At 38.9% G+C, this 60,948-nt stretch overlaps 1 protein-coding gene across 2 annotated transcripts; it reads left to right on the plus strand.

Moving 5' to 3' along the window:
• Positions 1-41,077: 41,077 nt before the first annotated feature.
• On the plus strand, positions 41,078-60,620 carry LOC115627027. Of its 2 annotated transcripts, none has more exons than XM_030522568.1 (10): positions 41,078-41,187; positions 42,595-42,763; positions 44,592-44,794; positions 48,404-48,640; positions 49,865-50,968; positions 52,643-54,400; positions 59,429-59,747; positions 59,814-59,944; positions 60,013-60,168; positions 60,227-60,620. In XM_030522568.1, exons 2-10 carry the CDS (start codon positions 42,649-42,651, stop codon positions 60,500-60,502), a joined length of 4,299 nt encoding a protein of 1,432 aa, XP_030378428.1. In that variant the 5' UTR covers positions 41,078-41,187; positions 42,595-42,648; the 3' UTR covers positions 60,503-60,620. The 2 variants fall into 2 exon arrangements, with proteins under 2 accessions (XP_030378428.1, XP_030378420.1); XM_030522560.1 differs by having other exon boundaries at positions 41,144-41,187; positions 42,526-42,763.
• Positions 60,621-60,948: the final 328 nt, after the last annotated feature.

Here is a 60,948-nt window from a genome sequence, read left to right on the forward strand (position 1 = left end):
TCTCACATCAAAGTTTACCTTTTCAGGCTGGTACGACGAAATAGCGCTCAATATTCCGAACTCATAATCGAATGTAAATGTGCCAATGCGTGAAGCTATTGACGCTTGCACAACATGTCCTACAGCAATTTTTCGTTTACCTATACCAAGCATGCTTTTATATTTTCATTCCCATTTTAAATTCAACGATTTGGCTAACTCTTCTGTCATAAAATGGACATGGGAACCAGAATCGAGTAAGGCCCTGGAAAGTTGGAAAGATTATGATTGATCTGTTGCAGGACAACACAATAATATAAGTGCAATTTGATATGTAAAGTAACATCACTCACTTTAGTTAAATAGTCTATCTGGCAACTTTATTTATGTTTGTTTTGGCTTATGTTTTCACTCAAACTCTTCTGCGAAAGAGAACAAACGCACTCATCGCTGCATAACGCATTATTAGCTATGCCTTTTTTGTAACAAGTCACTCGCATTGGGGACTTGCAGTGTATCAGTCATTCGGCACGCACGCCACAGAAAATACAAATATACACACAAACAACCTTGGCGAACCTTAAATTAATTGGGAAAAGTACAACAGTGCCAAATCGGCTCAACAAAACACATATAATGTGGATCGAAGACCCCTCCGGAGCACGTCTGGAACATGATCCATAACTCAAATAACTGCCGTAGCTAATATGACCTGGTCAGTCGCAGTAGTTGCTTGATTAACAACCGCAGTTTGCACTGGCGTTGCCGGCTGGGCAACTTCTGACTGATTAACAGGTGCAGGATATGGCAAGTTTGTGGCACATTTGTGCAGGATTTTGTCGTGTGGTTTCGAGCAAACTCTACACCTGTAGTCAAGGCTTTCCTTATGAGCATTAAGTTCGAAATTTGTTTGTCGTTACCTAACGACAACAACGACTCGTAGCTGGCGCGAACATTATAAATCAATGAACGCAACACAGCTGACAGGTTTTGCAATTTGAGCAAATCAAAAAGTTTGGCAATGCTGTCGAATACTATAAGGCAACTATTATCGTACACGCGCTTAAACGCTGCAAGCGCTTTAGGATAATTATCCTCGGTTACCTGGTAGGCGTTCACGGTACCGAGCGCTTCTTTTTCTGGGCATGAAAGCAGGTCCAAGTTCTCGAATAGTCCAATAAAATTCTTATAGTCGGAAAAGTTTCCGCCAAATCTTGGCAACTTCATTGATTGAAGTTGTCGGCAATGAGATGGTCCATTCATTGTGGAATTGGCTAAACTATCCGTATGGATTTTTGCTCGTCCACCTCTGCGCATGAGCAATGCCTTTGCTGTGACGCGCAGACTTTCTAAGTCTGCTCTAGAAGCTAGAGAAGGATTTATGTTGTCAAGCCCTTCCTGCACTTTTTAGCCTGCACTCAACCTCGAATGGTTCCATGAATGGGGTACTCTCAACGGAGAGTTTAATGCGTTCAATGTCGCGAACCACATTATCATGCGACTATAGCCAGCAGTCGACTTTACTAGAATTACACTCCTCTAATTCTCTGCTATGCACTTGCTTGCATCTTTTACTAGGCATTTTAATTCTTTTTTATTTAAAGCGGTGTATTGGTAAACAGCTGGCGATTGTCAAATCTAACGCTAATATACTAATGGACAGGTACAATGGCTAATATATTAGACCGGCACGTTTTGAGTTAGCTGCCTATAATATGAACAAACTCAAAGTGTGCCTAATATATTTGGCCGGCACTGTTCTATTAGAGCAGCTGATCGACGCAAAGCAAACACAAGTTCAATAACTCGAATTAATATTTGAGTTATCAAACGTTGGCAGAGCAGCTACTATAGAACCAATGTACCTATGTACAGCTGTAACGACGGACAGTGGACACATGTACCAAAGGAAAAAGCAATGGAAAATTGGTAAAGCGCAACGACCGAACAGAGAATGTGGCGCGACTAAAATTTGCTATTATATATTTCTGTATGTATGTGTGTATATATACATGCGTGTGTAGATATGTATATACCAACAGGTCTTGCCCGTCCTTGCTGGGCTAAGTAAAATGTGCTTATAATTGTAAGTTTATTTACTATATGATAGTCTTCTTTTGACGCTCTCTAAAGTTTTTCAAAGAGTTCATTTTCCAAATAGCAAATATAGTACAATAAGTACTATGTATGGTTATAGGTACATACATACATATGTACATACATATCCTCGTTACGCACCGGGCGGACTGCCAGTCCTGACTTAACTGTGCGCTTCCTCAGCACGTTGTAAGCACGGTCGAGTTATCTCCGAAAAGTCCGACGCGGGACATTTAATTTTGATTTATAAATCGGGACGTCCCGCCAAAATTGGAGCGTTCGGCAACGCTGATATGTAGATGCATTTAAATTTTTCATGCAGGCGTTATCCGCCTATATACACACATATACATATAAGTATGTATTACATTTTTTAATTCAACACTAATTTATGTCTTCAATTCCAAATATGATTGTTGTGGATGTAAAAAGTGTGTTTCTGCTTTTGTAAATCGCATGAATACAGCTGAGATGCTAGAGATGGGCATGTGTCGGATGCTCTATCGATAGTTGAATCCGCAATTAACAGAAAATTTAAATAATAACATCTTATAACAACGCGAAGCAGAATATGTGTAGGTCCGCTTTCGGTTTCTGCTTTACTATCGCTTACGCAGTCGTTGCCTAGCGACGGTAACTGTAAACTTTTGGCATTTTGCCTTTGAAATTAAATGATCAAAACGAAAGAAGAAGCGCGAGCCAATGACTTGCAGTTGTTGTTGTTTTGCGTTAAAAATTTGAATTAAAACCATAGAACATTATATATTACAATCAAAGAACAGTGATCGATTGTCCAATGTATACATACATACATACATACATACATACATACATACGAATGTACATACATATGTATGTACATACGAATGCATGTTTCTCTTTACTTTTTCAACCGTACGTAGAGAACCGCACTCATAGACACGAACTGTTGCTTGTTCTGTGTGTGAGTGTGTGTATATGATGTCCCCAACTATTTTTTTTTTTTTTTTTTTTTTTTTGTGTTTTAGCTACCACGATGCCCTTGGGTATTGTGGAATTATTTGGGCGCCCACTTATTGGTGAAGTGGAAATTGCCACACTCCCCTTCTATTTGATATTTGCGTTCTTTGTAATTTGTTGTTGCTGCATAAAGTTACTAATGAAATCCGTAATGCCAAATGTACTAAACAACGAAAAAATTACTTTTCAAAATGTTAAATAATTTTTAATTAATTAACATTTCTTGATCTGTCAGTGCAAGACCAATGAACATACATAGATGTGTACACGTACATAGATGTGTACACGTACATAGATGTGTACATATGTATGTGTGTACATTCACACATTAGTGCCTCATATTTTGTTTTGACTATTTCAATCATTTGCATTTAAAGTTGATCGGTGCGAAAATTCAGAATTTTCAAACAAACTTTGGAGATCGTTTTCCCCCCTTTGGAGCTCGAATTTTCCAAAATCCCTTCTTAGTGGGCACCTACACTATGAAAGGATACTTAAGTCCAAATTTCAGCTTCCTAGCTTTTACCGTTTGGTCTGTACGTTGATCACCAATCAGTCAGTCAGGACAAACTGTTTTATATATTGTAATGCAAATTGGTAGTGCATAGTTCAAACTGCGAGCTTGGCGCTCAAGTATCGATTTGCACTTATCGATACGCCCCCATGCGCCACATATCAACAGCTGTTTGTTACAAGATCCATGCTGCCGCAGCCAACTTCAAGGCTTCAACCGCAACTAACTTTAAGGAGTTGTTCTCTTCCTGGTGTGCGCTGGACCGACACGGTTGTGTTCTCCGCTGATGCGGATCTTTTAAGCATCTCCATATGTGTAAATTAAATCCTTAAGTATTTGGGCCATCTGCCTGTTTTGATCGCCATTGAAGGCTAATAAAGTGAAGTAAAGGAAAGCTGAGTTGAACGGCGCAATTATTTCTTTGGCGCTGCTGTTAATTCTTTGAAAGTGGGCCCTTCTCTGACAAGCGTCGACGAGCGCCACGAGCGCCTCCGCTATACAGATTTGTTGCTGCAGCCACTTCGCCAGCCGCCACGCTGCCGGTCCCTGCTGCTTTACACACCTGCCCGCTATTGTTTTGCGTAGCGAATCGCCGGTCACCGCTCGGCCAAAGGGCGATTTACGCTACATTGGTGTCAGATGTGGGGTTATGTTCGATCACCGCGAGGGATCCTAGCCACGCAAAATGCCGAAAACTAAAAATAAAGCAAACGATAAGTGTTGGCAAGCCATCGATAGCTTGAGCCAAACAGTGAAGGCCATGCACGAGACATGGCGAGAAGTTACCCAAAACATGCTACGTGTTTTAATAGGAGTCCTCGCTGCGCTTATGCCGAACACAGGAGGGAATGATCAGGAGTCTGCCGCACCGCATCTGGCTGCTGCTTTAAACACTGACGTGCCAACCAGAGAGGTGCTCCAGCGGTTGGAAATACAGCCGCCGTCGTCCTATTCAACTCGGACACGTGGGAACCAACCTGTTACGCAAGGAAGGCAGCTGCCAGCGCCCACCACGTCCACGCCGGATCGAGACGCGCACCAGAACCAAAGTGCTGGCTCCATGGCGCACGCGGCTATTTCTGCCGCGTTTAATGCTGCGGCCCACGCTACGACCACCGAACAGACGATGGGACAACGGATGGTAATAAACGGATACACTCTGGCTGAAAATGTGTCTCCGGAACCGCAGCGCGCCATGCAGTTGCCCAGTCAACTTTTGTCGACGCTCGGATGCCCACCGCTGTCAAACAACGCTCCGGCCGCAGGAGAGAAGACTGTGCGTAATGACTGTTACCAATCGAAGACGCCGCAAGCTGCTTGGTCTGCTGCCGTTGGCCCTGAATGGCAATCCGCTGCACATCTGTCGGCACCGCAGCCCCCACTAGGGAGTGACCGCTTTCTACAGGGCCGCCACCCATCGCGCACAGCCTCACAATTCCCCCACAGCGCTGCCAGATCAGACAGACCCTTTGAGTTATGTTTTGACACTGTTGGAGGTCAGCGCCCTCCGTTCAGCCCCAGTATGCTGCCCGCCTACGATGGCAACTCGCCGTGGCCGGACTATGAGCGCATAGTGGACACGTTGGCCGAATTTTATGGCTGGACTGATGAGGAGAGGCGGATCGGCGTCGCGTTGAACCTCAAAGGACGCGCACTAAAGCTATACAACACATTGCCCGGCTGGCCAGGCCCACCCTATGACACACTTTGCACAGCCATGCGAAGATGGTTCACGCCCAGTCAGGAGTCATAATTCAACAATTTTATGGTCGGCGGCAGAACCTGCGCGAGACTCTGGAGGATTTTGCGCTGGATCTGGAGCACTTGGCGCAAAGAGCGTTCGGCAGCGTACCTGAAGCGCTGCTTAATTTGACACTCGTGCGACAGTTCGTAGAAGGAGTTCGTGAGTCGGCTTTGCAAAGCACCTTGGCCGCGCAAGGGCCCCGCGACCTGGCGGAAGCCCTCGGAATAGCTAATCGGGTGTACACTCAATGCATCCATAAGACAAGTAAGCCCATATTCCAGGTCGAGCAAAGTAGGCCACCAGTGTTGATACCAGCACGAAAGAGACGTCCCCGGAAAGGTAAACGTGAGGCTGCCCAACCGCCTCGAGGAAACTCGGCGGGAAATGTGCGGATGCCAGTTCTCTGAGGCGGGAATTGACATCTTTCATCAGCGCCTCGCCCGTATCGCAGCCGCCGCCAGTTGATGTAAAACCTGTCATCGTCGATGCTTCCGTTCCTGTAGTAGGCACTTCCCTAGCACCTGTGTCAGACAGCATCCAGGAGAAGGAAAGCGTATTGGCTGCGCTTTTCCGAGAGGCCCACGAGGTCAACAATAAGGCAGCTGGCGAGACGGAAACTTCCAGTCAGACCGTCGAGTATCAGGCACCAGCTTCCGTGGCTACGACAAGCGACACACCAAAAGTAGCTTCAACTCTATTTCCAGTCCATACGCAAGGCAGCCAAAGCCTGCACTGCGTCGTGATCTTATAGGATCGCCCCGTGCCTATGGTTGTAGATACAGGAGCCGCCGTTTCCCTGCTAAACTACAGGCATGTGAACCAACCAATGCAGACTACGCCTTGCGATGTGGTGCTGAAAGGACCGTCTGCCGAAACATTTCGAGGTACCAAGCGAGCAACAGTAAGATTTCGGCTTGGCAAGCGAACACTCGGCCATGACTTCCTTCTTGTTTGTGGCGACACACCCAGCTTGCTCGGCATTGATTTCTTGCTACAACAGAAGGCCGTGGTGAGTTTAAAAAGGCTGTGTCTAACATTTGGCGGCAGCGCCATTCCTCTTTTCCCCCCAGGGCGAGCCGTGGACAACATGCTGTACCTTACATCGCCAGTTTGTCTGCCACCAAGCTGTGACGCATCTGTGCGAATCACCTGTGCCGCAGTCGAACCTCAAGGGAGCGTGATTATAGAGCCGGCTGCCCAGTCTGAGCTGCCGCCTGGCGTTATGGTTGGCCGCACGCTTGTGGATACGACTAAGGGAGATATGACATTGCAATTGCTGAATTTGACTGCACAGGAGCAAGTACTTCCGGCTTTTGCTGCGCTGGGCCGCCTGGAGCCAGCAAGTGTGCTGCACGACGATCCGCGGCCCGCGGTTCCTCCTGACATCGAAAACTGGGATTCTCTAATTGACGATGGGCTGCCGCCATCTCTGCGACAATCGTTACTGGAACTACTGCACAGATATTACCACGTTTTCGCGTGGAAAACCAGCGATTTGGGACGCACCGGCTCCACCAAGCACAATATTGACACCGGCCAAGCGCGCCCAATAAAACAGCCATCTCGTAGAATTTCACTGGCCCGTAAAGACGTGGTCTACAAACTGGTTGAGGATATGAGCGCTCGGGGTGTTATTCGACCGTCTACAAGTCCATGGTCATCTCCCGTAGTGCTCGTCAAAAAGAAAGATGGGTCCATCCGTTTCTGTGTAGACTATCGCCGACTTAATGACGTAACCATGAAGGATTCCTATCCTTTGCCAAAAATGGACGACATATTGGCCACGCTACATGGTTCCCGCTGGTTCTCTACTATGGACTTGCAAAGCGGATATTGGCAAGTCGAAATGGATGAACAGTCGCGTCCAAAAACGGCTTTTGCGTGCGACGCTGGACTTTTTGAATTCAACGGCATGCCGTTTGGGCTATGCAATGCCCCCGCCACGTTTAAGCGTCTGATGGATGGGCTATTCTCAGATGTGGCCTGGAAATCCATCTTGGTCTACCTGGACGACGTCAGAAGAAGACCACTTAAAGCATCTGGAAGACATTTTTCGTCGCCTCGCAGAAGCTGGACTGAAGATGAACCCCCAAAAATGCAACTTCTTCCTATCTGAAGTTGACTATCTTGGCCACGTGGTTGGTCGCAGTGGCCTGAAGGCCAGCGCATCGAAAATTGAGTAGTCACATGGCCAACTCCGTTAAACAAAACCGAAGTCAGATCTTTTCTAGGACTCTGCTCATATTATCGCAAATTTATTGCAGATTTTTCTACCATTGCACGACCGCTACACGCGTTGACAGAGGCTAAGCGTGACTTTTTATGGGACGAAGCAGCTACTGGCGCCTTTGAGTCGCTGAAAACTAAGCTGACATCGGCTCCCATACTGGCGTTTCCAAGTGGAACTGGCGAGTTCATACTGGATACTGATGCCTCCGACAGCGGCGTGGGCGCAGTTCTTAGCCAAATCCAAGAAGGCGTTGAACGTGTCATCGAGTACTACAGCAAAAGCTTGCAGCCGGCCGAGCGCAACTACTGCGTCACACGACGAGAGTTACTAGCGGTAGTGAAAGCCACCAAACACTTTCATCACTACTTGCATGGGCGCGAATTCTTACTGCGCACGGATCATGCTTCATTGATCTGGCTGTGCAACTTCAAAGAGCCAGAAGGACAGATAGCCCGTTGGATCGAGCGACTGCAGCAGTACAACATGCGCATTCAACACCGTGCTGGTACCCAACACGGTAATGCAGACGCTCTATCACGGCGGCCATGCGGGGATTGTCGTACTTGTGAGCGAGCTGAACGACGCGATGGACACTTCGTGCTGTTCACCCAAATCATGGGAGCCAGTTATGCGCAGCAGCAAGAAGCTGACAAGACACTGGCTGTCGTCCGCCAGTGGGTATCCAGTGCAAAACGCCCACCAAAATCAACCTTGTGGGGCAAGTGCCCTACCCTGAGAGCATTCTGGCACCTTTTTGATCGCTTGCAGCTTGACCAGGGTGCACTTACGTTGAAGACGACTAGTGGTGTTCCCGTGCTCGTGGTTCCTGAGGCACTCATTGATGACAGTATTCGCAGCATTCACAACTCTACGACCGGCGGACACTTTGGTGTAAAGAAAACTCTGGCCAAAGCGAAAGCTCGATTTTACTGGATTGGCCAAAGCTCGGATGTCGCACTCTGATGTGCACGATGTGACGTTTGCGCCGCTCGTAAGGGCCCTTCACGCAAAACCATCGGGCAATTACAGACCAGCGCTATCAGCAGCCCATTCGAACGGCTGGCGATCGACATGCTGGGGCCACTGCCACTCACCCCACGCGGCCATCGCTACATTGCAGTGGTGATGGACTATTTCACTAAATGGCCCGAGTGTATTGCACTACCAAACCAAACTGCTGACACAATTGCACGCGCACTAATCCAAGAAGTCTTTTGCAGGTTTGGCGCTCCATTTATTCTCCATTCAGATCAAGGTCGCAACTTCGAGTCGGAACTTTTCCAATGCTGCCTGCGCCTCCTGGACGTGGAAAAGACACGCACCACGCCCCTACATCCCCAGTCTGACGGTATGGTGGAACGATTCAACCGTACCCTTTTGGACTACTTGGCCAAATTCGTCTCTGCTAGTCAGCGTGACTGGCACGAACTCTTGCCCCTCGCTATGTGGGCATACCGCTCAGAAACCAACGAAGCCATCGGATTCTCCCCGGCTATGCTGGCGCTTGGCCGTGAACTGCGGCTCCCTTGTGAGTTGACTTACGGCCTGCCATGTAATGACGAAAAGCCCTACCCTATCTTCGTGGAGAACTTGCGCGAACAACTCAAAACGGTTCACACGGTGGCGCGTCAGCAGCTGCAATCAGCTGCCGCCAACAACAAGATGCGATACGACATGAGAGCGAATCCCAGGGAGTTCATGCCCGGGGACAAAGTCTGGTTATATGCACCCGCCCGCAAAGTGGGTCGTTGCCCCAAGCTGCAGTCGGACTGGATTGGACCTAGCCTGGTCGTGCGTCGCATATCGGATCTCGAGTACACGGTGCGCCTACCTGGCAAGCGATCTACAAAAACTGTGCACGTCAACCGTCTCGCACCCTATGGAGGAGATGGTCAAGATGTACTCGGCCAGGAGTCTCGAGTCTCAGCGGGGGGTAATGTAATGCAATTGGTAGTGCATAGTTCAAACTGCGAGCTTGGCGCTCAAGTATCGATTTGCACTTATCGATACGCCCCCATGCGCCACATATCAACAGCTGTTTGTTACAAGATCCATGCTGCCGCAGCCAACTTCAAGGCTTCAACCGCAACTAACTTTAAGGAGTTGTTCTCTTCCTGGTGTGCGCTGGACCGACACGGTTGTGTTCTCCGCTGATGCGGATCTTTTAAGCATCTCCATATGTGTAAATTAAATCCTTAAGTATTTGGACCATCTGCCTGTTTTGATAGCCATTGAAGGCTAATAAAGTGAAGTAAAGGAAAGCTGAGTTGAACGGCGCAATTATTTCTTTGGCGCTGCTGTTAATTCTTTGAAAGTGGGCCTTCTCTGACAAGCGTCGACGAGCACCACGTGCGCCTCCGCTATACAGATTTGTTGCTGCAGCCACTTCGCCAGCCGCCACGCTGCCGGTCCCTCCTGCTTTACACACCTGCCCGCTATTGTTTTGCGTCGCCTGTCACCGCTAGGCCAAAGGGCGATTTACCCTACAATATATAGATATAAATATATGTATGTATAAATTAAGAAGTTCCTGACGTTGGTGATTATTATGATCGAAGAATTTATTATTCAATAAATACAGTGCTTTGTTGCACTAATAAAAGACGAGAGCTCGTGTATTCCGAAAGGTTTGATATCCAAAAATCAACTTACTGCTAAGAACATTATTTCTTATAACTAAAGCTAGCCCTAGCTGACACTGCGCCTCGTGCATGGTGTCGCATATCGGCCACTTACATCGCGGAGCGATGCACTCTGCAATGACGGTTTTCGTTGTGCAATATGTTGCTGATCTCGCACTATTTTCACGTCGGCTCTGCGTGGTCGATTTGACAACTTCTTTTTCGCTGAGTGGTCCTCCCCCACTTAAGTGAAGGACGTCCTCGGACTTCTTATAACCTTCGATGACAACCAGGATGTCTTGTTGGCTTCGAAACGCCTGACGCTTCTTGTATAATTTGAAAGAGGCGTAGCAACAAACCAAAAAGGTAGTCACAGTCAATCCAGATATTATGGTCTGCTTTATCGGTTCATTCGATTTCGCCAATGTAATGCGTGTTTTCGAGACTCAGTCTTTATAAGTATGGTAGGCTTAATATCTCCTGGTGGGATTTTATGTTGACCAACATTGACGCTGCTGGGCCAGGATACACATAACTCTTCAGGTTACGGTATAAAGAACCATCCAAAAAGAAATCTTCGTCGAAGGTAAGGAGGAACGTGCCGGTTACAATTTTGACTTCATTATCACTAGTCGTGATCGCCGCTGTTTCGTCGTTGATGATGATGACGCCGTAGTTGATGACCGTGAATGACTCGAGATGGCTGGGTCGAGTGGTACAATGGGCCGTGCCACCAGAGTGCAGTTGTTGGACGCACGTAGTATAGGGCAATCTTCTACCGAAAGTTGTTGTGAGTGTAGTGCTGCAGTTTTCAATTGGAAATATTTCATTACCGCAGTCGGCTATGATGTATTCGTCAGCTATGTTAAGGATCGCGGTTTTTTGTTGTACAGGGTACAAGAGAATCTTCTTACATATTAAACTTGGCTTAGGGTATTTAATTAGAAAATGTAAAAAATTGTTACTTAATGTAACTCTGATTTGGGTTATGGTTATGTTCGTAGAACGCTCATTGATTATGTTATTTAAATCGTTAGAGTCTTATATTGCTGGGTTAATAATTCCAATCTTTGTGAGTGTAACAGATAACATTAAAGTTTCAAGTTCCGAAATTAATATTCTATTTCTTGAGAGCAAAGTTTCTTATAAGTGTTCTGCGTTTATATGGCTATTCTTTGAATTATTTATTAGCATGTTTACTGCGTCCGTTAACTTATTAAGCTGTCGTTGCGGTTTTGTATTAATATTTACCTGCCTATTTGCAAATTCATTGAGCTCCTGTTGTGTCAGTTTTAATTTTTCAAAGTCGTCAAAATCTGGAGTCCCAGCTTCTACAGTGCCTAACATATTAATGCTTCTGGCGTGCCGATGGTGAATGTCTATTGTTGCTAAGAGTGTTTTCGTGTGTCGTATGTCCGAGTCTAGTATCTGTCTCATGTATGATTGAGGAAAATGGTTCCTCAACTTCTCTGTTTCACCCATTATTTCCGCGTATATTGTTAGATTAGTCGAGTGCTTTAAATATTGGAAATCTTTCCAAATTGTCGTGACTCCGTCCATGATGTGGTATGTAGTCCGCATTCGAGTAGTCAGTCAGCTTAGCGTTTGTCATTGTGACAAGAAGTAGCATAGTCCAGATCCTAAGTATGAAAGAAACCCATATTATATTTACCTTATATTATCTTTATATCTTTAATCAAGACTGTGGTCCCCAAGTCTGCTTCTACCGTTTCTTCGTTGTACAAGCATGTTAGTTTATTTCCCAGTCTCCTATTTGATCTTACGAGGACTCTGTCTCCTACTTGGAAATTTCTATTTTGTCTTATTTCGTTTAACCTTTGTATTTGTATATTCTGTGCTTTAAGGACTTTATCTCTTATCAAGCTCTGGAGGAGAAGAATGAATCATATCAATAGGTCGTTTGTCGGTAACTGAATGTATTGACCGGTTGTATTCCATAGTTGCCAGTTTAGTTCGGTTGTATCAGCAATATTTCTTCCAGCTTTCAGACATCTTGCGATTTCAACAAGAGTACTATGGAATCTCTCTACCTGGCCATTCGAAGTGCTATGAAGCGGTGGTGCGTTTACAACCTGAACGTTAAATCGATTATTTAGAAGTGATTTTATTGTTTCGGATTTTATGGAAGGTTCAATCGCAATATATTGTTTTAGTGTACTTGTAGAGTTCATGAGCTGTAAGGTTGCCGATTGTATGTCTATTATTGTTCTGGAGGCGATAGATTGGACAATCGAAAACTTTGAAACCTTGTCTTTACAAGTGAGGAAATATTTCTTGTCAGTTGAAAATATGTCGACGTGTAATATCTCGCCCACACGCAACGGAATAGGTTTCTCTCCAAGTACTTGCTTCTGAGGGTGCCGATCATACTTTTCTTTTTGACAAATTCTTCAATTTGCAACCACTTCGCTTGCAAGTTGGGTCATTTTGGGAAATAAATAATCTTGGAGAATCTGTTTTACGTGTTCTTGAGCTCTATTGTTTTCTGTGACAATTATTTTTTTCTGCTCGCCTTTATTCAAAATATGGTTACCATTAGTTTTGCATAACGGAATGTCGTCGTAGGATATGTTTCTATTAGTTTATGTTGAATGAATGCTAGTATTGGTAGTTTACAGAAAATTGCGTTTACTACGTCCTTCTTGACCGCGTCACATACCCTCTGAATTAACGTTTCTCTACCTGAGAAATGTATGTGGTGACGAGTTTTCTCACCAAACATAATAACAGTCCTATCTGAGTCAGATCCACTTACTATTCTACCGAATACCGAAAGCAGTTCACTGGTTTGCCTGTTGAATCAACAGTGTAAGTGAGTGACAACTCGCTATGTATCGTTCCAATATCAGACTGTGCATCTTCTTCCAAAGCGTGGATGTTTTGTCTTGACAATGCATCTGCAACGTAATTTTCCTTCCCTGGCTTGTAAAATATTTGAGCATTATGCTCGTTAATGTAAGCCTTCCACCGCTTAATTTTTGCGTTAGGGTTGCGGTCAGAGACTGCGAGTGTCAGGGGCTGGTGGTCGGTAAAAATATTTAGATTTTCTACTCCGTACAAGTAATTCCTGAGGTTCTTTAGAGCCCACACTATAGCGACCTCCCTTTCGTTTGTGGCGAAATTCAGCTCTCTATCCTTTAAAGTCCTAGACATCATAGTTATGGGTTTTCCGACTTGAGACAAGACTGCCCCCAAACCAAAGGACGAAGCGTCGGTTGTTAGGTCAAACGGTTTCTTATAATCGGGATAGAGTAACATTACATTTTCGGAACCTCTTTAAGCCTTCTGAATGCCTCGCATTGTTTCTGGTCGAAATTTACTGGTATTTTCTTTGACTGGACAGCGCAAACTCTTCCGTTTTCTCCCTTTAAGATATCACTCAAAAGCCTTGGTATTGATGCGAAGTCTTTAATAAAGCATCTGTAATAACTTGCCAATCGAAGAAAGGATCTGACATTGAATAGTGTGGTTGGTTGTTCATAGTTACGAATAGCTTCTACTTTGTTAGGGCATGTAGTAATACCACCGCGTGACACCACAAAACCTAAGAATTCTACACTGTCTTTAAAGAAATCGGATTTTTCTCGCGGGACCCGCATGTTGGCTTGGTATAATTTGTCCAAGACCCATGCTATGTGTTTTACATGATCATCCATGTTTTCTGAGAAGATTATGACGTCATCGACGTAAACGTAACATGATTTCCCGATCTGTTCTCTAAGTACGTCGTCAATGGCCATCTGAAAAATGCTTGGTGCATTCTTCAAGCCAAAAGGAAGCTTGCAAAATTCCTATTTCCCGTTTCCCACTGAAAATCCGTTTTTTTGTCTACCCCCTTCCGCGAGTAGGATTTGATGGAAGCCTGACTTCAGGTCCAACGTGGTGAAATATTTTGCTTTCCTCAAATTTGACAAAATGGAAGTTATATTTGGTATAGGATATTTGTCGTCTATTGTTTTTTAAATTTAAATTTATGAAGTCTATCACTAATCTGTTCTTTTTATTACCATGTTCGTCAGTTCCTTTTTTGCCATCGACCCATACGGGGGTGTTGTATGGTGACCTTGATGGTCTGATTATGCCATCCTTGAGCAAATCTTCCAATTCGGAATTTACAAAATCTGCTACGCCCATGGGATAGGGATACAATTTAGAATAGATGGGGTCCTCGTTCTCAGTTCAGTTTTTAATTCCGACTATGTTTGTGTTATAGGGTAAAGCCTGATTAGGGTCCACAAATACATCGGTTCGGTTCTTTAACATTTCCTGGAACTCTAATGTAATCGGTTGGTTCGATATTTTCAACTTTTGTGAAATTTGCACTTGCACATTTAAGAAATTGTGTTTTTTCTGATTCCGTGTCAGTTATTAATCTTTGGTTTTGAAGTCTAGTTTTACGCTTGTTTGTTTTAGTATGTCAAGTCCGATTATTCCGTTAAATGTCGTAAGGTTGTATAGTACAAAAAACGTTTCATTTGTGTTGATTAGATTCAACCTCTTGAGCCAGAGCCAAAGTAAGGAAGATCTTTCGGTACTGCCGAAAACAGAACATTGCTCAATGACTTCTTAGTTCCTGAAATGAACACTCGTAAAACGTCCATTCTATACTTTTCATTCAGTGCGACAGATATGGTGTTGTCGTAGGTCATGATCGTTTTGTTCGTTAGTAGGGTAAGTTTCTTTTCTACTTCGTCGTAGTACTGTGGGAGTATCAAATTTCCCTGTTGGAGTGTCGACATTTCTTGCTCTATTAAATATATGTAGAGGCGTGTCGAATGATGCTGGTCCCTTAATCTTGTTTCTCATTATACCTAAAGCATGGTAGTGTGTTGAACTACCGTCATATTTCTAGTAAGTTTTATAGGCGGTGTGTGCCGCTTTCCTTCATGAGACGTACGTCTCATATTTTCCTTCAAAGTCCGGCAAAGATTTCTTTATGTCTAATGTTTCACTGTACTTAATCGTTGTACGAATTTCTGCGTCCTTGTATTTCTCTACTTCTAATTTAATTAATTAAATTAATTTAATGTTATGCTGCCTCAATTTGAGTGAATTTGGGATATTTCCAGTTGGGCGCCAATTAAGAAGTTCCTGACGTTGGTGATTGTTATGATCGACCGACTAAGGATTTATTATTCAATAAACACAGTGCTTTGTTTCACTAATAAAAGACGAGAGCTCGTGTATTCGGAACTGGTTAATATCCAACAAGAGAGAACGCTACAGTCGAGCAAGCCCGACAGTAAAATATGTACTGTACTCTCCACAAAAAAGGAAAATTAAAAAAAAAAATTAAAAAAAAGTAAATTATTAGAAAATATGAATTAATTAATTAAGTAATTCAAGTAAATTAGAAGATTTGTTCAGTTTTAACAGCATACATTTACATCACGTGCCCATTCGTGTTTATATGCGTGTATGTATGCAGCACAAAGTTGAACCATAACAGCAACAACAACAACAGCTGCGGGCACCGCTAGTAAGAGGAAAGAGTCCTGTTCATTCCCAAGGCTGGGAAGGCGTCACACGTTAAGCCAAAGGACTTTAGGCCCATCAGCCTATCCTAGTTTCCCACTTAAAACGTTGGAGAGAGTAATCGAAATATACCTGACAGTCTATTAACCTGGTACTGCTGTCGAACTCACAACATGCATATAGCATAGTCTCTAGAATAGAGAACTCACTCCATGTCAAGGAGTACTCAGTGGCAGCCTTTTTGGACATCGAGGGCGCCTTCAACAATATATTGCCGCCGGCAATGAGCCGGTCGTTGGCGGATCTTTGGGTAGATGTCTCCCTTGTGAACTTCATCAGTCAGCTGCTCACTAGCAGGGCTGTGAATGCCGAACTAGGGGGAAAGTAATGGAGAATTACATTCGATCAAAACGACGAACATATGCTTCTAAAATAGACTATGTTGCAGAAAATTTAACGAGCAATGATTTAGTGGTGATATGCAAAATTTATTAAATTTGTAACACAACAACAACCATGTCATGATACACATATTTCAAAACATGCGAAAGGGAATTTGGTTTGCCGACGCCGATCTAATTGCCAACGAAGACAATACCCACGAGAGCGAAAGGGAAGGCGCAGATGTAACGGGTCGGGTTTGTGTTTTTGTACTAGTTGTATTAGAAGCCAGATGGATTGGCCTGAACGTTAAAATTTGGAATAAAGTAGTTTAAGTTCAGCACATGGGTTTTCGGCTAGAACTCGCCGGATGGAGGGGATCTTTTATCCATTCTTAACGGACCACTATACATATCAGAAGTTAATAGCATTCATATTGACAATTCTTAAAGCTGTGATATCCAAGTGCAATAGATTTTATAAGCTTATAACATAATCATTTTCTTATAATTTCTTTACTTTCATTCTTAATTTTCTAGGCCATTCTAGGCAACTCCATATTTTAATTGTGTTTTCTTTTCTTTAAATTTTATTGATATCTTTTATGTTGTTTCAAAATTGGCACAATTATTATATTTTCTGTACAAGGTTTTATTTTTTACTCACGATCGTTGTTTGTTGCTTTCCAATACATGCAGTGGTGCCTTACTTCGTGTTCATCTACATTTATATTATTCTGTGTCAAAAATAAGAAAACATAAATAATTGGCCAAAAGAAATATATGTAATTTAAATTCAATTTCAAACGACAACTATAGCGAGATTCGGTCATTGTAGTTCGAACCCATGTTTTGACTCTTCTCAGCATGCTAAACGACCGTTCCACAGTGGCCGTTGTGCATGGCATAGCGAGCGCAATTGTCAAAGCGAATTGTCTGATTTTTGGATAAAACTCCGATTTTTCGTAGGCACCCACCAAATCTACATCTGTTAACTTTCGACAAGCATTAAACCATAATTCTAGCTCATGCTCTATGCCTTTTATGCCGTAAAAAGCGGTAGCAGAATCTATTTTTGCTTTTGTTCCTCTAAAGATATATTTTTAATTTGTTTTGGGTGCAAAGTAGTTAAAAAAAACAACAATTTAAAAAAAAAAAACCGATTTCAAACTAAAAAGTAAAAAATAATTGCGTATTCTTCTACAACTTAATATTCAATATATAATGTAGATACAATTATTGTTCTTTTTGGAGTCGGTGTCAGCAGTCGAGCTCCGCGCCAGTCAAGAGAAAGAGGCACTTCATTACGAACCATTTCAGATTATTTTCTCTTTCTATATCTACTACGTCATTCTTACGGTAATTCCTTGTGTTTAATGTTGACTATATTTTCGTATCAGCATTTCCTTGATTACCCGTATGTCTCAGTATAGTGTCGTTTTAAAATTCATTTAACTAGGTACCGATTTATTTGTTGTTTCAAGGTAGCAGATATTGTCACAGTAGTTATACGTGTATTGTCGTATTAAAGTTAATTTGAGATTGGGTTTAATTAGGTATTGGTAATCTGTCACAGTATATTGTCGTTCGTATAAAAGTTAATTTGTAAAAAAAGTATTTCTTAAAGTATTCTCATATTATTACTGGTAGATTGATTGATTGATTGATTGATTGATTGATATATTGTAGTGTTTCCTTGGCTGACACCGACTCCAAAAATAACAACTACATTATATATTGAATATTAAGTTGTAGAAGAATACGCAATTATTTTTTACTTTTTAGTGCCTCTTAATAGTTTGAAATCGTTTTTTTTTTTTATTAAATTGTTGTTTATTTTTGGATTTTTAGTGAATGTGAAGTACACTAACTAATGTGTATGAATATGGGTAGACCTAATAAACGCCACTCTTGTTCTCAATATATTTTGTCGAAAACGTTCATCACACTGTCTGTCGTCTGCGAATATCTTCTCTTCTGATTTGTTGAGTTTCGGCTCTTGTTGCAATTTGTTCTTCTGACTTTTGAGCTTTTAGAACGTTGGGGTCGTGTATTTTTGCTACACGCATTGTTACGGTTAGATTTTTTCGACGGCATTATACTGAAATTGAAATTCTATTTCACATGATATCTCATTTAAATTTGACACTCATCTACCGGGTGCCTTCGCATGATATCTAAAACCCATGAACATTTTGTATGTTTTAAGAATTATATGGATTTCTCATGGATGCCATTGTCAGAATTGGACTAAATTGCAATGGGACCACATGGGAATCATCAGCTTTTAAATACAAAAGGAATCATTTAAATCGGTTTACACTGTCTAAAGTTCTGAGGTAACAATGAACAATACAGTCGAATTGAGAACGTCCTCGTTTGCAGAACCTAACCAAACTCTCATCAAAGTACCCTTGAAGTACATCCTTTCCAATAAAAAAAGAATCATAGAAATCGGTTATCGTGATATAAAGTTATTCGTTCATTTGCCTTGCACATACTTAATACAAATTTAAGACTTATGCTGTTTTCTCATGAATGCCATTGTCAGAGCTGGACCAAATTGCAATGGGACCACATGGGAATCATCAGCTTTTAAATACAAAAGGAATCATTTAAATCGGTTTACACTGTCTAAAGTTCTGAGGTAACAATGAACAATACAGTCGAATTGAGAACGTCCTCGTTTGCAGAACCTAACCAAACTCTCATCAAAGTACCCTTAAAGTACATCCTTTCCAATAAAAAAAGAATCATCGAAATCGGTTATCGTGATATAAAGTTATTCGTTCATTTGTCTTGCACACACTTAATACAAATTTAAGAATTATGCTGTTTTCTCATGGATGCCATTGTCAGAACTGGACTAAATTTATATGGGAACATTATGGAAGCACCAGCTTTCAAATGGCATAAGAACCATTAAAAACAGTTCACCCAGTCGAGTGTACCAAGGTAACAAACATAAAAAAAAATATAAAAAAAATACAGACGAATTGATAACCTCCTCTTTTTTGAAATCGGTTAAAAAAGCAGGGTTATTTTCTTCCGAAAATCTTTGCGAAATCGCGGATATTAAGGAATCAAGGTACGGGACAAAAATGGCTCTTTGGTAAAATAGAAGCGCTGATGTAAATGGTAGATTTGGTCTATTTTTTTGTTTTTGGACTATCCTTGGCGTAGTTATTTCAACTGACGCGTTATTTGCTATCTCGGATGCGTTTTTATAAATATCATTGTAAACTACATCTGCGGTGGATCTGTGCATTTTTAAGTATTCCAATAAATGGCGCATATGTTCGGCGCATTTAAATATATCATTATTTTTTGATTGCATTTTATTTACCACCGGTTCAAGAATGCCGTAGTATTTTGATATAATGCATAAGCAGATTATAAAAACACTTTTACACGCAAAAGTATGTAGCAGAAATGCTTGATTTCTTGTAGATCCATTTCCTTCCATGCTCAGTTTTACGAGTGCAACAATAATTTCGTTAAAATATTTTGTAAAATCGCGTATACTAGCATATTTTTCAGACCAGCGCGATTCACAAAATGAGTGAACATTGGGTACATATTGTCGACGAATGACCGATTCCTTCAAAAAGTTTATGACGTCCTTAATTGTCGCCCTTAAGTGTTTCGAATTTCCGGAACCGATTGGCGCAGTGAAAATACAAGTATAGGCTCTTAGTGAACGTTTTCTTTCTCAGGTTGAAGATTTATTTCAGTAATGAAATGTTTTAATAGATAACTGCTCTTTTCCAGACAAATCTGCTGTCTCGTCTGCCAGTATACTATAAGCTGCAGCTTTTCTTATGTCTTCACGTATAAATGACTTTAAAACTTTTGAACATATAGTATATCAATAAGCTCGCTTTGAATACTTGGAGACATATACGATGCATTTTTTTGGCCTTCGATATTTTTTATAATATTTCGTCTCCAGCATCTATCCTCATCATCAAAAGGTCGTAAAGTAAACCTGTAGATAAGATAAATATATTTAATAGAAATTTTGACTGCAATAGACAATATTGGCTACCTTCATCATTTTGTTTTCCTCGTAACGGAAGATCATGCGTACCGCAAAATATTATTGTGGAAACAATAGATTTTAAAAGTTGTTTATTCTTTTTAATTACTTTTTCATGTCCAGTTTGCATTTTGACATCCATTGGTATCTGTTCCAAAAATAATATGACAGACTCTGCAGCGTCCTTGTGCACATTTGATTTACTGTGCGACTTGCAGTACTCATGAATATTTTAAACTTCGTAAACGGTCGTATCACAAAAGAAGAAACCACTCCACGTATTTTGTGTGGTTTAAACAAAACGCAGTATATGCAAAAAACTCCTTTCAGTCTGCCTGAATACACCAACCAAGGCTTATACATTTCAAGCAAATTATAATTAAATTTGCGCTTTAGGTGAGTGGCATCAGCAGCGAAATCATAATTAGGCGGTGGCACCCAGCAGTTGGCGAGTAACTCACGCTTTTGTGCGGAAGTAATCTCACTAGGTGTTTTTATCACATGCCTATATCATATAAATGATAGCCATCTTCACAATTGTCAACGGTAGCTGTAGTTGGGCCTGAATATTCAGGGCTTTTTTGGCTGCCGTCGGAGTCGCTAGGGCTATGTTTTATTTTTGATGCTACAACGTGTACAAGCTCTAAGATTTACCATGTTACAATGTAAAATATCACACTTACATGAATTACTAGTAAAAAAATTTCTTATATCCATGTTTTTTTCTTTTCCTTCTATTTAGCACACAATTTACACAATTTATCGAAATTACACTTTTTATGCTACAACAATTTCACAGAAAAAAGCGCGATTAATAGTGTTCTTCTTCTGTGATTGCTAGACCGCAAATTATAGTCGCCGTTACTATAAAGTACGCGGTATAGCACTGCCAACTCGATTATACTTAACCTTTTATTTCCACATGGGAAGTTACATTTTAAATAAGATAAAATGTATACTTCTGGACTAGTTCTCATGCGAAAAGTTTAAACGAACAAACGCAATAGCTGTATACTAGGGATGGGCATGGCCTGTATAGACGTATAACTTTTAAATATATTTTTTATTATAGATTTATTTATTTATTTATTTAAGTGCTAACTTAATAATAATAAAACTATAGCCTAGCTTATTTTTTTTTCTAAGCTATGGCAACAGAGGCCTTCAGCTCAAGTCTGTCTGAGTAGTTTTGTGGGTTGAAAGGGTAGATTGTGGGCTTGGCTATGTTTATTTATGTGATCTATTGTTGAGTTATATTGTATACGTCTAGGTGGTCGGTATGTTTTGAGTATGTTGATAAGTGGGGAGTCTTTTGCTGCAATCAGGGATTTTATCAGGTTAGCAGTTAGAAGTTCACGCCTGTCTTCTAATGTGGAAATTTTTGCTTCATATTGTATGTTTTTAGTGGGCGTGGTTTTGAATGCTCCTAGAGCAATTCTAAATCCTGCGTTGAGTGAGGTTTTTATGGGTCGTAAGGTTGTTTTCGGACAGTGCCCATAAATGGGAAGACCATAATCTGCTTTTGAGGAAAGTATTGCTTTTGTGACGTTTATTAGTGTGGAAGTGTTGCAGTTAAATTTTGAGTTTGCTAGACATTTTATTATATTAATTGTTCTTTTAAGGGTGTGTGTGAGTTGTTCAGTGTGTGTATTCCATCTGTGTTTGTTGTTAAAGTGAAGGCCTAGAATTTTTAGTGATGAGACATTCTGGATTTGTATGCTTCCTGTTGTTAGGGTACATTCACAGTTGTGTTTTCTGCAGACGTGCATGTGTCTGCATTTGGTGGTGGAGAGCATGGCGCCTGAATAATTGGCCCAATCTAGTATGGTGCTGAGAATTGGGTCTAGGTTTATATTGATGTTTTTTCAATTTTTTAGTTTTATTATGTTAAAATCATCTGCGTAGGCGCTTAGATTAATATTTGGGTGTAGGGTGATCATTGTGGTGAGTTTGTTTTAGGCTATGACGAATAGGACAACTGAGAGTGGTGAACCCTGGGGGATGCCGTTATGGAGTGGGTGGAAAGGGGAAAGGGTGTTATTTATTCGCACTGTAATTTTTCTGTTTGTCATGAAATTTTTTATGTAGTTTAGTATTTTTTGTCCCGTTTTCCATTCCGTGAGTTGGTGTAGTATTGAGTGTAGTCCGATTCTGTCGAAGGCTTTTGCAAAGTCTAAGGATATTATAGATGTATGGTTCCTTTGGAGATGGATCTTGCTAATAGGTGGTCTATTAACAGTAGACTATCTATAGCTGATTTCCCCTTCTTGAAACTAGTTTGACTGTTATGGATTAGTTTATCGTTAGAAACAAACCACCACAGCCTCTTTGCTATTATTTTGTCAAGCACTTTTGATAGGCATGAGTTCAGTGATATTGGCCGGTAGGAGTTTAGTATAGTTTTGTCTGCGTTGAGTTTTGCGATTGGAATTATAATGCTGTTTTTGAAAGCTTGGGGGATGTAATTGTTTAGTATGGAGTTTTGGAGATTAATTATTCGGCATTTTGTTTTCCTGTCTAGATTTTTATACTCTGTACATGAAATGTACAAGAGAATATTAGGTTTGCGCGAGAAGGAGGCGTGGCAGACCCCACAAAGTATATATATTCTTGATCAGCATGACGAGACGAGTGGATTTAGCCCTGTCTGTCCGTCCGTCCGTATGATCACCTAGATCTCAGAGACTATAAGAGCTAGAGACACCAAATTTTGCACAAAGATACCTTATGTGTGTACACTATACGAGTTTGTTTTATTTTTTTGATTTTACCCCCCACTTCCCCCCTATGGGGGTTTTCCCGATTTTCCATTCGTATAATCGCCTATATCTCGGAGACTAATAGACCTAGGAACACCAAATTTTAGTCCCAGATGCCTTGTATGAATACACAGAAAATGTATATTTCCCTCCCTCCCCCCTCTCCCGTGCAAATCGCGATTTTCTTTAACTCCCGTAATTCTTGGAATTTCGAACTTAAACTTGGCAAATGCCTTCAGTTAGTTATTCTGTGTACCAACGCCAAGTTTTACCATGATAGACCGATTTAACAAGAAGTTACAGCCATAAATATATTTGCTGCTGCAGCGCTGCTCAAGCGCTGCCTGCGGCTGTTGTTGATGTCGCTGTTTGGTTGACTGCACACATGTTTACACAGACACGAATAGATGCGCATAGGCATACATATACTCACACAGACGCAATTGCTATGTAAATGTGCAATTATACACCATTTACGTGAGTTCGAATACCGAGAAAGGTAAAATGGATCGAAAAATTTTTTTTTTAATTTTCTTAATTTTTTTTATTTTCTATAATTATTGTAAACATATGTACAGAGTATTTCAAAGTCGGGACACCCGACTTTAGCTTTTTTACTTGTTTATCATGGAATAGTTTACTCTGTCTAGTCCGGGTGTATTACATTTTAATGTGCTTAGGGCTGATGTAAATTCGATTAATGTTATTTCTTTTTCTATTTCGGTAGCTCTTTTTCTAGGGGTATATGTATGGTTGAGGAGGTTGTTAAGTGATGCTTGTTTTGTGTTTGTAAATGTAGTGGAGAAATTTTGGTCAGTTGATTCGTCAGAGAAGTTTTTGCAGAAGAGTTCTGCTATTTCTGACTTGTTGGTGGTGTTTTCATTTGTGGATGGGTTAAGGATGCAGTGAATATGTTTTTGGGGATTTCTGCCACAATATCGTCTGATAATGCTCCAGATTGTTTTTGGCCGTGTGTCGGGTGCTATTTGTGGTGTGAATTTGTGAATGCTGATTTTTTTTTCTTCTTTGAGGGTTCTTCTAAATATGGCATTCGCTTTTTTAAATTCTATAATATTAACCGTAGAGATGTTTCTTTTTAGTGTGTGCCATTTCTTTATTTTTTCGTCTCTAAGTTTTTGTAGGGTTTTGTTCCACCAAGGAACATTATGTGGTTTGGTAATGGGGTGTGTTTGAGGAATTGTTTTATGTGCGCTAGATATAAAAATTTTTTGTATTGTGGCTGCCTCTTTGTTTATGTTTGTACTTGTTTCTAGCTGTGAGGAGTACTTTTCTGTAAGTTTTGAAAATTGTTCCCAGTTGGCATTGTCGGTGATGAAAAAAATTGTCTAAATTGTCTGCCTACGCCCTTGGTAAAAGCTCATTTGCAAATTCTCTTCGTGTTATGTCCGATATAGGTTATATCTCCAAATTGCCACGAGAAATATATATACATATGTGCATGTATATATTTGACTTAATGAAGGCAAATATTTTCCTTGCCTGGCACGGGAATAAGCCGACGTAAAAGAGAATGGATAGACGGTTGGTTGTATGGATGGATGGATGAATGGACCCTAACGCAAGAAGATCCATTAAGTTACTATTCTCACTTGATATCCAATAGTTACCTAAAAAGGGTTTATTTTCTTGTTTTCGACTTAATTTCCAATATTAATATTTTTTTTTTATGGTATTTTTTTTTATTTCACCACGTGCTTTTCTTTTAGATGACATTTGTTCTCTTGTGGATTTTTAATTGTTTCTTTTATTATGTAGCAAAACAACTTGTATTTTCGTTTCTGATGGAAGTGATGGAAGTTTCTGATCTAAGTGTTCTCTTTTCTTTCTCTATGAAGGCTTGATCGTAAAAACGTAAGAAGAGCTTTGGTAATGAGAGCATGCTCTTATCAGATAAATTGGAACATGCGTTACAATACACTGACTATTGAAAATTTACATACAGGTAGATTTATAAGCTAGTATCAACCGTCACGGTACAAATAGATTTTCATGTTTTACGAAGATCCTTAGCATGAAATTTTCCTATATTTATTCTATCTTCTTCCAATTCGTACCAGTGGTTAGGTATTTTTCGTAGGACTTTTGCTCTCATAAATTTTGGCGCTAGTTTTGCATTGAATGAATTGACTTCTCCTGGACTGAAAACAATTGGCTTAGCTCTTAAATTGTGTGTCTTCTCCATATGCTCGCTTTATGTTTTCTACTATCGTATGCCTGATCAACTGCAATTTATCTGTCGGGAGAATTTGTTCACCTTTGCTTACAACATTTAATTTTGCTATCAATTCATATTCTTTGGCGTGTGTTATCATTGAACTGCCAAATAGAACAAAATACGGTGAATATCCAATCGCGCTGTGATGAGAAGATCGTAAGGCAAAAGATATTTCGCTTATCTTGGAGTCCCATAAACGCTGATCTTTTCCTAAATATGCTTGAATTCCTGATATGATCGACCTGTTTAATCTCTCGGATGCGTTTGCCTGAGGGCTATAGACAGATGTAAATAGGTGATCAATAGGTGTCAGGTATACCAAAAACATGAAAAATGTTAGTCTCAAGATAATCAATGACAGCATCAGCAGTAATTTTACGAAGAGGTTTTGAAAAGTGCAACTTTGTGTGGTGATCCAACGAAAGAGGCGGAAAGTATGTAAGTACATTTTGCAACAAGTTCAAACTTTCTCAATGCAACTTTGAATTGTCGAGTGCTGGACGCCGATGAGATCGAATTTAGTTCGAAATATAAAGAGATTTTGGAGGGAACTCGTGATAACTTTCAATTATAGAGAGGTTCGAACTATCGCAGGTTTGAATTAACTGAGAGTCGACTGTACATACAATTTTTTTTGCAAAAAATGGGTTGCATAACAGATATATTATACAAACTATTTTATATAGTACATAAATGTATGTACATAGGTCCAGACAGACGTCACATCAATACCAAAATTATGCACAGTGCAATGCACCCAGACCAAGTCAATCAGGTCTTCAGCGCATGCACTGCATCCGCCACATTCCAGCAAGCACCACCGTGGGACCGTCTGGGACACCCAACACCTCAACAGCGGCAGCGGACACACGCTGATGTAGCTGCGGCGTCAGCAGCGGCGGCAACTGCAACGGTCCCTAGCATAACTTTATCATTGTCATAAGTTAGTTCTACAAGTAATTCACCATCAATAAAATAAAGAAGTCGAGCTCCGCTCGCGATTATATTTTTAACAACTAATACAAGATAAACTTTTAATTCATACATACATAGATAAACATTTATCTACATAAAATACAAATGTATATACACATGCATACTTGTATGTATATAGATTGTGACATTGAGGGCTAGTAGATTCGAGAACTAAACACTGTAAAATTTAATGACAACATATGTACAGTCCTGATTTATAAGTGCAACCCGTTCGAAACTCCTCAGCACGCTGCACGCGTGGTCGAGTTATTCCCGAAAAGCGGGACTGAGTCTGTCCCGAGCGGGACATTTAAATTTGATTTAAAAATCGGGACGTCTTCCAAGGCTGATATGTACATATGTATATTTTATTTTTTGATACAGACGCTATCTATCCTCAGATTAATTTGAATTAAAAAATTTAAAAAACCAATAGCTCCAGTGTTTATACTTGTACGCGTCCCAATAGTTTTTCGTTTCGATTTTCGATATCTAGGAAAATCTATCCAGATTTTTCATTGGCGCCCGAGCAGAGACATCGTTCAAGTTCGCTTCTTTGAAAGCGCGGTTACGTGGAAAGTGAATTTTTCGGTTTATTTCGGCATTCGCTTAAAGCGCTTTACTTGCTCGAGTTATTGGTTTGGTCTCTTGAGTGCATACTTTGGAAGACAGCAACCCGTTGAGATTGACAGGTATTAAGGGGCAAAAATTAGAAATCCCTCGACCATAGCCACAAAGCTATTAATTTGTAACCCCCACCAATAAAAAATAAAACACTGGCGGAGAATTATTCAATTATTGGCACTCTACAAATTTGCATGCACAAACATTTCGTATGTACCTCAGTAAAATTGATATATGTGCAACTGGTTTTTTTTAAGTTTCTTAGGAACTCTTGAATGTTAGATTTTTACTTTAACTTTTTTGATATAGGTAATAGATACTGATAACTAAAAAACCATATATAAAATATAATTATTTGATCAATAATAAGTTAACGCAAAGAAATTTTGATATATGTGCAAATGAAAAGAAATTCAAATTTTCATTATTATTTTATATTATATTATATTATATTATATTATATTATATTATATTATATATATTATTATATATATTATATTGATATATTTAATGTATATTATATGTATATTATATTCTATTTCTTTATTCTCTTCTATTCTTCTACTTCCTATTCTCTCTATATTATCTTATCTTCTCATTATCTCTCTTCTATTCTTCTATCTTTATCTTCTATTCTTTCTATTTCTTCTCTTTTAGTATTCTTCTCTTGATAATCTCTTCTCTTTCTTACATTATATTCTCTTCATCTATTAATTATATTATTTCTAATTATCTATTGTAGAAACTAAGTTTTAAGTCGATCGGTTGAAAAATGCGGATTTTTCAAACAAACTTTGGAGCCTGTTTTCCCCCCTTTGGAGCTCGAGTTTTCCAAAATCTCTTCTTAGTGGGCACCTAGACTATTGAGTCCAAATTTCAGCTTCCTAGCCTTTACCGTTTGGGCTGTGCGTTGATCACCAATCAGTCAGTCAGTCAGGACAAACTGTTTTATATATATAGATGTGGGATCTGCCACGCCTCCTTCTGTATGTTACATACATTCGCACAAAACTAGTATACTTATGCTTTCACCCTTTGGGTACAGGGTATAAAAATTCATGTTGTAATTCATTACAAAACTATTAATATAAAAATTGCATTAAATTTATGTTTTTATTTCTTTTGTTAGTGTTATGCCTTGATAAAGTAATATTGTAAAGTTATATAACATTATTTTTAATTAAAATATATTTTCTGCTTCTATATCAAAATCAAATTGTTCTTTACTTTCAAACACGTCTTCATCTCCATATGCCTGGTGTGCAACTTCAAATGTTGGCAACTTTAAAAGTGTAATAACTTCTTTTGGCAGCACATAATGTTTTTGAAGTTTTTCTTAAAGCGATGCTTGATAAATAAGGATCAGAAGAATCCAAAGCACGGTGGCATGTAATATCCTATCACGCTTATAGTATTTGTTGCGAGTCTCAGATGCGTTTTCGCCTAAGCAACTAACAGGTAGTACAGATGACCCAATAATCTGTGCACCGTGAACTAAAATGTTGTGCACCATAGCGGTCATTGGGTACCACGGATATTTTGTAAATACGCAAACTAAGCGTCTCTACGCAAAATTTGTGGAGTTTAGTCGAAAAAATTTCATACTCGCATGATATAACTTTTAAAAATGTATATACTTTGTTTGATAGCTCTTCATCCATTTCTAATTTTTGTATGTCGCCCCATTTCAGACCAAAGTTTTCTTTCAATGTCATTTTTGCGTATCAGCATTGTGTCTTTGTCGGAATCCGTACTGTTTCCCCATTTCTTTAGACCGATGCGACATGAAATATTCAGAACGAACTTCAAAAACCGAATCCACGCATGGAGAGGACTAATTCCGTACTAAATAGTATTAGGTTTTGGCTTGAACTGTTGACTGATGAAGTCCGTTTCTTTTAGAAAGTCCTGTAATGGTCTAGTACCTGTTAAAGTTTTTAACAGCTTTCCATCGATGAGCGTCATGTGTAAGTCGAAGACAACTTCTACATTCCTTTGGTCTGCCTCATAAAAAAATAACGTTAGGTGTTTTATTTGAACATCTTAAAGAGATTTTAAGTTCTGAATGTGTTCTCGACTTTCTTCAGGGAACTCTATTTTTAGCGGCCTGCAATATTTAACGGATTGTTTGAACCGATTTATCCAAATAATTCGTCCATGGTCCACCATTTGAAGTGGAATTATTGATGTAACAAACAAAGATTGGCCCATGCTATTTGGCTCGAGTTCATTAAATTTTTGTTTATAAACGCTCTGGCTGGTTGAACCGTCAAAACCACAGCTTACTATTAGCTTTTATTTGCGTATATCAATAAATTGATCAAGTACTGGCTTTTGATATAAAATTATCCGAGATGCAGTGTGGTCAAGTAAGTATTGCAGCGGTACTTCGGCAACAGTTTCTGAGACGCTTACATCTATAGGCCGGCACTTTTCCTTAGTCTTCTTCACCTTTTCGTAGATCGGATATATATTAGAATTCTTTTCGATATTCTTTAAGCATATGTTATTATATTGCTGTTTGGAAAACGAATTTTCTATAATAAATGCTAAGGCCTCTTCAGGTGATAATGGTAGTGGTTTTTTCAATGATAGCTGTTCCGTTAATTTTGAACGTGCAGGAGAATATGTGAAATATCGTTATCATTTATCTTCTTAGCAGACATAGCAACTGCATAAATAAGGAGAACAGAGAATTTTCTTTAGAAAGTTCGGAAGCCAATATTCTTTTTTGAAGTAAACTTCCTTCGTCATAAGAGAGAGGTGGCCGTCCACCTTTATTGCCAATATTATGCCCTTTTGAATAAAATGTTATATATTGCGCTAGCCAGCTAATATTTCGTTCTTTAAACCGTCGAACATTTCTTTGGGCTTTATTGATTGTTTAATTAAACTTTAATGTCCATCAAAGCATTTTCTGGAATTTTGAAGTTTTTTTGCGCAAACCCAGTCAAAAGTAGCGTTGATTTTGCGACGCTTTTCAAACAAAAATTCCAGCAAATCGGCATGACGAAGAGCAACCTTGCTTACATCTATTCAAATATTTCGGAAAACCGCAAAAATCCGCTTATGTTTTAAACTCTACATAAATATACATATACATATGTATATAATTACACATACTACCACATAAACACTTTTTTGAATCCTACTGCATCTTGCTTGATATGATCCTCGAAACACAACTATATTGAGGTTTGATTCGACAAAATAATGGTTTATGAAACATTGAAAACATAACGAAACAAAAGCACACAGCGCCTATCAGAAACCGCTGACTTTGACGGGGAAACGAGGGTTTCAGAATAAAATGTAAATAAAATATTTTCCATGAGGAGGAACAATTATTTACTAGAAAAAATTTAGTAACCACAATGATATTTTGAAAAAATGTTTGGTGTTTGGTTTTATTTGGTGATCATGCTATTTGATACTCATGACCTGACAGTTCAGGTGCACATTTCACAAAGGTTCGTGATATTGTATTTGGATCTTTCATTACATGCATATGTATGTGTATCTATTAGACAACTGCATGAATGGCAAAAAACCATATTCGAATGCACAATGCTTAAAATGAGTCGAGCGAATTAGAATGCAAAGGCAAACTGATATGAATGAATGAGTATACACACGTACAACTCAGTCGCACTCAGTTGAAACGTAGAAAAACGAATTGAATGGAGTGAGAATAAGAAAACTTAGACGTAGTTCTCGAATGATTCGAATGACAAACCGGTAAAGAAGAAAGAAAAACTGTAATCAATAAAATGGTTCATATTTATATTTTCATTTGTATTTATTTTACTTATTACTAACATAACAACATATTTATTATATATTCGAATTTAAAAACATTATCTGGTTAATTTTGTCAGGATTGGTGGCTAATAGACAACATTTTTCTGTTATTAAATTTATAGCGTTTGAAAATGTGCGTTCCGAAGCCACGCTACTGGCTGGAATGCAAAATATTTTGCAGCTTGTTTTGTGCAACAGAGGAACTCCCTCCCTTATATAATGAATTGTACAGGACAAATACGACGCTTTTAAATAATTATCTGTCCATATATCACTGGTGATGACATATTCAAAGGCTTTATATTTCTCAATTTCGGCCTTTATCGGACCAAAGTGGGCAGATTTTACAATAACTAGAGTAGAGTAACTAGAGTAACTCCAATAAATCGAATGTTTTCCGTTATGTCAATTGTTTCATTCCGTTTTACGTTTCATTTATTCTAACTCATTTCAATGAATGTCGTATGCTATGAGACTCAAGACACACTCATATCACTAACCATACAACATATAGATGCGTCATTTCATACAACGAAAACGTCCCATCAAAATTGTTAGCGACAGCTCCCATAGCTGTTCGGGTATTTGCCGAATGGGAGCTGTCGCACTTCGGCTATGAGCCGACTGGGAGCTGTCGCATTCGTGCTCTCTGTGAGCGAATTTCATTTCATTCGCAGTAGAGCTGGGGAAACATCGATGTTTGCCAACATCGATGTTTCGATTTTTTTGGAGGAAGAACATCGATGTATCGATGCATCGAAATTCCACTAACAAATTTTCAAAAAAAAATTAATATACATCATAGGGCACTTCGTTTTGATTTGTCTGTTTATAAAGGAAAAAAAGGGTTTAAAACAAACGATATTTTTATAACTTCAAATAATAAACTAAAAACAAGAGAAAGTATAACATAAAAAATTATAGTTAATGACTAATTTCAGATAAAACAACAAAACAATATTTTCATAAATTGAAAGAATATAAGTATAACAAAATGAAAAGCATAACATAAAAAATATAATTCATAACTAATTATTTGAGATCCACTCATTTTTGTTAATAAAAATGAGCATGTCTACATTCTTTGATTTAAGCGAACTCCTTTTTTCGCTAACTATAAGTCCAGCTTTGCTGAACATGCGCTCACTTTCAGTGGACGTTGCAGGAACGCAGAGGTACTTGCATATACATGCCTTAAGGGACTTATCATTTGAGATCTGTAAATAAAATGCTTCGTATTTTTTGTCTATAAACGACAAAATAGAGCTTGAGGTCGTTGGTAGTTCTTCAATTGTCAACGTAGGATGCATTCGTTTAAAATGTGCAGATAAATTGGTGGTATTGCCACATGTTTGATACACTTTACCACATTTAAGGCATTTAGCAGACTTGCCATCCTTAGACTTATTGAAGAAATTCCACACAGTTGACTTTCCATATTTTACCCGTTTATTAGGACCACCTTCCTCAGGTTCCTTATCCATTTCGGTTGAGTTTGCATTACAATCTAAGTACATAGAACAACATATTAATATATGTACAAATAATGAAAATACACATACACAAATAAGACTGCAGCTGCAAGATAAAAATTACCTTTGCTATTAGATTCTTTTAAAAACTTCTCCATTTCCAAGCACTGCCAACACCAATATCCATCTATAATATTAGTAATTTGTTCTGTATTATATTAGGGGTTTTATTAAAAAATGCAAATTTTAGCTTTTACTTACCTAGCTTTTCCCGCGTTTTTTTTACAAGTAGTAAAAAACATCGAAAATCGGAAATAAAACATCGATGTTTGGAAAAAATTGCAAAACATCGATGTATCGATTTTACATCGATGTTTCGCACAGCACTAATTCGCAGAGAGGCAGTCAACAGAGACGGTCGGTTCACGCCGCTTATGCTCTTTGTATGTGTGCGTGCACATTTATAAATGTATATGTTTATACGTATTTGTGCATTTGGTCTTTTGCTGTTTGCGAGCAGCAGCTTCAATTTCGTTTTCAGATTTTACCTGCTACATGGGCATGAGAATTTCATACACTGTTGCCATATTTCTGTCGCATTATATTTTGGGATGCGTATGCAAGTGAAGTTTGTCAATAGTGTATGGGTTTCTCATAATGCCTATAAAAGCACACATACATACATACATATGTACATATGTGTGCAAATGTTGTGTTCATATGCAGACACTTCATATATGAACGCGTGGCAGTAGCCTTGACATTGACATGACCTGCCTCAACTTATATTTTTGCACAAGCAATTTTGTTGATAGATTATTTCTTATTTTTGTTTGACTTGCATATTAATTACAAAATATTTGGTAAAAATGTCAGTTGGCATTTAATCAAATTAATTCAAAAATATTAGTTTAAAAATATTTTATTTTATTTACATATGTTCTTGGTAAAAATGTCGGTTGGCAAATTAGCCGATATTTAATATGAAAATAAGTACATTTAAGGGTCGCAAAATGTGGTAAAATTAAATTCGCTCCCAGAGAGCACGAATGCGACAGCTCCCAGTCGGCAAATACCCGAACAGCTATGGGAGCTGTCGCTAACAATTTTGATGGGACGTTTTCGTTGTATGAAATGACGCATCTATATCTATATGTTGTATGGTTAGTGCTCATATTCATACAAATTCATTTCATTTTCAATGTCCCACTTACTTAACTCAATTCAATTCGAATCCAATCTTTTCAACGTACCTTATGAGTGAAGCCATGCAGCTGTCTAGTATCTATGAATCAATATACATTGAATATGTATGACATTCAAAAATGGAATTAAATAAAAAATATTCAATATATACAAGGTGTGTTCCAAAGTAAACAGGACTTTAAAAAAAAAAAAAAAAAACAGAACAAATGGTTTTTCTGCAAAATTAATTTATTTTATTCAAAATAGTCTCCTTCTGCTTCAATACAGAACTATCTAAAAACATGACGAACGAGTGTTTTAGCTCGTTGGCCGGTATGGCCGCCAGTATGCCGGTGCAAGCCTCTTGAATGGCCTCTACGTCTGCATAACGCTTTCCTTTCATGGGCAAATGCAATTTTTGGTCGTCAGTCAATTTGTGCGGAACAAACCGTGCACACACCTTTCGTAAGCCCAAATGTTCGGTCAAAATGCGATAAATCGATGTTTTGGATATGTTCAATTCCATTTCCATCAATTTCAATGATGATTTTGGCTGATTTTTGATGAATTCACGCACAGTTTCGATGGAATTTTCGGTGATCACGAATTTTGATTGGCCCACATGTTGATCGTCATTTATGTCCTCACGACCACTTTGAAAACGTTGAAACCACTCGTACACTCTGCTACGGGATAGGCAATCATCGCTATAAACTTGTTCCATCAATTGAAACGTTTCGGTAAAAGTTTTACCAATTTTAAAACAAAATTTAATGTTGGCTCTTTGTTCGAAGCTCATTTTCGCACCGATAACACAAACATACTGACACTTCCAATCGATGAAATCATAAAATTCTTACTGGACAATCCATAAAGATAGCACATTCTAACGCACCAGTCGACATATAGATAGCGCCACCAGGGGGCGCTAGATTAAAAAGTCTGTGGGAAGTTCGAATATTCCCTACTGAATATATAATGCGGATGTGTTTAACGTAAAACAATAAGTACTTTATTAATGGTTTGCTGTAACGGCGTACCAGCAAGCTTGCCTCGTGGAGATCGATTGTGCATCATAATATATCGGAACTAGGTGTTCAAATTAGTTGAGTATGATTAGCAAAAGATGGCGCTGTTCAGAGTCGCCACAGTACTCCCTCTCTAGTGACGACGTCACGAATCAGCGAAGCGCACCCGAAACTGCTTTTCATACGTTTTCGGGGCGGGGCTGGTATGGGTGGAATCATTTACTATGAAGGCTGGTTTGAGTCGGTCCAACGAAACTGCTACTATCTTCCCGTTGATCATCAGTTGGTAGACACGGTCGCTCCGGCGATCGACAACTTCATAAGGACCAGAATAAGGTGGCTCGAGGGGGTGCTCTACTGCATAGGTGCGGACGAACACATGGGAGCATCTGTCAATACCTTTTAACACAAAAAGTTTTTGATTAATGTGGTGTGCAGTAGGCGTCGGCCGCATTTTCCTAATATGCTCGCGAAAGCTGCTTAAAAATGTTGAAGTGCACGGCGTAGTATCCATGTCGTCAAAAAATTCATTTGGTAAACGAATTTGAGTGCCATATAACATTTCAGCAGCTGAAGAATTCAAATCTTGAAGAAGTGCAAGAAGAAGTGCAACTGGAAGCAGTTGAGGCCATGGCGTGTCAGCATTACACATTAAATCAGCTTTGAATGATCGGTGCCATCTCTCAAGAATTCCATTTGATTGCGGGTGGTAGCCAGTAGTGTGAATGTGTTCGCTACCAACGAGATGAGCCAGTTCTTTGAACAAAGCAGACTCGAACTGGGTGCCTTGATCCGTGGTTATGGTTTTAGGTGCTCCAAATCGTGAAATCCAGTGAGTGCAATATGCTTGCGCGATAGTCTCGGCGGTAATGTTGGTAAGCGGAATTGCTTCTGGGCATCGAGTGAAGCGATCGATCATAGTGAGACAATATCGGTAGTTTTGATGCAGCGGCATGACTACGATGTCTAAGTGCACGTGATCGAATCTTCCATTCGGAACGCTGATTTTGTTAGGCACCAGGTGGCTGTGTCTGCTGATTTTCGAGCGTTGGCATGGTAAGCAATTTCTGCACCAGCTGATGACATCTTTGTTCATTGACGGCCAAACAAACTTTTGCTTTGTTTGGTGCAGAGTTGTTGAAACGTTGTTGTCGTAGCGAACCTTTTGCAGTTTTAAGGATGTTGTCCCTTACAGCAGGTTTGCCAGCTCTGCGTCTTCCGCTTGCGCCTCCTCGATGTGTTCTAGTTTAATAGACACCGGCATTGAGATTGCGCATAACCGAGAAAATGCGTCGGCTACAGCGTTGTCCGTGCCTTTGACGTGTACAATATTCGTAGAAAATTGCGAAATGTAGCTTAGATGTCGGAGTTGACGTGGTGATGCTTTCTCAGGCCGTTGCTTGAATGCAAATACAAGAGGCTTGCGATCAGTCTTGATGACGAATACACGTGCTTCGAGCCAGTGTTTGAAATACTTGATGGCTTCAAATATTGATAGAAGTTCTCGGTCATACGTGCTTTAACTTCTTTCGGCATTGCTGAGCTTCTTGGAGAAGAAACCAACAGGATGCCAAGCGTCGTCTACTTGTATGTACTGCTCCAAAGCGGATCCTATGGCAACATCAGAGGCATCGCAAATCAAAGCAAGTTTTGCATTTGGAGACGGGTGTGACAAAAGTGCTGCGTCGGCAATACTGCGCCTGCATGCCTCAAAAGCCGATATCCGCTCTGGTGTCCATTCAATTTTGCGCTGGTCGTTCTTTCTGACTTTTCTAAGTAGCTCCGACAGTGGCGCCTGTTCCTGTGACGCATGGGGCAAGCATCTACGGTAGTAATTTATTATGACAAGAAATCGTCCGAGTTGGCTGATAGTATCAGGACGCACATAGGTGGCAATGGCATCGATTCGACTGGTGGGTGGTTTGATGCCATCTTTGTTGATGACATAACTGAGGAATTGGACTTCTGGTTTTGCAAGTTGACATTTGCTCAGCTTAATCCGAAGTCCGTATTTGCGCAGGATTTGAAAGACAGTCCGAAGGTGCTGTTCGTGCTCTGCAATTGAGTTGGACATGATTAAAATATCGTCAATGTAGCAATACACAAAATCAACGCCACGAAATATGTCGTCCATAAATCGTTGGAATGTCTGCGTAGCATTCTTCAATCCGAAGGGCATATATAAAAACTCAATTAAACCAAAAGGAGTGCAAAATGCCGTTTTTGGTATATCGCATTCAGCCATTGAAATTTGATAGTAAGCTTTTACCAGATCCAAAGTTGAAAAAATCTTTTTCCCATACAGCTGCTCCGTAAAATCGTGGATATGGGCAATTGGGTACCGATCAGGTACGGTGACTGCATTGAGTTTACGGTAATTACCGCACGAACGCCAGCCACCATCCTTCTTCGTCACCATGTGCAAGGGGCTAGACCAAGGGCTCTTTGAAAGACGGCATATGCCTTCGTTGATCAAAAAGTTAATCTCGGCCTTGGCTATCGTGAGTTTTTCGCCGGCAAGGCAACGAGGTCTATCTGAGATCGGGCTGCCAGTGGTTTCTATGTAGTGGCGGACGTTATGTTGGTAGGTAGAGTTTTTTTTCCAGGAATTGTGATGTCAACGAATTCGTGTAGGAAGTCTTGAAGCTTAGATACGCCCTTTACAGTTGAAACAGACATGTTTTGTGAAATGGACAAGTAAGCAGGTGTTGCAAGACCAGTGATTGAGTCGATTAACTGCTTCTTTGGGAGATCTATGAGTAGTTGGTATTCGGAAAGCAAGTCTGCACCAATAATAGCAGTTGGAATATCTGCTACGATGAACGGCCACGTTAGACAACGGCGGAGTCGCAAGTTTAGTTGCATTACATGTGTACCATATGTATGGATAACCGTTTGGTTTGCTGCATATAACAATAAATCGTTTTGTTTTATGTTTTGTCTAACCAACGATCATGGTATGACAGATACTACTGATCCGGAGTCGATCAGAAAACGGATGTGTGATTTACGGTCGATGAAGTGCAGACGGCTTTCTTGTATGACTATAGGCTTTGGTTTTGTGTCGCTGTCAATTGTTTCACTGTCGGCCACCAGCGCGTTGGACGGCAGCTGTTCTAGTTTAAAGACTGGGTGCGAGCGCATGGTGGCTTGCATTTCTGCGCTTTGTCGCCGAATCGATGATGGTAGTAGCATAGTTTTTGCTCTCCGTTTGGCTGCTGCGATGCATCACTGGATTGACTGTGGAACCGTTGGTCGGACTGGCCTCGTGATTTGCTACGTGATCGTTCGGCTGACTGAATGCGTTTTACATCCTTTTGCAGGTTGTCAAACTTTTGGGAGAGTGAGCGTAATGAGTCTGCAATATCATGAGGAGTGGAAGAGCCTGTGGAAGCGACAGCATTAACAGTGGTTGCGGGCTGTGGAGCAGAGGCGACGGCAAACATTGACGTTGCGTTGACTGTGTCAAGCATTTTGTCAGCTATTTTGGCGAGCTTGTCTTAATCATTTTCCTCCCATACTGTCAGCAGTGGTCGGATATTTTGTGGCATCTCAGCGAGGAAAAGCGTGCGAATAATATTTTCGCTGCTTGGATCCGGAGCAAGACGGCGCATATGTGTTAATATTTCCGATGGCTCTAAACCGGACGTTTCTCCTCCTTGTAGTAAACGACGTAGTTTGGATTCTGCCGATTCTGCAAATTTTTCAAGAAGACGATTTTTTAAAGCTTGGTACCTATTTGTAATAGGAGGGCGAATCACCAGATCCTCTACGGCCAAAACCACATCTGCGCTGAGATTAACAGTTACATGATCAAACTTGTCATCGTCATCGTTGATTCCATATAGGCGAAAAGAGCGTTCAACCTGGGCAAACCACAAGTGGGGGTTGTTGCATGTGAATTTTGGTAGATGAATGGCAGCACGTTGCGTGACCGCCGGGGCGGAAGCTTGCAGTACACTAGCAGATTTACTAGCCTGCAATAATTCAATTTGCCGCTGCAGGTCTCGAATTTGCTGTAACATGTCGTTGTTTGCCATTATCATTTCTTCTTGCATGTCGTTAAAGTTCTCTCTCTCGAAGATCAGCTTCCTTGGTTTTAGAGAACGCAAATTATAGCGAGGCTGTTGCATACACTAAACGCTGTGTGTTTTTTCAAGAAATCACTTATGACGTGCACTTGTGTGCTGTGTGATTTTGGAAAGCGGTAGCATGCGTGGTAAACAAAAGAATTGCGATAGCACTGAGTGTTTCTTAACGGGGTCATCAATGTGGGAAGTTCGAATATTCCCTACTGAAAATATAATGATTTGTGGCGACAATGAACAGCGCCATCTTTTGCTAATCATACTTAACTAATTTCAACACCTAGTTCCGATATATTATGATGTACAATCGATCTCCACGAGGCAAGCTTGCTGGTACGCCGTTACAGCAAACCTTTAATAAAGTACTTATTGTTTTATGTTAAACACATCCGCATTATATATTCAGTAGGGAATATTCGAACTTCCCACAAGTCCTGTTTACTTTGGAAAGCCCCTTGTATAACATAAGTGGAGACATATGTGTGCAGTACAGAGTTAAGTCAAAATGCGCGTTGAAAATGGGAGTTATAAAAAATTGCGAATTATTCATAATTGATTAAATATCTATGGTAGTATCATGGCAAATGGTGGCAAAATGCTCATAGATTCCAGATTAACACAAATTTTTAAACGTCCTTTGTGGGTGTTTCCGTGGTTGTTTTGATGATTTAACACAGTTAGGGGATAATTGGATATTCGATTCAAATTTATCCGATCCTTATAGTATATTAACTACACCTTTGATCCCACATTTAAAATATTTCAAACTTACAGAAATATTGCGGCAAAGAGGAGATCAGTGCTTTGTCATAGCTTTGAATAGCATGGCATCTAGAAAAATTATCCGTGTTGACATTGCATTAACTTCCTCCCGGGTTGTGGATGCAGATGTACCTAATGATGTCATTCATCTTTTTAGTACCAACGCGGCCACCGATTTTTTCAACACAACCAAACTTAACTTAATTCCTACTATCCAACACATTTCCTATTCGGAAGATTTTATTAAGGCATCTCATCTTAATAGCGCAAATAGGAGTCTGATTTTAGAACATATGTGTATATATACATATGTGTAGAATAATTATAGACATTAAAACAAGAAAGGAATGCTAAAGTCGAGCGAGTTCTTAATTAAATTAAAAACAAATTATTCAGTCCATACATATAAAACTGGAGAAATGTTCTTGTACATTTTCAGCATCATACATTTACATCATAATCAGGTATGCAGCACAAAGTTGAACCAAAGCAGCAACAACAACAAGAGCTGCGGGCAGATCTTCGGCAGAGATTATGTTTATGGCTACAACTTCCTTCAGAATTGACCTATCATTATGAAATATGGACACATAATCACAAACTGATGTAAATTTGAGTTCGAAATTCCAAGAATTATGGGAGTTATGGAAAAAACACGAGTTTCGGGGGAGTGGGGGGGTGCATTGAAAAAAAAACTCAAACCCTTTTATCCTTTGAATACAGGCTATAAAAACTAGAATAGAAAAGTTATAGAAAAAAAAAAAATTTAGAAAATTAAAAAAAAATTTGGATCGATTTTACCTCTCTTGGTATTCGAACTCACGTAAAGGGTGTATAATTGCACATTTACATAGCAATTGCGTCTATGCGAGTGTATGAATGCCTATGCGCATCTATTCGTGTCTGTGTAAACATGTTAGCAGTCAACCAAAGCACCAGCATCAACAACAGCCGCGGGCAGCGCTTGAGCAGCGCTGCTGCAGCAAATATATTTATGGCTATAACTTCTTATTAAATCGGTCTATCATTGTGAAACATGAAACATATAATAACTAACGGGGGTATTTGCAAAATTTGAGTCCGAAATTCCAAGAATTACAGGAGTTACGATTTGCACGAGAGAGGGGGGAGAGAGGGAAATTCCAATATACATATTTTCTGCGTATTCACCAAAGGCATCTTGGAGAAAAATTTGGTGTTCCTAGATCTCCTGGTGTTATAGTCTCCGAGATATAGGCGATTATACGATTGGAAATCAAAAAAATTAATCCCGGTGTTCATACGGACAGACAGACAGACATAGATCGACTCGTCTTGTCATGCTTGTCAAGAATATACATATATACTTTGTGGGGTCTGTCATGCATGTTACATTTTTCAGCTCTCGCAAACCTAATATACTCTTGTACATTTCATGTACAATATAACTAATAATACCCAGCCCATAAAAAGTACCGACTGAACGCCATTCGAACGCCAGCATAATGTAACAAATCAATGGCATCGCCAACAAATGCTCTATTCGAAAAGTCTAAGTTGAGTCTCTATATGCATATGATATTTGGTTGGGATTGCTTTAATAAAACATTATTTGAGCTGTGCATTGTCAAAACTGAGGTAAAAAGAATCGTTCATGGCATTCCTCTCGTCATCTGGGCATTAATGTACGAGTATGTATATAATACAAGTAAGTACTTATAAGTGGTCTGAGATCTATTACGCCTAATTTGGACCTAATGCAACGTACTCTTTCAAAGAGTAAAGGTATATACATATGTATGAGAGAGTACTTGTATTTTAATACCTTTGGCATATTGGCCATCTTGATCAGTGTATACGATTAAAAGTTCGAAATGAGCTGTATAGTGGACACAGTCGCGTTGAGCTTCCCTCTCTTTTCGGTGGCTTTGAGCGGTATCTGTCTTGGTTCAAAACGAGTTTTGGCCACCAATGCCAAGCCAAGCGCTCGCAAAAGCACTTGCTAGCAGTCCAATTGAAAAAGCGATTAAGTGTGGTTGTGCCAACGGATTCCAAAACAAGTTTAAATACATAGTTTCCATACTTTCTCGTACTGCTTGTTATGCGGCCAGAAAAGGCAAGAAAACATACAAGACAAAAAAGCAATACACGAACTGATTTGTGTAGTTAAAGTGTATATGTATGTAGAGTGTTTATACCGATGTAATCGACAATGGCTTAACGTTATTTTTATTTCGGGTGTTTTTTTATTTTTTAATCTTCCGTTCGCATATGCATACATGTGTTTGCAAAAGGTGTAACTGCATTGAGACTTGACAAGCTTAACATTTCTGTCCTTTCTTTTAAGTCAAGCTGGTTAATGATGTCTTTTATTTAGTTCAAAGTTTATTTGAATACATACTTGTATATACATGCGTATGCTATTTGTACACATACACATATCGAGTCGAAGTTACACATACGCGTATGTATGTACATGTATGAAAGTGGTTCCTCAAAACTACTTCTTAAAAAATTGTATGTATGGTTTTATGTATTGTATATATACTCGTACATATATATATTATATATAAAGGTATGTGCTAATGAAAACAACTTTCGATTTTATAGCCATACAACCATATTATTATGTATAATATTGGACTGATATAAGGCGAAAAACTTGTTTTCTGCAGCAAATTTAACTACTTATGTATGTATGTATGTATATAAATATGTATATAAATACGTATATACATATATGTATATATATACGTATATACATAATATAAACCATTATTAATTACCATTTGAATGTATCGAAGAAGAAATTAAACAATCTGTAAAGTAGCATATGTACATGTGTATATGTGAAAAAAAAATTTCTTTTGAAATTACATACATATGTACATATGCGTATATTCATGTGTACATACTATATGTAAAATTTGTTATTTTGAGAAATCCTCTACACTTTTTGGCTTTAAGAGTAAATGCCAAATATATTTGCAAATTTAAATCCATATCTTTGTATGAGTCATTATATTCTTTTCCTATGTAATCGCATTAAGCTTTTACCATGATACAATTATAGAAGGTATGCCATTAAAGCCTGCAACTATTTTACTCATACTGCGCAGTATGAGTAAGCGCATAATAAATGAATTTTGTGCTCTCTTGTTCAAAATGGCATTCCGGGCTGTTACTAGGTCAACAACTTCCTATGGCGGATGAAACACAAATGAAATACAAATGGTACACTTAAATAGTCATAATGCAAGGAGATCACCAAATAATGGAACTATGCCTCGCCATACCTACTTGGTTCAACCATGTTTTATCACTATGAAAACCCACATACATACATACATACATACCAGTATGTACATAAATAGCACAATACATACATAAATATTTATGTATGTATGTACATGCCAACGAAAATTCCCATTATTGTTAATTCTTTGCTAACGAAAAATGTAAAATACTTTAAACGTTTCACTTGAGCAATACAAATACATAATATGCATGTGCATAGGAAATTCGTTTGTACTCATTGTAAATTTTCGAGAAAATGTTTTAAAACTGTGTATTGGAACGATTAAAGCCATTTTTTAGACTGTATTAAATGCCAATTGATATTTTGTGATATTAAACAAAAATGCCTGGCAACGCCAAGGTGCAATTGCCGCGAGCAATGTTTAAGAGTGTGCCTCGGATGCTGATGACTCCAATACTGATTTTCGCTGCCTTTTGCTGTATCAGCGCTCAAAAAGGTATGTTTTGCAAATACGAACTAATCTACCTACTCGTACATACATATGTACATATAAAACAAGTGTGTATTGGACTAAAATTTGGTGTCTAATAAAGTAAGTTTTGTTTTAAACTCGGTAAAACTTTTCCCAAAACCCAAAAATTGATTAAATAATTTGATGGTTATAACTCTTTATCCAGTGGCAGAGTCCACAAGTTAAGTACCCGATTTAAGAATGGTCATAATAATTTTAACTTATTAAAATACGTGATTACAGAAGGTGGAGTCAAAACAAGAAAGGAATGTTAAAGTCGAGGGAGCTCAACTCATAAATACCCCGTACCACCCCACAAAGAAAAAAAAACAAGTAGAGAAGCTAAAGCCGGGTATCCCGAATTTAAAATGCTCTGTACATATGTGTAGAATAATTATGCCTGTATGTGTGTGTCTGTGTATCTGTCGTGTGCCTGTGCAAAGCAGTAGCAACAACAACAGCTGCGGGCACTGCTTGGTCTTATGTACATATATGGCTATAACTTCCTGTTAAATCGGCCTATCATGATGAAACTAAGCATACAGACTCATAATCTAACTGGGCGTATTTTCCGAATTTCAATTAAAAATTCCAAAAAACACGGGAATTATGGAAAATTACTAATTGCGGTGGAGAAGGGGAACGCAGGGAAATTCGAAAAAAACATTTTCTGCGTATTCACATAAGGCATCTGGGACTAAAATCAGGTGTCCCTAGCTTTTATAGTGTCCAAGATATGGGCGATTATACAAATAGAAAATCGGGAAAAGCCCAATAGGGGGGAAGTGGGGGGAAAATCAAAAAAATAAAACAAACTTGCACAGCGTACACACATAAGGCATCTTTGTGCAAAATTTGGTGTCTCTAATTTTTATAGTCTCTGAGATCCAGGTGTTCATACGGACGGACAGGCAGACAGACGGACAGGGCTAGATCGACTCTTCTTGTCATGCTGATCAAGAATATATACAGGGTGCGCCATCTTTTATGTCGGTATGTAGATATTGAAGAACTTTGTCACCTAGGGACACCAAATTTTAGTCCAAGATACCTTATGTAAATACGCAGAGAATCGCTTATATCTCGGTGACTATAAGACCTAGGGACACCAAATTTTAGTCCAAGATACCTTATGTAAATACGCAGAAAATTTGTATTTTGGAGTTTCTATCCCTCTCCCCTCTCCTAAGCAATCATTGATCTTCCATATCCCCCGTATTTCTTGGAATTTCGAGCTCAGATAGTGATTATGTATGCGTATGCCAAGTTTAATTATGATAGACAGATTAAACAGGAAGTTATAGCCATAAATATAATTGCTGTCCAAGCGCTGCCCGCAGTTATTGTTGTAGTTGCCGCTTTGATTCAACGTTGTACTGCAAACATGTTTACACAGACACGAATAGACGCGCATAGACATACACTCACATATCCGCAATTGCTTTGTATATCTGCAATTATACACCCTTTACGTGAGTTCGAATACCGAGAGAGGTAAAATAGATCAAATTTTTTTTTAATTTTCTTAATTTTTATAATTATTCTAAACATATGTACAGAGTATTTCAAAGTCGGGACACCCGACTTTGGCCTTTTTACTTGTTTGTTTTCAATTCTGCAGTCCACGTAAAGGCATAGACACAAACCCGATACAAATTGATGCAATATGTACGTAGGTATAACATGAACATATGTATATAATTGGTTTTATTATTTAAAAAATTGTAGCATGTAGTTTTCAAAAAAATTTGGCATAAGCTTCGTTTTGTTTCTATATACATTTTTATGTTCTATCTGTTTCCTTTATTTTCAGAAACCTCCCCTTTTTTTCCATCCCAAAATCGTTTCATCCCATCGTCAGGGCAGTTTCCAAGCAACTTTGGGACGGGCACGGAAGATCGTTCAAAAGCCAGTACGATTAGATTTTCAAACACGCCAGGCTCATATCATGAGCAAATAGTTTTTAGTGAGAGCAACAACAACAATAAGGACGCAGCCCACAATACGCAGGTTGCGGTGAGTGCATCTAAATAAAACTACAAGACTCACAAAACTTCTAAACATTTTTATACTCTGTACATGAAATGTACAAGAGTATATTAGGTTTGCGCGAGCTGAAAAATGTAAGGGTACAAACATAGTAAGAGGTGAGAGGGTGAGAGGAAGCTGAAGTCGAAAAACTGTGCACAAGCAAACATATGAATTTGCTCGAAGGTGTTCATAGGTGACGCAGTCAGCTTCAAATAGTCCGGTACTGATTTTGAAGCCGAATCGCTTGCTGTTTACTCTTGTTATTGTTTTCGTTGTCATTTTTTTAATAGAGCTGGAAAAACATCTTTGTTTTTGGAGGAAGAAAATCGAGTTATCGATGCGTCGAACCTCCAACTAAGAAATTTTCAAAATGATTTTATTGATGCCTATATATGGGGCATTTCATTTTGATTTGTCATCTATATATATATAAAAGAGTTTGTCCTGACTGACTGATTGGTGATCAACGTACAGCCCAAACGGTAAAAGCTAGGAAGCTGAAATTTGGACACAAGATCCCTTTTATAGTGAAAGTGAGCACTAAGAAGGGGTTTTGGAAAAGTCAAGCTCCAAAAGGGGGAAAACGATCTCCAAAGTTTGTTTGAAAATTCTGCATTTCTGCACCGATCAACTTTAAACAGAACAGAAATTAATATTAAAAATGTAGTAATACAGTACTAATCTTAATGGGGTATTCGAGTCGCCGAAATAGGCCGCTGTACCCGATTCACAGCTAGTGATTAGTATTGCATTATTGTAAGTGTATTTAATGATGATTAGTTAAGTAAAAAAGGATGTTACTGCTTAAGTTACTAGGGGATTGTATAAAAGAAATTAAATGGTAGAGTTCATTATAATTTGAACACAGAACACGAAAAGGAGAGTAAAGGGCGAAATTTGACGTACAGCGCTGAACATGTAGAGGCCGGAAATTTCTTGAAGGTCTAGAGGGAACTACGAAGCTTATACGATGAATTAGGTTGTCTGAAGAGATTTCTCCCGCCAGTAGCTTGTACATAAAAACTACACCATGACAAGTTCTACGATCGTGCAAGGTAGGAAGATCGATCAAACGTAATCTGTCACGATAAGGTGGCAAACGTCGATTGGGATCCCATTGAATGCCTCGCAAGGCAAACAATAAAAATTGCTTTTGGGCGGACTCAATCATTTTCTGGTATTTTTGATACTGGGGTGACCATACACATGAACAATATTCTAAAATGGGACGAACGAGAGATGTATAAAGAATCTTGGTTGTGTACGGATCATCAAATTCCTTCGACCATCGTTTTATGAAACCCAGAACACCTCTAGCTTTACCAACCATATTTACAATATGGGTATTAAAATTAAGTTTGCAATCGAATGCTACACCAAGATCATAACTAGAAGTGATGCGTTCCATAGTGTAGTCATCTAGTAGATAAGAGAAAATATGAAGTTTACTTCTATAAAATGGCATAGCTTTGCATTTGCCAACATTAAGTATAACATGTTGGAAGTACACCACGACTGAAAATTATTAAGATCAGTCTGAAGTAGTTGGTGATCGCTGATATCAGATAACGTAAGGCAGAGCTTAACATCAGCCGCATACATTAGAACACGAGAATGATTTATCACTCGGGGTAGGTCATTAATGAAAAGGACAAAAAGCAGAGGGCCAAGGTGTCTTCCCTGTGGCATGCCCGAGCATACATATATAAGCTTTGAGATCGCACTATTGAAAAGAACCCTTTGAGTACGACCACTCAGATATGAAGTCAATATAGCCATGTTTGTCTGTCCGTCCGTCCGTCTGTATAAACGCAAGGATCTCAGAAACTATAAGAGCTAGAGTTACCAAGTTTTGCACAAAGATTTCTAATGTGTATGCGCTATACGAGTTTGTTGTGTGTTTTTGATTTTCTAATTAGTGATTATGTGCCCGTATGCCAAGTTTCATTATGATAGACCGATTAAACAAAAAGTAATAGCCATAAATATAATTGCTGACTAAGTGCTGCCCGCAAGTATTGTTGATGTTGGTGCTGCAAACATGCTCACACAGACACGAATAGCCACGCATAGATATGCATACACTCTCAAAGACACAATTCATATGTAAATGTACACCGTTTACGTTCGAAAACCGATAGGTAAAATCGATCCAAAAGTTTTTTTTAATACTTTTTTTTAATGTCTATAATTATTCTAAGCATACATATACAGAGTATTTCAAAGTCGTGATACCTGACTTTAGCTTGCCTACTTAAAATAATTTTTAATTAATTAAAAAAATTTTTTTTTTATTTTTATTTTTTTTTGTGGGACTGGGTACAGGGTATTTTACTGTCGGGCTTGCTCGACTGTAGCGTTCTTGCTTAGCCGCTCCGTTGCTAAGGTCTCAAAGAAGTCCGCAGTTATTGATTTTTGATGGTACAGTAGCCGACGCTCGTTGTTTCATGTATGTAGTAGTGTGTATTACTGTTTATTATCGGGACATCGCCGTACCACAGTATATTTAAGTGGCCCGCCCCGCAAAATTAGTCTTAAGCTTAAGTCTTACACACTTCCCAAACCCACTTCCTCTTCAACTTATACTCTTCCTTAGAGCCCTGCTTTCTTCGACATGACATTTCTAAAGATCATCGTCAACGCAGGGATTACTGTCTCCTAGTCCGCTTAGACTACAGTATATGAGATATATTACCCGTCGATAGGATGTTCACCATTACATCTCCAACCATTCATTGTTTCGTAAAAATGTTTTCTCAGAGTTCTTAAGAATCTAGGTCGCAAAGCCTGCAAAATGGGTAGGATTTCACTTTGCAAGAACCATGCATATCTGGTATTAGCTTTTCTGTCTGTTTTTGTCGCAAATTCAATAGATGCCAACTTACCAGCACTAGATCTTTAGTTCTCTACAACTCTCATTAAAATCATTCGCCCTTTGCAATACTTGTACATGCCACAGCTTCCTGGCGTCCTGTATACTTAAAGTCATTTTTGTACTTTGTACAAGAGTAAATTAGGTTTGCGCGAGCTGTAAAATGTAACAGGCAGAAGGAGGCGTGGCAGACTCCACAAAGTATATATATCCTTGATCAGCATAACAAGACGATACATTTGTAGTGATCATGATCACAATATTTGGTGATGATGATCAGTGATCAGTCCATTCATCAGTGACTGATCAGTGATAAGTTATCAGTTATGCCTGGTGAATGCGCCCATTGTTTTTCACTATTGTGGATTAAATTCCATAATATTGGACTCAAAATAGACCTCTCTCAGTACTATTTGCATAGTGCCATCTAAAACCTTCGGTTTCTTCCACAACAGCTGCCCAACCTCCTCAATTGGGTCAATCGTCGAAAGCTTAGCGCTTAGCGTCAGCTTAAGGCTCTGGTGCTTTCAGCTGCAGTAAACACGTTTTCAGTTTTGCAAGTTACGCTACAGTTACGCAATTTATACGCCGGAGGCTTCTCGTTATAAAAACCTTTTATAGAGATGATCGATATCTTCATAAAGATTTTTTGATGAAATTTCGCACTCAGACATGAGGGCTTATCTAATAAGGTACTACGGCTTCATCTTACAAATTCACAGAAACCTTATTGGCAGCCTGAATACTACGATGTTTCGCCACGCCCGTTTGGCGTGCCTGAGAATTATGACGCCACAAAAAATGCCCCACAACTTAACGCACTGGCAAACGTTTTCACACGCCCTAAGGCCATACGGAACGGTAGCACGAGCAACGGTATTACTCAAGCATCTCAACCGAATCGCGGCAATGTTCTGCAGCAACACACACAATTTTCGACTCATTCCACCAGTCCAACGGTTTGTATATTCCACCACTAACCAAATAACCAAATAGTATATTCGAGTATTACATACAATGTACATACAGTTGCTTTAAAACAGCTACGACAAAGTTTAAATTAATAATATCGATACTTCAATTAAATTGGGCCTAATTGGTAATGGTCACTATGTAAGTATAAAAGATTTCTATAATTGCAATTTACTTAATTTTACCTCTGACGGGTTTTCGTTCTCCATTGCTTAGACTTCTTGAACTATTATGGTTTTAAAAACGATGGTGGTCAAATAATACTTTTTACCCAGAAAAACTTTCGCAGCTGTCTTAAACGTGTGCATAGCAGAAGAAAAATAGAGAAGAAGCACTCAATGATGCAGTTTCTGGACGTAATACTGGAAACAAATATTTCGCTAATAACTTTTCTTAGAATTGACCCATTTGGATGACATTTTCTCTTTTCATTGCTTCTGCTATTCTCTCACAGGTGGAGACCCCCAAAGGATATATGTACATTCTTAATCAACATGACAATACGAGTCGATCTTACCATGTCTGCCCGACTCTCAATCCCAGAGTCCGTCCGTATGAAATCCTAGATCGAGAGACAGCAAATTTTACTCGGAAGGCCTTATATTTGTAAAAATTTTAACCCCCCTTCCCACGCTATAAGTGATTTTCCATAGCTTTTTTGCATATATGCACACATAGACATAATTTCGATAAAAATATTCGATGTTTTACTATTTTATTTCTTTTTTGTGTTTTTGTTTAATTTTTATAATTTATTAAATTATTCTACACATAGGTACAGAGTACATACTTATTTCAAAACCGGGGCACTCGACGATAGCTTTCCTAAGTGCTTTTTGATGATTTTATTAAAATTTGGCTTAAGGTTTTTTATTTATGTTTCGTTTATTTCGTAATATATATGAAACAATTCTACACAAATCAGGGCTTAGCTTATCCATTTGTTTTTCTAAAATCAGTTGCTAAAGTATTATGGACGGTAAATATAATATAATAATTGTAACCGAATTCATTTAAGTATTAATAAATTAAATGTGTTTACAATAACTAAGAGTTGAAGCTATCGCAATTTAAAAAGTTATTAAAGGGTGGTGGGTATTTGGCATTTGTTTGCTTGCTTACTTAATACATACTTAATTTAGATGAAATTTTTGGGTCTAAAAATTGGTTCATTGAAGTCATTTGCTTAATCAATTTTCCTTTACTTCCAGAACGTGAAACAGCTGGAAAGCAACATTTTTGACAATAATGCTCCTCCATTACCTTCCCACATTATTCCTCATCGCTACCAGAGAAATTATCAGGCGACCGCAAAGGCTACAAGATCATCGGTAACTGCAGAAAGTTCTGAGATCAACCGCAACAACCGCTTTGGTATAAGTCGCACCAAGCACACAACAACAACATCTACATCACTCCCAATTAAGCATAACACTTCTTTTTTAAATCGAAATATCAGCAGTTCGCGTCGGCTCGTTTTTAACAGCAGTATACAGAGCGAACACTCCCCTAAGCAACGACATTTCGGCCTTAATAATGTACGTTTAAGACCTTTGCGCCCCTCTAGCAGTATAGAGAGCATAGATGACACTAAGGAACATAAATTGGGTTCGCAGGAACAGCAAAAAGGGCATTTATTGGAGTCGGAACCGGCCGCTTTTGAGGAAAAATTAATACCTTCAAAAAAGGCCGAAGTAACAAAGACTCGGGGTCATGACTCAAATGAGGAACCCGTCATATTAACATCCAACTTTTATTTGTCTGATGGCACGCGCATGGATGGAGCCTCTGGTAGTATAGGTGTTTTAAGTGATTTCAGCACAGACGGAAATGAAGATCTCCCTACAGATTCTTCTGAGATTAAGGATTCTACGGAAATTGTAACGGATATCAAGAATGATGAAAATATATCCTCAACGGAAGAAAGCGATCCCGAAACCACAGAGGATCTGATGAACACATTAACTACAGATCAGCCGGGCGACCACAGATTAGTAGAGGCAACTAGTTTAGCACCAAGTAAAAACAACACGATGGAATATTCCATTGAAAAAGAAGACCAAGATGAATCGGAATACGGAAGCGGGGATGAAGAAGATTTTGACGAATATGAATACGACGAAGAAGACGGATCGGGGGAATATAACATTGGTAAAGAGACTACAGAAGATGGGACCATCAAAGAGAAAACTGAACGCGAAATCATTTCTGTCGTAACCACTAAAAGCATTGTAAATGGATCTACGGCCTTCCCAGCGTCTGTTACACCTGGCACCTGGATTGAGGATATCGACTCTTCGGCAATGTCTGAAAAGGTAAACTGTTATATGCATATTGAAACTGAATTGAAATCAAAAATTGAATTAATTAATACCGTTAAACGAAATGCTAGAGTCATTTGGGCTATAACTTCCTTTACATTTGAACTATCGTGATGAAAATTAACACTAATGAGATGTAATTGCCAAATTTTAGTAAACAATTCCAAGAATTACGGGAGTTATGGAAAATTTACCAATAGAAGGGAAGTGGCGGGGGAAAAGGAAAAATCTCAAATACTCGAAGACAAAAATCTCAAGTACTCGTAGATTCTGGATAAGATGTTTGGTTATTTTAGCTTTTATACCATCTGAGATCATTGCGTCCATATAGACAGATAGACGGACAGGCGGACTTTTCTGTATCGACTTGTCTTGTCATGCTGATTAGGAATTTACTTGTATATATATACTAGCAGACCCAGCAGACGTTGTCCTGAATTATATTTCAGGCGCTGGTTTCTCAAACTTTCATTGCCCGTCAATTTAATCCGAGTCCGTTGACCAATATTACCTACTCGTGCACAAAGACATGGCATTGTTTTATGTACGAACCTTATATTTGAATATACTTGTAATACAATTAATATTCACTGAAATGCGACACTTGAAATATTAAGACTACATACAAAAAAATTAAAATGTTGACGCACACTGTCTGCAGAAACATATTAGTTTTTTCAGATGTAAGACGTTGAATTTAATATTTAAAATGTAACCTCAAGCCTGTCGGGCAGTTTTGTGAATCCTATAATTGTAAGCACAAATACTGATCCAGCAAAGACGGACAAGACCTGCTAGTATATATATAAATATATATATATAGTATATCCCCCATCCGTTTGCCAAGTTTCAAAACAGGAAGTTATAGCCATATATGTTGTTGCTGCTTTGCACAGGCACACGAGACGTACACAGACACACACAAACACATACAAACACGCATAGACACGCATATTTATTCAACACATACGTATATAGTTTCAAAGTCGGGACACTCGACTTTAGCTTTTCCACTTGTTTAGTTTGGATTTTAGTTCATTTACAATTGAGACTCCAGAGATCAAGGTGTCATATAATCGAACTGGATAGGTGGCGGATGCTGTAATCTTTGCCAGGGAACAGTCGGTATCAGTGCTTAAATCACATGATCTTTAAGCTCCTTGTACACCCTTTTATTTCATTTTGACTAATGAACCTCCTTTTGCCCATTACAATCATCATGCTGGTCATATAAACAAAAGAATCTCTGAAATGTAGTCTACAATTCTTCCTTTTAACCAAGAAACACCGTTTCAACTTATGCACAAACAAATACAATAAAAAAAAACTGAGACTTGAGATGTGTCCCAGTATATTTTACTTGAGCTACTCATTTTCGACTAGATGTAATGACCTATACACAAAAGTGTGAAGCTTTGCTGTGAGGATGTCTGAAAAGATAGAAATGTGAACAAACCAATTATTTATATTGGAGGTGGTGGATAGGCTCTGCCACAGTATTTTTTTAAAGCTCTCACTAAAGCTGTATTTGTCGTCCTCCTTATTTCAACGCGAACATAAAGTTTACCTACTTTAACGTATTAAAAATTTATACGATCTTAATTTTGTGTTAATATTTATTACCTTTGGATTGAATTGACTGATTGTTTTTGTATTTTTTTATGACAGGAATATATGAAGACCAGTGGGGCTGATATTACTATGCCAGCACCACAAGACGATGGACAAATCGATCACAGTGCGACATCTGTAACACAATTATTAGTCCCTTCCACACCGGATGTAACCGAAAACTATGTAGTGGTAGCCTCCGTTCAAACTAGTCGAAGCATCAATGGGGCACGATTCTTGCCCTTCCCGTCTATTGAACAGGAGGAAACAAAGAAAACATTATCGGAACTAGAACGGAAAGTGCACTTAAAGCAACAACACACACAGTTCGACACAAGTCGAGAAGAAACAAGGGAGAACACAGAATTTTCTACCAACACTTCTCCGACGGAAACATTGCCCACATTGGAAAACGAAACATCCACCTCACAGCTTGCGATCACAGATTTATATTCCACAGAGGAAAGCATAATTGATAAACTTGATCGCGTGCAGTCGGAGCTATCCAGCGGACTACTCTCCGGCAAATATCCCGTCATCAATGAAATGGATGCGTCTGCTACAGTTGCGCCCGTGACGCCAAGAGCGGAATATGTATTGCCACACATACGCAAGTTCGTCCCAAAAACTACAACCATGATGCCGCATACCACGACTAGTGGCAATAAATTAAGGGTACCACACATTAAAGAAGTAGCAGTAGATGATTTGTCGTCCCTTTTGCCAATGGGCTTTAAGCCGAAAACAAGCTATAAAAATTGGAAAATCACAACTTCTACCTCCACAACAACAAAAATGCCAACCACTGTTAACCATCCAAGCAAACCATCACGAAACTCAAGCATTAGTCGCTCTTTTAGAAACGGTGGCGTTGTCCTGCAGGATATTGAGCTAATTGGTCTATTACCAAAGGGCTATAAGTTGCCGAAGATAATGACAACGCCGACCCCCACATCGACCATAATCATATCAAAAGAAACAGATTTTGAAAGTATATTCAGAAAAACAAAATTTGATGATAGCCTGGCGGCACTACTGCCCAAGGACTATAATATAAAAATCACCCAAATGCCAAAAGTCGAGAATCTCCCAAAACATGGCGACATTAGTAAAGGTCTGCCTCCGGACGATAATCATTCCAAGGAGGAAGAGCCAAAAGCTGAACTGTCTAGTAGTGTGCTGCTTACAAAAATAAAAGACATACAGAAGTTTCTACCACCTGGTTACGAACTCAATAAAACGGATGATAACTTATCTGTGCAGCCCAAACAGAAAGTTTACTCTTCTTCACTCAGGCCACCACTGACAGTAGTAACTACTCCACAGACCAATGAAGCACCTGTCAAAGAGTTAAGCAACACTAGCGGTAGTCTTAAGGTAGTTTTTCCCAAGGGCTTCCATAAGCGGATCGGTTCCCATAGACTCACCACACCCCACACACTGCATGACTTGAACGAAGAGCGCTCATCACCACCCGTAGTCATAAAAAAGGGACCTCCTACTCGTGCTTCTACAGAATTTACCGGATGGCCCACGTCACCTACGACGCCGCTTTCTATTGAAAAAATGTCCGTACAGGTTATAAGTTTTGAGGATCTGCTGGCAAAAAGCACTACTACCAGTATTCCTATAGAAACATCAACAGATACAACAACGACCACTACAACGCAACGACCGACAAAGCCAGGACACTGCAAGGCAAACTGCGATCTAGCAGGTACAATCAAAATAATTGGAGGTGTAACTTGGAAGCCAGAGCTCCTCGATCACAACACCCAGGAATGGAAAAACCTAGCGCATGAGCTGGAAACCCAAGTAAGTTTAATATCTCACAATTATTATAATTAATGGACGGCTGTAATTTGTATATCCTGTACCCAAAGGGTAAAAGAGTATACTACTTTAATGCAAATGTATTTAACACAAAGAATGGGGCCAAAAAATATATATATTATTAATCAGTATAAGAAGGCGAGTCGATATAGCTATGTCCGTCCGTCCAGCCGCCGTCTGTCACCCAGTACAAGTACAAGAGCTACGCAGATCGAGCTTTTTTCAGATAAACAATTGGAAAATCACTTCTACCTCCACAACAACAAAAATGCCCACCACTGTTAACCATCCAAGCAAACCATCACGAAACTCAAGCATTAGTCGCTCTTTTAGAAACGGTGGCGTTGTCCTGCAGGATATTGAGCTAATTGGTCTATTACCAAAGGGCTATACGTTGCCGAAGATAATGACAACGCCGACCCCCACATCGACCATAATCATATCAAAAGAAACAGATTTTGAAAGTATATTCAGAAAAACAAAATTTGATGATAGCCTGGTGACACTACTGCCCAAGGACTATAATATAACAAGATAGAACGCTACAGTCGAGCAAGCCCGACAGTAAAATAGCCTGTACTCTCCACAAAAAGGGAAAATTAGAAAAAAAATTGCTTTTTTAAATTAAATTATTAAAAAAAATGAATGAATGAATTAATTAAAATTAATTAATTAAATTAAATTAGAATACATGTTTATGTTCAGTTTTAACAGCATACATTTACATCACGTACCTATGCGTGTATGTATGCAGCACAAAGTTGAACCAAAGCAGCAACAACAACAACAGCTGCGGCAGCGCATGAGCAGCGATTTTACTTATGGCTATAACTTTCTTCAGAATTGACCTATCATGATGAAATTTGGCACAGGGACACATTAGTACCAACTGGATGTACCTACCAAAATTGATTTCAAAATTCCGAGAATTACGGAAGTTATAAGAAAAAACACGAATTGCGAGGGAGTGGGGGGGTGTATCAGAAAAAATAAACAAACTCGATCTGCCTAGGGCTTATAGGAACCTTGATACCAATTTTGGTTATCCTAGCCTTGTACTTACTGAGATCCTTGCGCTCATACAGACAGACGGACAGACAGACAGACGGACATGGCTATATCGACTCGTCTTCTCATCCTGATCAAGAATATATATACTTTGTGGGGTCTGTCACGCCTCCTTCTGTGTGTTACATACATGCGCACAAAACTAGTATAGCCTTTCACCCTTTGGGTACAGGCTATAAAAATCACCCAAATGCCAAAAGTCGAGAATCTCCCAAAACATGGCGACATTAGTAAAGGTCTGCCACCGGACGATAATCATTCCAAGGAGGAAGAGACAAAAGCTGAACTGTCTAGTAGTGTGCTGCTTACAAAAATAAAAGACATACATAAGTTTCTACCACCTGGTTACGAACTCAATAAAACGGATGATAACTTATCTGTGCAGCCCAAACAGAAAGTTTACTCTTCTTCACTCAGGCCACCACTGACAGTAGTAACTACTCCACAGACCAATGAAGTACCTGTCAAAGAGTTAAGCAACACTAGCGGTAGTCTTAAGGTAGTTTTTCCCAAGGGCTTCCATAAGCGGATCGGTTCCCATAGACTCACCAAACCCCACACACTGCATGACTTGAACTAAGAGCGCTCATCACCACCCGTAGTCATAAAAAAGGGACCTCCTACTCGTGCTTCTACAGAATTTACCGGATGGCCCACGTCATCTACGACGCCGCTTTCTATTGAAAACATGTCCGTACAGGTTATAAGTTTTGAGGATCTGCTGGCCATTCCACCACTTTTAATGAATTTCCATAACTCCCGTATTTTTAAGAATTTTTCATTGAAATTCGGAAAATACCTCCTGTTACCTGTTACCTCCTCCGCCGCTGTTATTGTTGTTACTGCTTTGCACAGGCACACGAGACATACACAGACACAAATAAACACACATATACACGCATAATTATTCAACACATACATATGTACAGAGTAATTAAAAGTCGGGACATCCGACTTTAGATTCTCTACTTGTTTTTATATAAATTAAGTAGCAGGTCTTGCCCATCTTTGCTGGGCTAAGTAAAATGTGCTTATAATTATAAGTTTATTTACTATATGATATTCTTCTTTCGACGCTCTCTAAAGATTTTTAAAGAGTTCATTTTCCAAATAGCAAATATAGTACAATAAGTACTATGTATGGTTATACGTACATACATACATATGTACATATCTTCGTTAGGCACCGGACGGACTGCCAGTCCTGACTAAACTGTGTGCTTCCTCAGCACGTTGTACACACGGTCGAGTTATCCCCGAAAAGTCCGACGCGGGACATTTAATTTTGATTTATAAATCGGGACGTTCCGCAAAAATTGGAACGTTCGGCAACGCTGATATGTACATACATTTAAATTTTTCATGTAGGCGTTACCCGCCTATATACATACATACATACATACATATATAAGTATGTATTAAATTTTTTAATTCAACACTAATTTGTGTCTTCAATTCCAAATATGATTGTTGTGAATGTAAAAGGTGTGTTTCTGCTTTTGTAAATCGCATGAATACACTAACAAAATAGGCTTAACAGTAAATGACTCTTAGATTTGTTCAGAATACATTTGTAGCGTTGTTAGCTAACAAACACTAAAACGGTAAGACGCTGTAAATATGCGATCAGCTGAGATGCTAGAGATGTATAGTTGAATCCGCAATTAACAGAAAATTTAAATAATAACATCTTATAATTTATTGAGATCAATTAGAACATATCATATATAAACATACATAAGTACATATGTTCACCTGCCCGCAACGCGAAGCAGAATATGTGTAGGTCCGCTTTCGGTTTCTGCTTTACTATCGCTTACGCAGTCGTTGCCTAGCGACGGTAACTGTAAACTTTTGGCATTTTGAAATTAACAGGCGTAAATGATCAAAACGAAAGAAGAAGCGCGAGCCAATGACTTGCAGTTGTTGTTGTTTTGCGTTAAAAATTTGAATTAAGACCATAGAACATTATATATTACAATCAAACAACAGTGATCGATTGTCCAATGTATACATACATACATACGAATGTACATACATGCTATATATGTACGTACACAGGCATACATACATACATATGTATGTAGATATGCATGCATGTTTCTCTTTACTTTTTCAACCGTACGTAGAGAACCGCACTCATAGACACGAACTGTTGCTTGTTCTGTGTGTGAGTGTGTGTATATGATGTCCCCAACTATTTGATATTTGCGTTCTTTGTAATTTGCTGTTGCTGCATAAAGTTACTTATGAAAACCGTAATGCCAAATGCACTAAACAAAGAAAAAATTACTTTTAAAAATGTTAAATAATTTTTAATTAATTAACATTTCTTGCTCTGTCAGTGCAAGACGAATGAACATACATACATAGATGTGTACATATGTATGTGTATGCATTCACACATTAGTGTCTCACATTTTGCTTTGGCTTTTTTAATCGTTTGCACGCAAGTACACGAACAGCTGCTTGTATACTTAGTTGTCCCCAACTTTTTGTTATTTTGTATTGTTTGTTCTGCCTGCATTTGTAAAATGCATATTTTGAAAATCCTTGAACGCAAAGTTGTAGATTGAGTTACGTAGATTACATTACCCGAATTTGAAATCGATCGGACAAAATTTATAACACAAACATTTCATTTGAAAAGGTGAATAAATATTAAAAACCCAATAATTTAAGCTCCACCACAAATTTCGAAAATCCGAGTATGCAGTTTTGTTTGTATTCTTTTATAGATTATAAAAATCAAATTGAAAGTTGATCGGTGCAGAAATGCAGAATTTTCAAACAAACTTTGGAGATCGTTTTCCCCCCTTTGGAGCTTTACTTTTCCAAAATCCCTTCTTAGTGGGCACCTTCACTATGATAGGATCCTTGAGTCCAAATTTCAGCTACCTAGCTTTTACCATTTGGGCTGTACGTTGATCACCAATCAGTCAGTCAGGACTAACTGTTTTATATATATAGAGATTAATGAATATAATTTTTTAAAATTAATTTTTAAAATATTAAAAAACAAGTAAAAAAGCGAAAGTCGGGTGTCCCGATTTTTAGATACTCTATATGTTTAGAATAATTATAGATAATTGGGGGCATTTGAGTTCGAAATCCCAAGAATTACGGGAGTTACGATTTGCGGTGGAGAGGGGGGAGGGAGGGAAATTCCAAAATACACATTTTCTGCGTGTTCACACAAGGCATCTTGGACTAAAATTTGGTGTTCCTAGGACTGGAAAATCGGGAAAAAAAAATCAAAAAAATAAAACAAACTTGCATCTTTGTGCAAAATTTGGTGTCTCTAGCTCTTAAAGTCTCTGAGATCCAGGTGTTCATACGGACAGACAGACGAACAGACAGACATAGATCGACTCGTGTTGCCATGCTGATCAAGAATATATATACTTTGTGGGGTCTTCCACGCCTTCTTCTGCCTGTTACACTTTTCAGCTCGCGCAAACCTAATATACTCTTGTACATTTCATGTACAGATTATAAAAAATTTTTTTTTTGTGGGACTGGGTGGGCTTATAACATTCTCAACAATTATGATAGACTACATGTTAAAAGTAGGTACATGATTAACATTACAAGACGCAAAATTCCGTCTGTCCGCCGGTGTGCCTTTCTCAAGTACTAACCATCCCACAAGCTTCTTTCCGATGGATACGTATATTTGGGGACCGAGTGGTGATTATATTCTAAATAAATAGAACAAATATATGCTTTCAAATGAAATATTACATTTAAACATTTATACTTTTTCACAGTAATTCACAGTAAATTGTATATATTGTATATTGTTTTAATATTAAGTAAATAGTTAGTGTTCGTTGAAAATAATGTGGTTTAAACATTTTCTTTAAGTGTTATAGTGACATACTTGTATAAAACCCACCTTACACTTTTTTTAAAGTCCTTTATAATTCATATCTCCAACAGCTTAATGAGATTTTCTCTACTGGCGCACAGCTTCGCCAATGGTACAACAAAGTTCGGATTGACAGCTTTAGTAAGGGCAGCGTACTTGTCGATTATTATGTCGAATTTTCTAACATTACACAGGATGTTGACACCTTGGAAATCAAGCAACTGTTTCACGATGCACTCAAGCAGCCCTCCATGCATAGCCCGCCTATAATTTCGGAGTTGGAGGACGAAACGAATATTGCCTTCGAGACCTTGAAACAGAACCAATCGTTAAACTATAGCTATCAAATGGGAAAGTATTTGATCGACCCCGTAGCTACCGAGTTCAGTGGTGCGTATACGTGTAATACTACATATTTTGTTAACAAATTGTACTCAACTTGACTACTTCTTACAGTAATTGCTAAAAATGTACAGACAAATGTGGAGTACGCCGAAGAGGATCTTTTTATACCACAATGGGCTATTGTGGTTATTGTAATTGGCATTGGCTCATTGGTATTTGTAGTCATATTCGGCGTGACAGTGGTATGTTAGTTTATAATAACATACAATAATACCCAAGGACCATCTAGAATACATTGATTTGATTTTAGCTTCTTAACCGTCAGAAGCGAGCAAAAAAGGTACCGATACCCCTAACAAATGATATGCTAAATGAACTAAAAGTCAATCACATGAGTGGCGCTGACAACTATGGAATTGATGATTTTTACAACATTGACGATCCTTGGAAAGACACAAAATCCAAGGTAAAAAAGTATTAATAAAGTGTTTGCCTATTACAAAAATTCTGCTTTCATATTGCAGCGCTTCGATAACTCTGTGAATGGAGGCAACAATTTTAATATATACGACAGTTGGCGTTCCAATCGTAGCCCGCTCAATGGCACCGACTACTTATACGATCAGCAGCTGAATCTTTCACAAAAAGTAGACTCCCTTAAGCGCCAAAACCTTAACCAGCACTCTCAGTACATTGGTCATCAGTATCCAGATGCATTTGCCAATGCCCAACAGATGTACAACTACAATCATAATACGAGTCGAGCACGATACCCTCGCGATTACGACCCAGACTTCTAAAGGTCCCAGGCACAGCCCGTGTTATAGCTTTATGCTTCGTCTACTCATTTGGACGTTGTTCTCGTGTAAACTTTATAGTTAAAGTTTATATATTTTATATACATACGTACATAAATAATTAGTTATTATGTTATCAATTTATACTTGTATATGCATAGATTTCAAAAGATACATATTCGTAAACAGTTAACATAAAACTATAAAAAAAAAAACAATTAAGATGAGCAATGATTTAAATTGTTATCTACATTTAAAATATTGTCGTTGATTTTGACTTGCTCGTCATTGTTGTTGAAATATAACAACAGTTAAAAGCTGATCAGCGATCAGAACACAATTCGTACAAAAACAAGAGAGAACGCTACAGTCGAGCAAGTCTGACAGAGAAATACCCTATACCCAGGTAAACTTCCGACACTGAGGTATATGCGCCTTTAGCAGAAGCA

Source organism: Scaptodrosophila lebanonensis, unplaced genomic scaffold (genome assembly GCF_003285725.1).
Source record: "Scaptodrosophila lebanonensis strain 11010-0011.00,11010-0021.00 unplaced genomic scaffold, SlebRS2 tig00000001-arrow-pilon, whole genome shotgun sequence".
Lineage (NCBI taxonomy): Eukaryota > Metazoa > Arthropoda > Insecta > Diptera > Drosophilidae > Scaptodrosophila > Scaptodrosophila lebanonensis.

Coding starts and splice junctions, on each gene's coding strand:
- LOC115627027 (XM_030522568.1), top strand. CDS start 42,649: ATGCCTGGCAACGCCAAGGTGCAATTGCCGCGAGCAATGTTTAAGAGT. Junction 42,764..44,591: donor CTGTATCAGCGCTCAAAAAG/GTATGTTTTGCA, acceptor CTTTATTTTCAG/AAACCTCCCCTTTTTTTCCA. Junction 48,641..49,864: donor CTCATTCCACCAGTCCAACG/GTTTGTATATTC, acceptor CTTTACTTCCAG/AACGTGAAACAGCTGGAAAG.